At 33.4% G+C, this 72089-nt stretch overlaps 5 protein-coding genes and 1 pseudogene across 5 annotated transcripts; all 6 read left to right on the top strand.

The window, feature by feature from the left end:
• The first annotated feature begins 15387 nt into the window (after positions 1-15387).
• On the top strand, positions 15388-15991 carry LOC120086758 (arabinogalactan protein 23-like). Its single transcript, XM_039043545.2, has one exon. The coding sequence runs from the start codon at positions 15644-15646 to the stop codon at positions 15833-15835; it is 192 nt and encodes a 63-aa protein (XP_038899473.1). The 5' UTR covers positions 15388-15643; the 3' UTR covers positions 15836-15991.
• A 14917-nt stretch (positions 15992-30908) lies between these two features.
• LOC150033644 (uncharacterized) lies at positions 30909-31592 on the top strand. The gene has a single exon (XM_090317000.1). It carries the CDS (start codon positions 30909-30911, stop codon positions 31590-31592), a length of 684 nt encoding a protein of 227 aa, XP_090173126.1.
• A 6061-nt stretch (positions 31593-37653) lies between these two features.
• LOC150033643 (secreted RxLR effector protein 161 pseudogene) lies at positions 37654-38280 on the top strand (annotated as a pseudogene).
• A 714-nt stretch (positions 38281-38994) lies between these two features.
• LOC150033642 (uncharacterized) lies at positions 38995-40242 on the top strand. The gene has a single exon (XM_090318376.1). The coding sequence runs from the start codon at positions 39286-39288 to the stop codon at positions 40129-40131; it is 846 nt and encodes a 281-aa protein (XP_090174502.1). The 5' UTR covers positions 38995-39285; the 3' UTR covers positions 40132-40242.
• Positions 40243-41494: 1252 nt separating this feature from the next.
• Positions 41495-44682, top strand: LOC120085639 (zinc finger A20 and AN1 domain-containing stress-associated protein 8-like). Its single transcript, XM_039041737.2, has 3 exons — positions 41495-41629; positions 41773-41887; positions 43808-44682. Exon 3 carries the CDS (start codon positions 43820-43822, stop codon positions 44336-44338), a length of 519 nt encoding a protein of 172 aa, XP_038897665.1. The 5' UTR covers positions 41495-41629; positions 41773-41887; positions 43808-43819; the 3' UTR covers positions 44339-44682.
• Positions 44683-49281: 4599 nt separating this feature from the next.
• On the top strand, positions 49282-50436 carry LOC120087199 (zinc finger A20 and AN1 domain-containing stress-associated protein 5-like). Its single transcript, XM_039044106.2, has one exon. The coding sequence runs from the start codon at positions 49610-49612 to the stop codon at positions 50087-50089; it is 480 nt and encodes a 159-aa protein (XP_038900034.1). The 5' UTR covers positions 49282-49609; the 3' UTR covers positions 50090-50436.
• The last annotated feature ends 21653 nt before the right edge of the window (positions 50437-72089 follow it).

Genomic DNA, 72089 nt, shown 5'->3' with positions numbered 1-72089 from the left:
TCTCTAACCACCTTAGTGGGAGGTTAGTGGTTTTTTTTTTTTAATGTAAAATTGAATAAAAAGAAAACAATTTTCTTTTTCTACCTAAGTCTTCTATACGATTTACAGAGCCTATGCGATAGCCTCACTAAGACTAAACGATCAATGTGATAGAGACTATCTTCCTCCTCCAACTCCAAAACACCCTCCTAACCAAAATAGCCACTCTTAGGTTCTCACATCAAGAATATCAAGGTAACCAAGTGGCAGTGTCCTCTTTTGGTTTTAGAGTTGCGTTGCTGTATGGAGTGTTCGTGTTTGATCGAGGCGTTCGTGAAGGTTTGGGGGATTAATATGAAGAAGAGTTCTTCAAAGGTATAATCTCTTAAACATTGTTTCTTATTTAGAAAACATGTTGTAATTTATGTTTTGATGCATAATCTGTCTTGTTGACTGTAAATGTTTGTTTCAATCGAAATAGGGATTTGGACAATTCGCTTTCGCTTATAGGTTCTCTGTACAACAAGTTCCTTCACTTTGAACTCTTATCTTGTGGAGTTTTTCCTTTGTGATTATTATTTTACATGCCTCTTTTGAAATTTAAATGATTAGAGCGACCACCACGAAAATAATAATGATTTCTTCCTCTACCACCCTCATAACCTCGACCACAACCTCAACTACGATTATTAACATTCACAACATTCATTTCAGGGAATAGTGTCATTTCGGTTGGTCGAGATTCATGATTTTTCATCAATAACTCGTTATTTTCTTCGGCCATGAAAAGACATGAAATTAATTCATAATACTATTTAAAACTTTTCTCTCGATATTGCTGCTGCAGGAGCATATTCGAGACATGAAATGTAGAAAATGTTTTCTCTAACATATTAGCATCAGTACTTTTCTCTCCGCATAATAACAATATCGAACTGATTTTAAACAATGCGGAGTTGTAATTACTTATTGATTTGAAATCTTGTAGCCTCAAGTGCATCCATTCATAACGAACTTTAGGAAGAATAACTGTTTTTTGATGATCATACCTCTCTTTTAAATTTTTTTCACAAGATACAAGGGTCTTTTATTCTAAGATACTTCATTTTCAATTTGTAGAGATAATGACAAAGGAAAATCATAACTTTTGCTTTATTTTGACTGGATGTCGTATTTTCTTCTTTAATAGTCTCCCCAAGATTCATACCATCTAGGTGGATGTCAGCATCAAGTACTCATAACAAATAAGTATTGTTATCAAGAGCGGCAAATTCTAATTTTGTGAGATTTTTCATGGCAATACTATCATAAACTATTGTACTTATTTTAGAAATTTATAGATATTGAATATACAAAATAACATTAAATTTATTAATTATAACGAAGAGGAAAAAATCGACATATCTTTAGGACCTACCTTTAGTAGAGAAACAGCAAGAACTCGTGTTGATATCGTGCTATAAAAATGAAGAGCACGACGGAATCACATATATGGAGAAAATATAATATAACAATATATTTATATAATAACAATAAATATATATAATACAATATAAAATTAAATAACTAAAATTATAAAATTGGATAATATGAAAATTAATGAAATTTTGAAGTAGATTTTTTCACCAATGTGCACTCTTGAGATCTATTAAATGCCACTAGTAACAAATAATAATATAAAAATGACACATGACTTTTAGGACACTAAACCTGAAATATCCACTTATATCATATTTATAATATAAACAAAATTGTCGTGTAAATGGTTTAAGAAGATATCCGCTTTTACCAATATCTTTTCTCACTTGAATTCAAGCTTTTACGTGTCAGTTTAACGTCGACATTCGTATTGTAATAATTTGACACATCAACCTTAATTAAATAAATAAATCCCGACGTAAGTGAAATCTGGCATATAAGGAACAAAATTCCCATTTTCTCACTTTACATTATTAATCATATTTTATATTGTCCAATCACTGACTTTAAAGTCTAAAATTGAAACAGAAAGAACGAAAGTTCACTATTATTAATATTAGAAAAATACTTGCTGCATGGACGGTCTATTTTTGTCCATCAATTTTCGACCAAATATTAGAAGTACCGTTTTTTTTTACAATATCGACATTCAACGTTAAATTTCTATGTATTTTTCAATTTTAAGATGAGAATAAAAGATATAAAGAGTATAAGAATAATATAAAAATTTGGAAGAGGTGATCTTCTAATTAGAATTGAGAAAAAAATTTATTCTATATGATTGTAATAATCTAATTTATGATGATAATTTTTATGTTTCCAATTTCATTATTTTCTTTTAATCTTCTCAACAATTATAATATATCACATACTAAATCAATTAATACTCTTTTAAAAATACTTTACTTGAATGTTCGTGAGTTTTGTTATTATTTTTAGTAGAGAACTTAAAAATCAGACAAATCAAAAGGCAAAATAGAATTTATCAATAGAAGATGATCACGAGGATTTTTGAAAATTTGATGACAAGCAAGGGAAAGCTAACGCACAAGAATCCATAAATGGAACGATCTTTATGCAAATTGCGGAGAGAATCAACAAAATCTTAAATCTGATTAGCATATTTAAATTTTTCGGTAGGTTTGAGATAATCAGCAATCGGATACATATTATTATTATAACCTTTTTTCTTATATATAATAAATCACACTAAAAATACATCACTAACAATAATGAACAAATAAATAAACCTAAAGAGATTCCAGAGATCTCCTTTTTATTTTCCAATAAAATAAACCTCTAAAATATAAAATGATAATAATTAAATAATGTATATGAATCAACGATCGGCGATCGATTTAATTAGTGCTTCAAAAGTGCAGGAAGAGAGAGGAAGAAGGAAGCACATAGCAGAGCCATGGAGGCTGAAGCAGGAAAAGACGACGCCGCTCCTCTGTCGAGCTCCGGCGCCGGCGCTGGAGCTTCCTGAGCGGAAGCGACGGCCGAGAAGATCGCCACGACAGCAAGGACTACGACCGCGAAGATCTTGGACGTGCCGGAGATCGCCATTGAAACTGGAAGTTTGGTGGAGAAAGAAATTAAGAGGAGAAAAGGAATCTGTGTGAATTCTGATTTATGAGTCGGTGAAATGAGAGCTCAATGTGCGGAGGTTATTTATAGTGTGGGCCGGAAGCCGTGTGGACCCCACTGGGACTAGGCGTCCAATGGGGTGGCGAAAAGTCGCGTGACAAATGTGGCCACGTGGAGGGCACGTAGTATAGAAAAAAAAAACAAATAATATAATTAAATTATTTATGTTTCGTCTCAAATTATGCGTGTTTAATAGGCCGTTGAAATTTGGTCTCTGGTTCTTCAAATTATGCGTGTTTTTTTTAGGATAGTGATTTATGGGAATAAAAAATAATTTTTATTACCATATAAATTTTTAATTTTATAAATGAGAATATCTTATTTCAAACATTACATACTCTCATATATGAAAGTTTTTTTTTGTAACCACCTAAATAGATACGTTTTTTCCATTCTCAATTTGTTTTTTTCTATTACTTTTTATCTTTTTATTTTATTTATTTTTCTTATTTGTTGATATTGGTTAATTTATTTAATTTTTATTAATATATTTAAATTAAATTTATAATTGACATATATAATTATTAATAACAATGTTAACATAATATTTATTTTATTATTATGAATTAATATGAAAAATCACAATTTTTTTTTAAAAGAATATGTATAACCATTATTTACTTAAATTTATTTTTAGTGGTAATATATATTAACATCATAAACTATATATTAAAATTATTAATTAGTTTTTAAGAAATATTAACTAATTAACTAATAATAAAATAAGTTAATTTTTTCAATTAAACCATCTTGTACATTTGTATTTTTAGTTTTAATCTATGATCATAGTTATCTTTTTTAAAATTAAAAATATTATTTGATGATTTAAAATCAATTAGTTCATATCAACTTCTTTTGTATATATATAAGGCTTATAATTGACATTAAACAATTAGTTAATTAACTCTTCAATTAACAAAACTATGTGAAAAAAATAAAATAGATATTTAAATTAATTACCAATAATTTTTAATAAAAATTGATAATATAAATGTACAATAAAAAAATTTAATTGATGATAAATATATTAAATTGGAGGATGAGTGGTAAATTTAATTAGATTTTAATGGCTTAAAATTGATTAATAACTTACTGTAATATAAATAAATTAACAAACAAAAATTAATTATTGAAATTAGTATTAATTTTGTACTTTATAATTGCATAAAAAGTCACACATTCCCAAACATTCTATTCTCTTTCCCATACATAATCGAACAAAATCATGTTTGATTTCAGATATCTTATTCTCAAACATCCTATTTTTAGGCATCCTTTGTTCTCAAGCATCTACAAAATCTTAATCCAAACTACCCTTATAGTATAATATTTTTATCAAGGTTAAAAATAATATTTTAGGCCATGTTCGATAATTATTTCGTTTTTTTGTCTTTTATTTTAGAAAATTATATCTATTTTTTTAATATTTTACCATAATTTATATCTTTTTTAGTTTCAAGAGTTAAATTCTTAGTCAAATTTTAAAAATGAAAAGAAGTTTTCAAAAGCCTTTTTTTTAATCATCAAAATTTGACAGATTAGAAAGCAATGAAGGTTAGAGTTGAAATGAGTGTTGATAATCAAATTATTACCAATCAACAAACTAAAAATCAAATTGTTATCAAATAGAATCTTAATAATTTATTTTCTTTGAGTTGTTCTCAAGATGACATTTTGCATTTACAATTTAGAGATCTTGGTTATAGCGTCGGATAGATGTCTAAAATTAAATTAACGTCAGTTTCAAAGTCTTATTGAATGTAAAAAAAAATATTAAAAATCTATTAGACATAAACAAAATATTGAACACTCATTTAGTAACATTTCGTTTTTTTTATCCTAAATTAAGTATATTTTTTTCTCATTTTTTTATAATGATTTGTAGTACAATAGTTTATTTTTAGCCCAATTCCAATGCAAAAACAAAAATTTTTAAAATTATTATCATTTATCGTTTTTAGATTTTAATTTGGTTTTTGAAAATACTATTAAAAAGTAAACAACAAAGCAATAAATATAGCAACACCGCTTATATTTTATACTCTCTACTAAGCTTGTCAACAACAAACAAGACTCTTATAGACGAGATTTATTCTCCCGTGAAAATGAATCAAACTTCAAGGAAGATTGATCACAGCTGAGTTTGAGCCCAACACTTCTTCAATTTACTAAGATATCCTTGAAAATGGTATTTATAGACTTAAGTTTCAAAAACTAAAATTTGAAAACCAAATAATTATCAAATGTTACCTAAGAAATTTTTTCAAAATTTAGGACCACATTAAACATCAAAAGGTATTCCTAAAAAATATTAAATTTGAATTTTGATTTATATGGTTAAGGCATGGTTTAAATTACATTATGTTTTTCTTTAGAGTTTTGTATGTAATGTGGTTTTTTTTTTAATTGTAAAACAGGAGATTAAATCTCAAACCTCGAAGTCAATAATACAAGTTCATTTTATTTTTTTTCTTTTTTATTTTTGAAACATACGAGTTCATCTTAGTTAGGATATAATAACATGACATATTTATTTTTTTAACACAACTACAGGATGCAAAATCAAACCTCCGACTTCTTTAGATGAAAGTCATGTCAAGTTCACTTTAACAAGTGACACCTTGGAAATATATGTATAGTTGTTTTAATTTAACTAAATCATATTCATCACATATAAACTTTTAAAATTAGTATGAAAAAAAAATTAAGAATTGACTCAGCTAAATTAAGAGCTTGCAAAAGTATCCATTTTTATCTCTAAACTTTGAAGTTGTTCTAGTTAAAATTGAATGAATATTTATCAAAACTTACCCCTCTATTACATTATGTTTGAATAAACATTCTGGGAGATTTATAATTTTATCTATTAAATTCTAAAATTTTTGCAAGAGAATCAATTTAGATTTGTAGTCAAGATTTACTTTGAAAATTGCTTGTATATCAATTTTAATCGTCCATTTTGTTAATTTGACATTTGAAGAGTAAGAATTAATGTATAAACAATTTTCAAAGGTAAAAACTAATGTATAAACAATTTTCAAAAGTGATTTCAATAAATGGTCTAAATTAATTTATTTCTAGTAATTTAGGATTTTAATTGATATAATTTTAATTCTTACACTATGTTTTTCTAATGAAATTTGATTGATAGATGTAAATTGACATAGTAGAAAAGTTTGAGTCGAAATTGATGCAATTACTTAGTTCAATTTTTTTAAGAAAAAAATATCAATTTACAATCCTAAAGTTTGAAAATTGTATCAATTTAAATTTTGAACTAAAAACTGTATCAATTAAAATTTTGAACTTATATATATATATATATATACACACACATCAATTTACACCCTCCATTACATCATGTTTGAATAAAACATCACGTGAGACTTATAATTTTTATCAATTAATAAAATTCAAAGTTTTCATAAGCAAATCAATTTAGACTCTCAATTAAGATTTCCTCTTAAAACTGTCCATATAACAATTCTAGTTCTACATTTTATTAGTTCGATATTTATGAAAGTTACTCTAAGTGTAAGAATTGAATGCAAGAACGATTTTAAAATGTAATCTCAATAAAGATCTAACTTGATTCACTTGTAACAATTTAAAAATTTATAATTGATAATATTTATAAAAATTCAGAATTAGAATGGATAGAATTATTAGTTTAAAACTTGAATTGATATAATTCTCAAAGTGGATGAATATATATGTAAAAAAAAAAAAAGAGTTTGAGTTGAAGAAGGAAAGAAGAAAAGACGGCGTTAATTCAAAGGCGGTGGCCGAGCCGTTGTATCGCGAAGGGTAAAATTGACATTTGACAGGCTGGGAGCTTGAAGTTGTTCAACCAAAACAGACGAAACGGCCAAGTGTTCTTTCCCCATTTCTTGACTTCAAATTCATATGGTTTGTTGTAATTTGCTCCAAAAGCGAATCCTCTTTCACATCTACCCTAGGCTTAATGTGGGGCCATATTTGACATTTTTTTTAAAAAAAAATAGATAAATTAAAGATAATATCTTTTTCGTTGGTAAACCTGAGTTTGACGATATGGTGAGCATCGGTCGATTGTAATCAGTTTTCTAATCAATAAATCCATTGCGATCGGTTGAGTAAATATTCACACCGACCTCGATTGTCAAGGAGTAAAAATTGGTCGGTCGGTTTGATTCGTTTTATTTTTTTTATTTTTTTAAATTTGTCAATTTGAAAATTTTCCAAAACTGACACCTATCAATTTCGGTTCGATTGGTCGACTTAGTTTTTTGATCTATCATGTTCACCACTACTTTATAGCAATGATTTTTTTTTTTTAAAAAAAAATATTGTCTCTAATATGTAAAGATGAGAAACTTTTACTTGAATCATGTTCTACATGTGGGAGAATCCTGATTTAATTTAAGTTCCCTCTTGCTCTCTCTGATCCCAAACTAATTTTAATTAGAATTTTAAAGATATTATTTCATAATGTAATAAAAATGTAAAATATTTTATTAATTGGTTATTTGAATTATTAATGTTAATTATAGTAACTAAACATGAAAATATATACAATTTTAATATATTCATCCATTTTAATGATCACAATTAAGAATAGATTTTTACATGGATGATTTCCAAACGGATACGATTGGAAAAAATCCCACAAGGATGAAGATGGGGGAGTGCATCATGGCCTCACTCGACCCGTTACCATCCCTATCAATATGTCCTTGATTTAGTAGTTTCATTTTTTTAAATGGAAGAATCCATTTGACAAAAAAAAAAAAAAAAAAAAAAAAAAAAAAAAAAAAAAAAAAAAAAAAAAAAAAAAAAACTAAATTTTAAGAGATGTCAATTCATATCCATGAACTTTAGGAGTTGTATTGATTTACACCATGAACTAAGAAATTGTATTAACTTTTGTAAGTGTATCAATTATTATAAAAATGAGAAAAAAATGTGACTTTACTAAGTAGTACATCTCTCTACAAATAAATAATAATAATAATAAATGTCATGATACTAAGATTTACAATTAGTTCTTTAATTTGAAAATATAAGTTTATATGAGATTTAAAGATGACCCCTAACCCTTATCCCACATGGGATTGTCTTCGTGTGCCTCTAAATTAGCTTCGCCCTGTTGTCGTTGCCGTCTATGAAGAGTACGTCTTCGATCAGTGTCAAAAAAAATTAAGTCGTCTTATTTGTTGAATAATAGTTTCAATGTTGACCAATGTTTGGTCACACATTGAACCCAACTCTGGTAAATCGTGCGTACTGAATATCGTGGTACTTCTTTGATAAAATTATTATGTACGATGAAAAAATTAATATTAAACAATATTCATATCATATATTTGGGAAATGTCTGATTTTAAATCTCTTATGGTAAGTGTCGTCAGATGTGATAAATCGCCTAGTGATTGAATCGTACAAGGAAAAGTAGTCGTCTAATACAACTGGTCTATTTGTTATTTCTCCCTGTGCACAACGATCATGTCGTGCATGCAGTAGGATATATATTCCGTGTGAATTCGACGCCAGTCTTGATCGTGCTTACCTTTCAAATCAATCTGGTGTAGTGCTGGGAGTGTATAGTACAACGAAGGTACAATTTGTTGTAGACCGAACTATCTCAACACACGATCTGAATGATGTCACTCTACTATATAGAAGCATATAAGAGGGCTAACGATCAACCAGATGTCTTGACCATCACGACAGTAATCAGGTAGTGATGACCAAATATTTTGCATGTATGGCGTCTAATTAATCTGACCAAATGTTTTAAATATTCATTTATATATACATTTGTTATCTGATTGTGCATCAATATGTTAAATATTTTTCAGTATACTAGCAACATATTTGCTGACTGTTCAGAGACAGCTAATACACAACTCCATCTAAAATTATAAAAAAAATACAATTATTTTATATTCTTACATAAAATGATAACGAAATAAATATATAAATAAAATAATACCTGGTAGTAGATGATGACCTGATGCCTGTAACTAGACTTGTGGAGCTATGATTTGAAATCCTTCATAAGCCCACACCTGTAGTAGTATCAGCGGCCCCGCAATTTCCAATGCTTATGCATTAGTAGCCAGACAAAGTTCTTTATAAAGCCATGCAAGATAGGCACCAGCCCACGAGTACGTACCAACATGTTCGAAATCAGAAGTAAAGGGAGAAACATAAGATGTACTTGAGTGTTCGACTTGTCAGCGAACAAAAATCCTCCAATAAGTTGCATAATGTATACTCGTGCATACCTACGTATGTTGATGTCGTCGACATCGGTGGTAATTCTGAAAATTGGGACGCCAACCACATGATACTCAATCTCGAGCCTTTTAGATCATTTGGTAGAACAGCCAAGAGCTCGTCACAAACAGTTTTCCAAGTATATTGTAATGAACCTGTCAAAGGTTCTCTGCCCACTCGTAATCCAAACAGAATAGTAACATCCTGCAACGTAATTGTACATTCCCTACAAGGTAGGTGAAATGTGTGGGTTTCTGGTCTCTAATGCTAAACTAAAACAATAATGAGGTGTCAATCAAGTTGGATAAATCTGATCTGTGCAACCCAAGAAACTAGCCTATTCAATGTAGGGAATAATACATGGATCAAATGGGATAGTATGTTGTGTAGATGTCTCCCTTTTCTGACAACCCAAAACTACAGTAGAAGAACTATCCCATATAATTGTGAACAATGGATATTTTATTGATATAGTTGTACAGGATTAGAAGGAATATACTCAATTACCTAAGAAGTTCAAATTACATTACATAACAAAATTACATTATATAACAAAATCCATTACATAACAATAATTCATTATATAAAAAATACAATTATATTAAAAAACACAAGTACATAAAAAATACAATTACATTAAAAACACAAGTACATAAAAAATACAATTACATTAAAAAATACAATTATATAAAAAATTCAATGGCCCGAAGAGGAAGCACCTAATGTACGATGTGGACAAGTATGCTATGTCCTTCTCCCTTGCAAATTGTACATCGAACTTTTTAGCTTGTCTCTCTCCAATCCATTTCATTATGAATGTGCATACTTTTTGGTCGACCCTGTTCTCTTAGGAAGCAACCTTCATAACACCGCTTGAAATGGGACAACTTGTAGCATTAATCAATAAGAGGTATGTATGTCAAACGCATGTAATTACAAACTGTAATTACATGAGAGCATGGAATCTTGAATGACTGCCATTTATTACAAGAACAAGTTCCTTCTTTCAAGCTCAAAACTTGTGTGTTGTTCTTTATAGGGAGAAATCATACTTATGCCAGTTTGTACTTCAAAAGTTTGAGATTCCCTGTCAATAAATGTCACTATGTATGCAGATACTCGTTTTTCCCACCTCTTAAACTTTCTCATGACATATTCTGTGTACATGTCCCCACGGTCGACTGCTTCATTAATCTTTTGTCTTCGACGATCAAAATACAGTATTGTACGATAGAATATTAGCCTATCCAAAGAAGTAATTGATAACATTCTAGCACATTTGAAAACACTGTTCATACATTCAGCTGCATTGCTTATCATCCATCTATAACGGTATCCACCGTCATGTGATTGGGTCCATTTTCTAAGTCAATATCAAAAAAATATTCAAGGCATTCAAGGTTCAATTGTTTCAACTCTTTCATGCACTGAATGAATTTATGCCTTTAGTGTTGATTTTCTACCTTAAACACCAAATCATTTAGTTGATTTGATTTATAATTACTAGTAACATGACGAAGACAATATCGATGGTATGCTCTAGGTTCACTCCAACTAATTTCCTCATTATTACTTGCAGCAAGAATGCCCTTATATCTATCAGAAATCAAGCAAATACCATCTTGTTGGGTAACATATTCATGAAATGCCTACAAAAATCATGACCAATCGAACGAATTTTCACCTTCAACAATAGAAAAAGCAAGGAAAAATATATGCCCGTTTGGATCAATAGATAAGGCTGTCAATAATTTCCCCCTATACTTTCCGTAGAGATGAGTTCCATCGATCTAGATTAATGGTCTACAATATTTGAACTCTTCTTTTGCAGGACCGAAAGACCAGAAAACTCGATAAAAAATAGTCGTACCTGGCACATTAGACGGAAATAAATACCAATCCGATCGTGTTCCTAGATTGTAATTGTTGGGGTTGATGCCTTAAAGTCTCGTGTCCTATAGTTTGTAAACAGTATGTGTGAACGCTTGTGTTGTTAATATATGATATTTACTTCACATCTTATGTTTGGCTCGGTTATTTGTTTTATTTGCTTTACCACAAACCAATAAATATAAAATCCTTGGTTATTTGTATGTGACTCAAACATGTATGTGGTGACATACAAGTGGATCATGTCTTGAGTGATAACCAAAATGGTCTGTAGTATATGGATATAGGAGGGAAACCTTATCCTGGTAATGCTACGGACGCGGCCCGCTTTGTGGAATGGTCACAAGTGTTGTGACTTGCCACAAATGATCTAATCCTGATCATTCGTATTGGGGACATGCGAGTGGGGGCGTCCTATACAAAGAGTTTATATAAGACCTGACCACGAAGTGTTAATGTCTCGTTATATAACACCGTTCATGATAGAGACCTCACTTCACTAGGATGACCATAGGTAACATGACCTCAATCCTGAGGGAGTTGGGAACTTCTGTCATTGAGAGCGGTCCTTTGATTTGTATGGGTGCGAGTGGCCAAGTCGCCGATTCAAACCTACCATTTTGGGGATTCGTCTAATTTGGGAGCTGGGAACACAACTACACAAGATGAAATTCACTCCTTCCCCGAGGCAGGGGTAAGCAGATAGATGGCTCCCTTAAGGGCTGATTCCGGGGCTTGAACAATGCATCATACACCTTCTCCTGGCCCGAGAGGTGTTCACACATAGTTGGACTATGCTGTATTGTTCATTAGAGAAATCAGTGGTACTTAAGGAGTAAGATGTAACTACAGGGGCAAAACGGTAAATTGGCCCAGCTGTACTTACGAGCATCTATGAAAGGTTATCGTACTCATGATTGGTTATATCCAATGGACACATAAATATATCTGTGGTAAGAAGAGTTCAGCTGTTGGTCTTTAGTGGAATCACTGACAGTTAACAGATGGTGAATCTCGTGGCTAAAGAGTTTAGTCAGTTATTCACGTACCGTTGAAGCTTCGAACCACAGGTCCATTAGGTCACCTGGGTAGCTTGGATAAAGTCGAGAACCAGTGTTTGAGTTAATTTGAAATGTTCAAATTGACAAGAGGAAGTTCAATTATATATGATATAATTGGACTGGTTAATTATATATGATATAATTGGACTGGTTAATTATATATGATATAATTGGCTAAATGTATGAGATACATTATTTTGGAGGAAATTAGATATAAATATGATTTATATCAAGTAGAGGAAAAATACTATAGTAGATATATGATATCAAACTATAAGATATAAATATAATATGATTATATTTATTAATTAAATTAATTGATTAATTATTTAATAATTAACCAATTAATCCACGTTCGAATGTGGGAAGATGGGGCCGCAAAGGTTATGGTAACCAGAGGGTTAAAGTTTTGAAAATCGTTTTCATTTGATGAAATACTTCAGTCGTGCATTCTAATCGCCCGTGTCCAAAAAAGAATCCGTGAAAGAGCGATCGCGAGAGCCTGTACGATAGAAGCTCATTTGTCTAAACGATCGTCTAGTTCACGCATTTTCCAAACGATCGTATACCTTTTTCCTAAACGATCGACGATTGTGTAGCTCTACTATACGATAGTAGAGTTCTTCTCGCGCGCGCTTATCGTCTACACGACGTCTTCTCCTCTGTCCTCTACCAAACTCACCAGAGCCCACTCTTTGGATTTTTGACGCCGAGGATAACTGGGTTTCCGTTGTGGTGGTGTTGTCCCCACGGCCTTGTTCATGTAAGTTCAGATCATGCAGTAACAATCGACATACTCGCCAGGTGCTGGTAGATCGGTGGGAGGTTTTCCGCTGCTTTGGGTTCAGAAGTGCGAAGAGAGTCTTCAACTGGTATGAACCCTTTTTTCCTTGTGTTTTATTATATTTTGAGCATGCCGATAATGAATTTTAATATGCATAACTGTTAGTATGGAATGTATATCGTTTATGTTTCGGTCACTGTGAAATCGGAGCGATTTAAGCCCGCTCATGGAACTCTCGGTATGAGATCCTTCAGTAATGAACAAGAGCACTCAACCAATACGAAAGCTCTGAATATGATTTCTCCCAATCACCAAACACAACAATCAATGTTTTTCTCTTAGCTTGCCACACTCGTATATAATTAACATCATAGTCATATTGTTTTTTAATTGCTTCTTGAAGTAAGGCCACATATACCCTAGGATCAGCTCTAACCAAATTTTGGATTTCGACACTATTAAAATTTGAATCAAGCAGTGAATGATCTTGTGTTAATTTTGAATACAAACATGAGTGTTCCCCTTCAAGTTTGGTAATTTCGAACATCCTATAAGTTTTACGCCGACATGCCCGTAACCTCCAATCACAACCTTCCTTCCACGGTTTGCATCTAACATACCAAATATCTTGATTTGATTGCATTACAATAATCTCATAATGTTCTATCACGCAATATTTTTTTTACAATAAGTTGTAAATCTTCTTTAGTATTAAATAACATTCCTTTCTATATTAAACTAGAATTATCTACACATATACTCCTTTCCTCCAAAGTTGATCCTCATTCACATGTTGAATTAGTAATTTCACAATTTATTTGGGTGAAAATATCTGACGGTACCAATTCAAGATCAAGTTCCTTACTTCTATCATTTCCAAACAATTCATCAATTTCAACATCAATATCACTATCTCCATCATTTCCAGGTTCAAGAATAATTAAATCTTCAGGACGCATCGACATGTTTATTTAAATTTTTTGTTGGTTATAATTGACAAAAAAAAAATATGTTAATACAATAAAAAAAAATTGTTTCTTCTTTTTTAAGAAATTCAAATATTTTCTTAAATCAATCCAACAAATAGCCTAACAAAATTTATAAAGTATACCTTATAAAAGTTCAACCGTCCAATTACAAAAAAAAAAAAAAAAAATAATCAACCAAAATCTAATACATTTAAATCAGCCAAAATCTATAAAATATATATAAATCAGCCCAAATATACAAATCTATAAAAAATTATGTAAAATCACATAAACAAATCTATAAATCAGTCCAAATGAAACAATTTTAGAAAAAAAACAAATCTATAAAGTATACATAAATCAACCCAAGTATACAAATTCATATATTAGAAAAAAATAAAGAAAAAGTTCTACCTAAAGCAGATAACGACAAAGATTGGAGACGGCGGATGGTAGATCGACTCATAGTGGCAGCAACAACAAGATCGAAGACGGCAGATGGCGGCGGAATTGGCGACCGACAGTAGTGAGGAGGAAGAAAATGAGAAATGTTTTGGATGGGAGGAAGAAGAGGAAGGACCACGAGTGATTTAAGGGACCACTAAGTCGTGTACCCCGGTTCATGACTTAGGGTAGTCGTAGACCCTGTCCATGTGGCAATCTGCGCGTAAATGATTCAAACACCAATTTTTGTGGTAATCGTGGATCCTGTGCACCTGTCCATGTTGCAGGTCACAGGTAGTCGTGTACCGAGTATACGATTTAGTGATAATCGGGTATCCGATACACGATTTAGTGGTATTATGAATACACAATTCAAACACCAATTTTGTAAATAATTTCTACCTAACCTTATTTTCGTTAATAATTATTAAAATAACATTATACGGAAAAAAAAATTCTAGCATGGACATAATACAACAATTTTGACATTTATACCATTAAACAAATCAACATATAGTCATTTCTTTCGAACATGAAGGTTCAAATCTCCATATCTCATTTGTTGTATTAAAAAACTCTTTAATCTCTCTTTTCAAAATTGCAATCTAATATTAGATTTCTGTACAAATTTAGTATATAATTCTCAATCGCGTTGAAAGTTTCAAACCACTAAACTTTAACCTTTTAATTCACGTCTAATAAATACGTTTAACTTTATTATATACTTTTTAAAGTTTAACCACATATTATATACAAAATTGATTTGTTTTTTCATTCAAAGTTGCATTAAAGTCGAAAAGTGAAAAAGTGAAGGAAAAAAAAAAAAGTTGTTATTAGTAATATTTTGAGTCAGCCGACCAGCCACAAGTTATAAACGGCGAAAAAGGGCCGACATAAGACTCGCTCAAACCAGTTAATTAATTTTTAACGAATTAAATTGTTAATAAAGAAAAATCCCAAAATTAGCATACTGATTTCAGCTATAAATAATCTGAATTAGCTTCATTATTCCTCAGGCAGCAATCCAACAATCTAAGGCTTCTTCGGTTCGATCGCTCTCATCTCAATCGGAAGTGAGTTTTCTGCCGAAGAAAGCCAATTCAATATAATCAATCTCATCATCCGCCATGGAAATGAAGAAGATCGCTTGCGCCGCCCTCTTTGCCGCCGCCGCCGTCAGCTCCGCTGTGGCTGCCGATGAGTCTCTTTCTCCCGCCGCTGCCCCGGGGCCGAGCAGCGCCGCCTCCGCCGCTCTCCCCGCCCTCGGATCCCTTGTCGGTGCCTCACTTGTTACCTTCGTTGCCTACTTCTTGAACTGAAGCCCCGCCTGAGAAGGAAATTTTAAGTTTATTATTATTTTTCGCTTTTTTTATGTGTTTGGTTTTTACGATTTCCATGGAGGATGTGATTTGACGTCATATATGAATGAAAAATAAGAAGAAAAAAAAAAGAATCCGGATTCATTATATTATAAATTTTTACAAATTCTGTCCTTTTAGTCTGCATTCTAATTTAATATTCACATATTTTAATTACTTAAAAAATAAAAAGAATATCCATTATAACAAAATTTAAGGTTTAAATTGATATATTTATGAAAATATAATCGTGAACGTTTAGGGTTTAAATTTATAATTATTTGTTTGAGGATACAATTTCAAAAGTTTGGTCTAAATTGATAAAACCCAAAATTCAAAAGAAAGTTTTTTATACCTTATAATTTAAAACAATTTAGCCCTAAAATAAAAGTTCGTACCGAAGTATGATCTGATCAGTTTATTCATCTAAAAAAATGATATCATATAATAATTTTTATAATAGGAATTAAATTATTACATAGCTAAAAATAAACATAATAATGTGTGTAAACAATTTGTACAGTATGATATGATCAGTTTATTCATCTAAAAAAATATCATATAATAATTTTTATAATAGGAATTAAATTATTACATAGCTCAAAATGAACATCATAATGTGTGTAAAAAGTTTGTACCGAAGTAATGATATGATCAGTTTATTCATCTAAAAAAATATCATATAATAATTTTTATAATAGGAATTAAATTATTACATAGCTCAAAATGAACATCATAATATGTGTATTCTTTTTTCTTCTAATCTATGAGACAAGTACATTTGTTTAATAGAAGTAGAATTTTTTTTCCTCATATATGATTTTTTAAGCATTTTAATATAATAATTATATTTTTATAAAAGAAAATTGTTTTAAATGATAAAACTATTGAAAATATTTATAAATAATAGTAAAAAATCACATATGGTTTAAAATCTATTTAAATTTATTTATTTTTTTTTATTTGAAAACAACTATTTTATAAAATTATTACGAATAAAATAGTAGTCATCCTTGAAAAAAAAAAAAAAAAAGTTATTTTAGAACCAGTTTATAAAATTAAAATATAACATACGTAAACAGTTAACAATACATAAAAATTCCTCTGGAAAAAAGGAAAAATTTTCCATTTAAAAAAGGAAAGCAAAAAGAAGAAAAGAAAATATTATAAATGTAATATATATTATAATATACTATTTAATGTAGATATCTATAACCATTTCGTGGTATAACTTGCACTCTATTAAATTCTATATCTTACAATAATAGAGTAAGAAAATATAGTATATATACATTGCTATAAAAACATTTCATAGTCTTGGTGATTAAGACTATTGTTAATGAATAATAACTTGTCCATAATGCTATCTTTATCATATAATTTCTTCTTTTTTAGTGTTATCTTTACCATATAACAATTTTTTATTAATGCTATATTTAATATATAATGACATTTTCTTAATACCATTATTATATCCTAGATTTAATTTTATGCTACAACAAACTTATATATCAAAATTTCATAATCAAATTACATTAGAATTATTTATTTTTAGCTAAATACACACATGAAATACTTGGTAATACATCAAATATCATGACTTCCTTTACTAATAAAAATTTGTAATCCATTTGTACATTATAGAATATTGAAATTATCCAACAATAAAAGTATACAAAATATAATTTGCAACTATATAAGTTCACAAAATACAAAATTTACAAGTTCAAAATTATAGATTATGGAGAAAGAGTTTTGAGTTGTGGAGTTGTAGAGTTGGATGAAGTGAAAGTTAGATCCCATCGAGAAAGCAACGTCAAAAGAAGTCGGGGGTTGGCCAACCAACTGCATTCTTAGTTGTTTCAGTGAGAACTCCTGTTCCTAGAACAGAGAAGAGAATACCTGTAGTGATCCATATTGGAAGTTCAGCAACAAATTAAGCTTAAATGAAAACAAAAATTCATTCAGTTTTTGAAGCATAATCACCTAAAATAGCATCATGAAGATCATAGGCATCTCTTCTACGCATATACACCAAGCAGAAAGATTGCAATTGGCAACACAACTGCATACAACTAACACCATGCAATACACAAAAAAATTATCAGCCCTCTCTTTTTTTCCTCAAAAGGATGCAATGCCGATTTTGTTTTTAGTTTGTTTTATCTAAATCCAAATATCTTTGTAATTAGAAGCACGAACACACAAATACGACCCATAGATACGTCAAGTTAATTAAACTATGTATCATTTTATTCAAGAAAAAATTCAAAAGTTGATGAATTTATACATTTGTTGATGGATTTTGCTGTAAAAATTTATTAATTCTTTGGAAAATTACCTCTTTGGTCTCTAGGTTCTCGATATAACCTAGAGACCAAAGAATTAATAGATTTTTACAGCTTAAATGGCTTATTCTCAATCGTGATCATCCAGGCACATGGAAAGAATCAATAGCTAAAAGGTACATATTTCTTGTAGTAAAGAATCAATAGGTAATGAAGCAACAATGTCATTTGTTGAATGGATAGATATACTAGATGTTATAAGTCATATTAATGTTAAACAAGATTTCATAAACATCAAATCTTTGCTGACTAGAAACATAATAACAAGATACAATATAGGCACTAAACAATGATAGGTAACAAGATTTCACTATGATGTTTTTAGTAACCTTTCAAGATTTCACTGTGATGTTTTTAGGAAAGCTGTTTTTAAGGGCAGGTGATAATAAGAAAACTATTTGAATGTTATAAGGATATTGAGGGTATGTTAGTAAATTGGCTAAGGAGTTCTTCTCTTTAGAAGATCTTCAAATTTTGCTAAAACGAGATTGCAACATTCAAATTATTAGTCCATAATACTTCTAATTGATTGGTTTTCCAAAAAGTTACATAGCAACAAAGGGTTAAAATTCAAAGCTTCAGTTCAAAGTGAAGAGATTACTAAAATTAAAAAGATCAAATTGGAGGGCAATAAACAAATCAAATACAAACCTTTGAATAGAGATCAAACAAGATCCATAGCAGAAAGTATAGAAAAAGAAAAATAAATTGGGTTGGATTGTAGGTTCCCTCAAATACTTCACCTACAACAATGAAGAAAAACGAGAATCAAAGCTTAATCGTTGACTAAAAAACTCCAAGAACATTGTTCGGAAAGGGAAATCAATGAGTAGGAAGACGAACCATGGTGACAACGACAACTTCAAGCTCTGAAGAAAATTTTGGGTTTTAGTGAACAGAAGAAGGGAAATGCATTATTTTTTTTTTCCCAATAGGTGGTCTACAGAGATTTTTTTTGAAATTGTGTCGTCGTTGGTTCTTCGTACCGCCTATAGATGAACCAACAAGGAAATTACGAGATGGAATGGAAAAAAGTAAAGGGAAACAGAAGAAAGAGAAGTATCAGATGTCCTAAATGTGGGAAATTTGTACGGATGACCCAATTTTTGGTCAAATGACCAATTTTTAAAAAATAATGTCAATTGACCCTTTGCTTACGTCATCACGGTACGAGATTATATGAATTACCCCTGATAACCGTCTCGCTCTCGCTACTTGGACCTCGCTCTCGCTGTCTGTTTATCTTCCATCGTGATGTGATTGTTTGTCACTGTACGATTGATTTGCAATTTTCACGAAATCTGTCTACAACTTAATCGTTAACACACAACAAAATATGTAATGGTGAATTCTTTAAAATCTAAACTTCATTTGAACAGTCATTTTGTTGAACGGAGATTTATTGAACGAGGTTTTCCAGAGCGGAGTTTTTCGGAACCAAATGGAGTTTTCAGAACAGGTTTTTCATAAGGGAACAGACTTTTCTTGAACTTGGTTTCATTGGTGTTTGTAGAAACGTGGTCTCAAGAAAGGTATGTAAATAGACATTGTAAATAGCATAACGAAAGGGGTGTGAGAAAGAGCGACAATGAGAAAGGTGGAGAGAGAGAGCGACAGCGAGAAAGGTGGAAAGAGCGACATTGAGCAATAGGGAGAGAGTGAGATTGAGCGGCAGCGTAAGAGCGAGAGCACTTGGGAGTGACAGTGAGAGAGATTCATGTGTATTACTATCTGCTTAATAAAAAATGTTCTCTTGCTTTGTAGGATGACAAAAAAGTGTGTACTAATTCAATACAGAGGTCATTGGGATGAAAACCAAAATTTGTATGTTGGAGGCGAGCTAACATGAATCGTTGTACCTATTACCTTGAACCTTGAAGTATGAAGAACTTAAAGCTTACATTTACAGGGTTGCAAATGTAAGTTGCTTAGAGTTTGATGTTGTTATAAGAGTTAAATATAAGCTTGACTTTGAAGCCCTTCTATAGTACATACGGAATGACGGTGATGTTTGCTTCCTTCTTCCGGGGCGATTTTTCTGTTAGATTTTATGTCCTAAAAACTCGCAGTTTGTAAATAATAAACATTTTCTATTATATACTTGTTATTGATCTCATAAATTGTATGAAAGTCTAAATCCAATAAAATAAGACTCATGACTATTGTATGAGTATGTGAACTTTATGTGGAGACATAAGAGTGGACCGGGTTCGAGTAAATAGTCAAAATGATCTATGGTATATGAATGAGGTTGGGTACCTTATTTTGGTAACACCATTGAATACGCCCTACTATATAGTAAGTGTTACATACGATGTGATCCTAATTCGTACATGTTGTGATATGAGGAGTGAGGGCTTCCTATGCAATGACTTTGCACAAGATCATGACCAAGAAATAAGTCACTCTTACTTTATAATGTTGTTTACTGTTTAAGATGGACTATTTCACCTAGATGACCTAGGTAACTCGATCTTAATCCTGAGCTAACTATGAACTCCTGTTTATTCAGGATTGCCCTTAGATTTGCATAGTTGAGGGTTGGCTCAACAACACGGGCTCAATAAGACTCCCATTTCAGGGGTAAGATCGGATAGATAGCTGGGGACATAGGGTGCAAAACGGAGTTCACGCCTACCAGATTTAGGGATAGGAGAAAGGTTGTTCTTTCAAGTACTAAATCCAGGTCTTGAACAAGGGGCCCCAACTTCTCACTAGACTGAGAGAGTTTGGTTTAGTGATTGGATCACAAACCAGTTGTTCATTAGAGGATCAATAGGGACTTGAGGAATAAGACGTAATCTCGGGGGTAAAACAGATATTTGACCCAACCGTTATTACGAACAAACTGTGAAGGGTCAACTTGCTGATTATGGTTAAATCATGTGGACATAATTTTTTTGAGGAAGAGTGATTTAAAAATGAGATTGTCTATTCTGTGCATAAACAATAATTTTGAATATAAGGTAAGGAAGTCAACGAAATCTTTGTCTACTATTAAATGTATAGAGGATAATTGTAAGTGGAGCCTTCGTTTAGTGAAAATTCCAGGATGTGACATATTTAAGATCACGAAGTATATGCGGTCGCACACACGTTCTATTGAAATTTTAAATAGACAAGCAACAGCTGCGGTAGTTGGTGAACTAATCAAAGACAAGTTTACAGGCATAAGACGTGTTTATAAACCTCGTCATATCGTTGAGGACATGAAGAAAGAGTACGACGTAAACATAAGTTACGATAAGGCGTGGCATGCAAGGGAAACCACTTATATCTAATTTCCTCCAAAATAATGCATCACATACATTTAGTCAATTATATCATATATAATTGAACTCCCTCTTGTCAATTTGAACATTTCAAACTGACCCAAACACCGACTCTCGACTTTATCCAATCTACCTTGGGGACCTAATGGACCTGTGGCTCGAAGCTCCAACGATACGTGAATAGCTGACTAAACTCTTTAGCCACGAGATCCGCCATCTATTAACTGCCAAACATTCCACTAAAGACCAACAACTGAACTCTTTTTACCACAGATATATTTCTGTGTCCATCGAATATAACCAATCATGAGTACGATGACCCTTTACAGATGCTCGTAAGTACCGCTGGGCCAATTTACCATTTTGCTCCTGTAGTTACATGTCACTCCTTAAGTACCACTGATTCCTTTAATGAAAAATACAACATAGTCCAACTATGTCTGAACACCTCTCGAGCCAATAGAAGGTGTGTGGCGCCACATCGTTCAAGCCCTGAAATCAGTCCTTAAGGGAGCTGTCTATCTATTTACCCCTGCTTCGGGGAAGGACTGAATTCCATCTTGTGTAGTTGAGTTCTCAACTCCCAAATCAGGCAAATCTCCAAAATGGTAGGTTTGAATCGGCGATCTGGCCACTCGCACCCATACAAATCAAAGGACCGCCCTCAATGGCAGGAGTTTCTAACTCACTCAGGATTGAAGTCATATTACCTATGGTCATCCTAGTGAAGTGAAGTCTTTGTCATGAACGGTGTTATATAACGAGACGTCAACACTTTGTGTTCAGGTCTTATACAAACTCTTTGTATAGGACGCCCCCGCTCGCATGTCCCCTACACAAATGATCAGAATCAGACCATCTGTGACAAGTCACAATACTTGTGACCATTCTACAAAGTGGGCTGCATCCGTAGCATTACCAGGATAAGGTTTCCCTCCTATATTCATATACTACAGACCATTTTGGTTATCACTCAAGACATGATCCACTTGTATGCACCACATACATGCTTAAGTTACATACAGATAACTAGGAATTTTATATTTATTAGTTTGTGGTAAAGCAAATAAAATATACAACTGAGCAAAAAACAAGATATGAAGTAAATATCATATATTATACAACATAAGCGTTCGTACAAACTGTTTACAAACTACAGGACACGAGACTTTAGGACATCAACCCTAACAATCTCCCACTTGTCCTAAAGCAAAATGGGGTGTACATAAAACTAGTAGACCCATGGTCCGTAGGTAACCCTCAAACACGATAGCCGTGAGAGCCTTCGTAAACAGGTCAGCAACATTATGCTCCAAAGCTATCTTTGTGACGATCATGTCTCCTCGATGCACTATCTCGCAGATTAAATGATACTTCCGCTCTATGTATTTGTCATGCCTGTGACTCCTCGACTCCTTGGAATTCGCCACTACCCTACTATTGTCGTAATAAAGCGTAATGGACCTAGACATATCTGGAACAACTTCTAGTTCTGTCAAGAACTTCCTGAGCTAGACGACCAACTTAGTAGCTTCCCAAGCCGCTAGGTACTCCGCCTCCATAGTGGAGTCGGCGATGCACCCCTACTTAGTGATTCACCACACTAAAACTCCTCCGTTAATAGTAAAGACTAACCCTGATGTGGACTTGTGAGAGTTTTTATCAGTCTGAAAGTCAGAATCCATGTATTCAGTAAGGATCAAATCCCTAGAACCATACACGAGCATGTAGTCCCTCGTTCTCTGAAGATACTTGAGGATGTTCTTCACTGCGGTCCAGTGACCCTGGCCTGGGTTAGACTGATACCTACTGACTATGCCCACGATGTAGCAGATGTCTAGACGAGTACAGAGTATCAAGTACATCAAACTGCCAACGGCAGACACATATGGGACCCGTCTCATCTCTTCAACCTCTTGAGGCGTCTTAGGACACGTCCTTAAACAAAGTGACTCCATGTCTGAACGGAAGTAGGCCCCTCTTGGAGTCCTGCATCGAGTACTTGAGCTACATCTTGTCAATGTACGATGCTTGAGACAGTGCTAGCACTTTGTTCTTATGATCCCGAAAGATCTGTATACCTAGAACAAACTGAGCCTCTCCTAATTTTTTTCATTTGGAATTGGGTCACTAACCAGTTCTTAATTGCAGTCCATAGACCTACATCATTCCCAATTAGTAGTATATCGTCTACATGAAACACTAAGAGGACTACTGAAGCGATGATGATCTTCTTGTAGACACAAGGTTTATCAACGTTTTGGTCAAAGCCATACGACTTGATCACAGTATCAAACCGTATGTTCCAAGATCTAGATGCCTATTTCAGCCCGTAAATGGACCAATTCAGCTTGCAAACTTTTGCTACCTTGAGCTATGAATCACTCGGGTTGCACCATATAAATGGTCTACTCAAGATTACCATTCATAAAGGTCACCTTGATGTCCATTTGCTAGATCTCATAATTATAATAAGCTGCAATGGACAGGAGGATGCAGATCGACTTTAACATGGCAACAGGCGAGAAAGTCTCCTCATAGTCGACTCCCTCTACCTGGGTATAACCGTTTGCCACAAGTCGAGCCTTGAAGGTTTGTACCTTCCCATTAGCACTCGTTTTGCGCTTGTAGATCCATTTACAACCTATAAGTCTTACCCCATCAGGCTGATCTACAAGATCTCATACTCAGTTGAAGTACATCGACACCATCTCGAGATCCATGGCTTTAACCCATTCATCCTAGTCTACATCCTCCATTGCTATCTGATAAGATAACGGATCTTCAACATCGCCATTTGTTATCATAGCAAGAATTTCCGTGAAATCCAGATAGCGAATGGGTGAGGTCGCAACCCCCCCCACTATGTCAAGGTTCCCTCAACTCTTGAGGTGGAACCGACCTACTAGATGAACTCCCATCAACAACTCTTACTGATGTAGCAGGCTCTTCAACAACTCTTGTTGAAGTTTCAGTAGTTTCATTGAAAAGCTCACACAATGCGACTTTACTTCGTGGACTGTGCTCCCTTATATGATTCTCCTCCAAGAAAGTAGCGTTCGGTGAAACGAACACCCTATTTTCCGTTGGATCATAAAAATAAACCTCTCGTGTACCTTTGGGGTAGTCTACAAAGAGGCATGTCCTCGACCGTGGTTCCAACTTCTTGGGATTAGCCTCAAGCACATGTGCAGGGCAACCCCAAATGCGAAGTGACGTAAACTAGCTTTACGCCTATTCCACAACTCCAGAGGTGTTCTCGTAATACTTTTAGAGGGAACACAGTTGAGTATGTATCTCGCAGTATCCACTGCGAAACCCCAAACGAGTCCGGTAAGGAAGCGTAACTCATCATCAAGCGAACCATGCCCAACAAGGTTCTATTTCTCCTCTTTGCTACACCATTTTGCTAAGGTGTATATGGTATTGAGAGTTGGAAAACGATTCCATGTTCTATCAAATAGTCCTAGAATGCCGAGTCCAAAAACTCTCCACCTCGATCCGATCGAAGTGTTTTAGCCCGTCTATCCAATGCGTTTTCAACTTAGCCTTGAACTCTTTGAACTTTTCAAAGGATTCAGACTTCCGTTGCATAAGATAAATATACCCGTACCTAGAGTAATCATCAGTAAAACTGATAAAATACTCATAGCCACCTCGTGTTTGCCCATTCATAGGACCACAAAAGTCAGAATGTACTAACTCAAAAGGCTCCTTAGCTCTATAACCTTTTCCAGTAAAAGGTTGTTTAGTCATCTTACCTTCAAGGAAAGACTCACACACTAGTAAAGAATTTTCTTCTAACTCACTTAGAAGTCCATTCTTCACCAATCTCTCAATCCTATTGAGATTGATGTGCTCTAAACGTAGATGCCAAAGATGGGCATTTTTTTTGGAGAAATATGTCGATGTTTTGTTTGAGTTACAATAGTTTTAAACAATTCTGTGTTATGGGGGGAATTAACGGCTAAGGGCCTTAGCACATATAAATTAGATTCCATATTTTCAGTACAAATAATAACACCATTTTTATAAATAAACGCTTTATCCACATTAAAAGAGATAGTATATTTATATTGCAATAAACACTTTACAGAAATGAGGTTTCTCTTAAGTTCAGGAACAATATATACATCATTCAAAACTCGAAACCTATTCTGTAAAACTAACTGGAGCCCTCCCAATGTCACAGCTGATACGACGTGCCTGATGCCTACTCGCATCATCATCTCACCAGCCTCTAGCTGTCGCCAAGATCTAATCCCCTGAAAAGAAGAATAAACGTGGTTAGTGACGCTTGGATCAATTATCCAGGCAGAATCATCATTCTCCACTAAACAAGTTTCAAGTACAAGTAAATCATATTTACCTTTATCTGCCTTGGTCTTAGCCTTGACGACCTTCCTCTCTTTCAGATAGCGAGGACAGTTCCTCTTCCAGTGTCCATTTTGATTGCAGTGGAAACAATTTCCCTTTTCAACCGGTAGATGCCTCCTTGGGGTGACAGACGGTGGGTTAGCAGACGCCTTCCCTTTTTCCTTACCACTCTTCTTCTTCTTTCCCTTTGTAGAGTTAGAAGTAGAAGATGCAGACTTCTTCCTAAGGTCGAACCTCTATAGAACATCTTGGAGGATGAAGCAACATTTGCCTCACCCTTCTTCCTCTCTTTACTTTTCAGTAAAGATTGGTAGGTCTACAACTTGTTGAGGAGAGTTGTAAGGTTATATTTCACTTTGTTAAGAATCACATTACTAACAAAGTATAGGAAGTTTTCTAGCAAAGAATGCAAGATTATGCTAACCTGGTTGTCCTCATTGATGGTAGACCGATTCAACTCTGCCACATTGAAGTGGACCATTATGTTAAGCACACGTTCACGAACAGAGGTGCTTTCTTCCATTTTGAAGTTGAATATATATTTAAGAGCCTCATGCATAAGTTGTTCAGACGATTGTTCAAACATCCCTCGCAGGGACACCATGATCTCACGTGCTGAGACCATAGGCTCATGTTTCTTGGCCAAGACTCCAGAAAGACTTGCCAAAATATAGGCTCGGGACTTTTCATTCACCTGGGTCCATCGCTCGTATGCCTCCTGAACATTTCGAGCGACATTTGAAGCTGGAATAGGATGACATACATCCGTAAGAGCGAACATGAGATCCTCGATGATTAGGATCGTCGCGATCATGTGTTTCCATGTCGAGAAATTATTGCCAGTTAATTTTTCGGCGCTTAGCAAAGCTAACCTAGCTGTTGCCATTTTGAAAAAGTTGTTGCTGGAAATACGAACAAAACTTTATTAGATTTTTCTAAACCACATTTAACCAATTAGTTTTGCAAAACAGTTTCAAGTACCCCAGTGAGGCAGGACAAACATCACCGATGAGGTAATCAGATGCTTCTTCGCTAGGATGAGACATTCTCAACCATTAGGTAGAACCAACTCTTGGAATTGAACCTAACAACCACCATTTTTCGGTCCATAACTGTTAACCTTTAACAATTCTGCGTAAGTGTGACTCCTCGCTTTCGGTACCAGAGTCCCACCCTAATGAGCCCACTCTAGGAAAGAAGCAGATTGAGACAAGAGACCAAGTTACCTTATCCTCTTACAGGAGATCAAATAAAGAAACGCGCAATACTGCCATTCTTTAGAAGGACACTCCCAGGGTGCCTCGAGGCGATGCGCAGTAACTTTATTCAACCCAATGAGGGAGACCAAGGGATATATTATTGCACTTCCCGCTTCTACTTACTATGAGCACTCTCTTCATCCACCTTGATATTGACCTACCCAAACACTATCCGTTAGGGGGACACGTCAAAGGTGCCTCGAGGCTAAAGGTAGATCTCACGGTGTGGACTATTTAGGAGATACGTGAAAGTATAAGTGAATCATTTTATGTGCTAAGTACTTCCCACTGAATTTTCTACATAGGGGTTCATTAACCTAGACAATCCGACTGCTGATTTTAATCTAAGTCATCTTTTTAAATTCCCGCTCAAACGTTTGTCTATGAAATATGAACAAGTTCAAGTAGTCACATTTAAACACTTTAATGGACTGTCCTTAACTTGCATGCATGCATAAAATCTATCTAATTCACCTTTCCAGGTAAGTTTCCAGGTAGGGGTGTTACATTTCCCTCAACTTAAATATCCCAGCCTAGATAGAACCTGCCTTAGACAAAAGGTCCCTTATAGATAGATTTGTTACATTTAACCTTTTATTAGTCAATTTAATCCTATTAAACTGATGAAAAAGATTAAAGCCTTAGGGTTGCTAATCATATTAGAATCGTGATCTTAGGTCTATGTGATCCAAGTTTTAAGCATTTTAAAACCATGAATTTAAACCTAAGTGAGCATGCATGTCTTTCTTATTTCTTTTAGTTCTAATTTCTCTATAACTTTTAAAAAGAAACAACCAAAAAACTTTTGCACACAACAATGTGTTTATAACATTTATAAAGTAACCTATGTGTCATGTTTCATGCAATGTCCCGTCATTACTATACATAACTTTTATATAACGCGTAAAATAACCAAACAAACATGCTATCATTCACTCTTATACTATAACAATTATAATATAAAGATGATGTATGTTAATATTTTTTATGCATGCATAAATATAACTCTTATATTATATGATGCATGAGCATGCTCCATAATTAAATCATGCTTCTCTAAATTATAACATTTACAATAAAGAGATGATGCATGACCAATGCATAACCTAAGGTGGCATTTGCTATATACATACCAAATGACATATAATAAACATACATCGCATGTAATAAATTAAGGATTAATGGACCGGAATGAGCCTTTACAAAAAATTGAAATGAAATTACCCTATCTATTACATTTTTCATCGAGCGAATCGATTCACAGGCGAACCGGGTCTTGAACCGCTAGGAGAACTCCATCGTGTAGCAAATGCTGAAGGTAGATGACCGTCCAGTGCGCACTAGACGATAGACACAAAAAACTAAACGATCACGTAGACGACAACGAGGCTACGAAGCCTGATTGTCTAGGCGACCGTTTAACGCGGCGAAAGGTAAATGATTTACCGTGCGTTACTAAGCGATCGTTTAGTCAGTTACTAAGCGATCGTTTAGTCAGTTACTAAGCGATGAAGCTTGCTGAGCTAAACGATAGTCTAGTGCGTGCACACATTAAACGATACATGAGCATCCCATCATCTAGACGACCCGATACTCAAAGATCGCTTACCCATCGTCTACACGAAACGATTAACCCTTGATTGTCTCATTCCTTGAAGAACTGCAACCCTTGCTCCGATCTTCTTCACGAATGACTCAATACTCAAACAGACTTTGAATTACAAACTCGATAACGATTATTAATATCTAAAAATGTAGGGGCCTTTACAAACAATCGAAAATATAAAAGAATTAAATCAAATTGAGGCTAACATCCACGAAAACATCCATTAATCCGCACATCCAACAATTTAATGATTAAACGGAGTAGATATGCATCCACCAAGAATGTATATGTAATTCCTTGCAACAATGAAATTGGAATATCAGAACCTGAATCTGATACCAATTTAAGGAACTCTTAACGAAAAGTATCCATGAGCGCGTTCGGATCTTTCCGATTTCATTACGACCAAAATTACCACACACACATTCTATCAAACAGTTATGCAATTTACACTAATTAAGGGCATGCTTTGAACAATAAAAATACAAAGGAAAGAGTTCTCATACCAGTTGAACCCTTTTCAAACTTTGAACTCAGACGCAGTGGAAGAACCTCCACTCGCAGTCTATTGCCTTGCAAACCAGTCGACTATAGTAGCATGATCGTCTACACGAACGACAGCAACACGAACAGTCACGAACAAGTGAACAACAGTGGGAACGACACCACCAAATGGAGCCCTGGTATTCTCCGATTGAGAATCCAAAGTGTGGTCTTTGGTGAATTTGGAAGAGGTCGGAGGGAAGATAAATCGTGTAGACGATAAGCAAGTGGGAGAGAAAGAGCTATCATATAGTTGTGTGCTTATCGTTTAGAAGAACCTACACGATCGTGTAGGTTTTATTAAGTGATCGTTTAATAAATGGTAGATGATCATTTAAAAAACGCGACACACTATACGACGTTTAAGGACGAGCATGCGATCGTTTAAGCACTGGTGTGCGATCGTTTAGGTGATGAGCAACTATCGTATATACTCTCAAGCTAGGCGATCATTACGTTTCCACACCGATTGCAAATTTTCAAACTTTTTACAAAATGAAACAAATTTTCATTTTATTCTTCGGTTACAATAATCGACTTCGTATTCTCCCACTAACGCACGTTCGAGGAGAGGTTTTTGGCCAATTATCATATGTGAATACGAGTCATGATGATATAGGTGTAGACAGACAATACGAGGCATCATATGAGCTTAATCGAGAAGAGGGTGATATTCCATTTTCTATGAACACTCAACCATCAACATTATCAATAGGCAATGATAACATTCATGCAGTGGACTTGGAAAGAAAAACTCAATGTAACGGACCTGTGCTTGGTAATGAGAGATCAACAGACTTGAATTTTATGGATTGTGGTTCTTCAGAAGAGCGTGATCTTATCGTGGTTGATAATGAAAGATCAGTAGGATTGAATTCTATGGACTGTGGTCCTTCAGAGGTGAATAGACCTACAGTGGCTGTTACTGAGAGATCAACAGGATTGAATTCCATGTCTTCATATTGTAAAGGGGAATTGACTATGCCTGACACTTCTTCATCTGAGACAGATATTGAAGTTGGTCAATTTTTTTGAGTAAGAGTGATTTAAAAATGAGATTGTCTATTCTGTGCATAAACAATAATTTTGAATATAAGGTAAAGAAGTCAACTAAGTCTTTGTTTACTGTTAAATGTATAGAGGATAATTGTAAGTGGAGCCTTCATGCAGTGAAAATTCCAGGATGTGACATATTTAAGATCACGAAGTATATGCAGTCGCACACACATTCTATTGGAATTTTAAATAGACAAGCAACGGCTGCGGTAGTTGGTGAACTAATCAAAGACAAGTTTACAGGCATAGGACGTGTTTATAAACCTCATCACATCGTTGAGGACATGAAGAAAGAGTTGTCGTAAACATAAGTTATGATAAGGCGTGTCGTGCAAGGGAAACCACTTATGCTCTCGCTAGGGGTACTCTAGAAGAGTCGTACGCTGTTTTACATGCATATGGTGAAGCGTTAAAAATGGAGAATCCAGGTACAAGGTTTGTAATCGAACTTGAAAATGATGTCCATTTCAAGTACATGTTTATGGCATTAGAACTTGTATTAGAGGTTTTTCAAGTTGTCGGTCTGTGATAATTGTTGATGGATCGCATCTAAGAGGAAAATACAAAGAGACCATGTTGGTCGGCATCTCTATGAATGGCAACAACCAGATTTACCCACTAGCATATGTCATAGTGGACAATGAAACTGATCGAGCTTGGAAGTGGTTTATGTCGAACTTGAAGTGTGCCATTGAAGAACTCCTTAACTTGGTGTTCGTGTCCGATCGAGCGGTATCTATTGGCAATGCCATTCATGTAGTTTTTCTCACAATATTTCATGGATTGTGCACCTACCACCTAGAAAATAATATTCTTTCCAACTTTAAGGATAGCACGATTGTTGGGATGTTCAAGGATGCAGTCAGGGCATTTCGCATGTCAAAGTTCCAAGCACACTGGGACCAACTACGTACTTTTCGAAATGGTGCAGTATCAAAATATTTGGAGGATATTGGTCTTGAAAGGTGGGCGCGTGTTTACCAAAGAGAACGAAGATGCGATAACATGACGTCCAATTGTGCCGAGTGTTTCAATTCATTGACCAAAGAATATCGACAGTTGCCCAAAATGTGCTTGTTGGAACATGTTCGAGGCCTCATCCAGTCATGGTTTTATGAACAAAGAAATTATTGGGCATATCAAACGACGTCACACTCGGACTACTGTGAAAATCGATTAGCAACTGAGTATGACAAGGGCAGACTATATCAAGTTGAGCCGATTGATTGTTATAGGATCTATAGGCAGGAAAATTGATTGAGCGGTATTGTGAATCTCCATACGAAGGAATGCAAATGCAAGGAGTTTGACTCACTCGGTATCCCAAGTTCGCATGCAATTGTGGCTGCGCGAGAACGAAACATCCCCATCCATGGTTTGTGCAGTCCATTTTATAGCGTTGACTCCCTCATGGCTGCTTATGCAGAGCCTGTAAATCCACTCGGTCACATATCTGAATGGAAGAGACTTCTTGGATATGTGGAAAAGCATATTGCACCTCCTAGAAGGGTGGTACAGAAGGAACTCTTAACGAAGAGCATCCATGAGCGTGTTCTGATCTTTCCGATTTCATTGTGACTGAAATTACCACACACATATTCTATCAAACAGTTATGCAATTTACACTAACTAAGGGCATGCTTCGAATAATAAAAATATAAAGGAAAGAGTTCTCATACCAGTTGAAGATCCTCTTCAAACTTTGAACTCAGACGCAGTGGAAGAACCTCCACTCGCACTCTATCGCCCAGCAAACCAGTCAGTTGCAGCAGCACGATCGTCTAGATGAACGGCAGCAACATGAACAGTCATGAACAAGTGAGCAACAACGGGGACGACACCACCAAATGGAGCCCTTGGTATTCTCGGAGTGAGAATCCAAAGTGTGGTCTTTGGTGAATTTGGTAGAGGTTGGAGAGAAGATAAATCGTGTAGACGATAAGCAAGTGGGAAAAAAAGAGCTATCATATAGCTATGTGCTTATGTTTAGAAGAAGCTACACGATCGTGTAGGTTTTACTAAGCGATTGTTTAATAAATTGTAGACGGTCATTTTGAAAACGTGGCACACTATGTGATCGTTTAGGAAAGCTAAGCAATCGTTTAGGGACGAGCGTACGATCATTTCGACGCTGGTGTACGATTATTTAGGTGATGAGCAACTATCGTATAGGCTCTCAAGCTAGGCGATCGTTACGTTTTCACACCGATTGCGAATTTTCGAACTATTTACAAAATGAAACAAATTTTCATTTTATTCTTCAGTTACAATAACCGACTTCAGATTCTCCCACTAACGCACGTCCGAGGAGAGGTTTTCGGCCAAATATCATATAATTAACCAATTTAATATTAATGAATATAATCATATTATATTCTTATCTTATAGTTTGATATCACATATCCACTATAGTAATTTCTCCTCCACTTGGTATAAATCATATTTATATCTAATTTCCTCCAAAATAATGTATCTCATACATTTAGTCAATTATATCATATATAATCGAACTCCCTCTTGTCAATTTGAACATTTCAAACTGACCCAAATACTGATTCTCGACTTTATCCAAGCTATCTAGGGGACTTAATGGACCTATGGCTTGAAGCTCCAATGGTACATAAATAGCTGACTAAATTCTTTAGCCACGAGATCCATCATCCGTTAACTGCTAGGCATTCCACTAAAGACCAACAGCTGAACTCTTCTTACCACAGATATATTTCTGTGTCCATCAGATATAACCAATCATGAGTACGATGACCCTTCACAGATGCTCGTAAGTACCACTGGGCCAATTTACCGTTTTGCCCTTGTAGTTACATCTCACTCCTTGAGTACCATTAATTCCTCTAATGAATAATACAACATAGTCCAACTATGTGTGAACACCTATCGGGCCAAGAGAAGGTGTGTGGCGCCACATTGTTCAAGCCCTAGAATCAGCCCTTAAGGGTGTTATCTATCTACTTACCCCTGCTTCGGGGAATGAGTGAATTCCATCTTCTGTAATTGAGTTCCCAGCTCTCAAATCAGACGAATCCCTAAAATGGTAGGTTTGAATCGGCGACCTAGCCACTCACACCATACAAATCAAAGGACCGCCCTCAATGGCAGGATTTCCCAACTCACTCAGGATTGATGTCATGTTACCTATGGTCATTCTAGTGAAGTGAAGTCTCTTTCATGAACGGTAATATAGAACGAGACGTTAATACTTCATGGTCAGGTCTTATACAAACTCTTTGTATAGGACGCCTCCGCTCACATGTCGCCTACACGAATGATCAAGATCAGACCATGTGTGACAAGTCACAACACTTGTGACCATTCCACAAAGCGGGCCGCAACAGTAGCGTTACCAGGATAAGGTTTCTCTCCTATATCCATATACTACAGACCATTTTGGTTATCACTCATGACATGATCCACTAGTATGTCATTGAAGGAAATCGGATCTGAGATTTCCATGAGCAGCAGAACAAGATTATTCCAAATCACAATCATGAATGAACAATATATTTATAGTCGACTTCAAACAAACGGTTATACAATTCATACAGAGAAATTACAACATGAATAAACTCAAATGAACAGAGAACAAACTCTACACACATTGTTCTAAGTTTGTAAACCTCGAATGCTTGATCTACATGACCACAACAGAGCATGAACACTTCGCGCTCGTCCTCAATGATCGCTAAGGCCATGAACTCTTCAACAACACGAACGACCTCCACAGCACCACGAACGTCCTCCAGAAAATCTCGATGGTGTCGAGTTGAGTCTCAACCACCAACAAGGCTACCTTGGTATTCTCGGTGTGAGTATCCAGAAGGTGGGCTCTGTTTGGACTTGGTGTGAGGCAGACGGAGGAGGAAACACCGATCGCGTACACAACTGGGCAAGTGAGAGATGCCTAATCATTTAGATAAAGCTAAGCGATTTTCTAACAAAAGCTATGCGATCGTTTAGCTCAATCTGTCGCCTACAAACTCTACACGATCGTTTACTTAGGGAAATCGATCGTCTAGCAAAATTATGCGATTATTTAGTAAATACTGCGCGATCGTTTAGCTCGCCACTACACAATCGTTTAGCTCATCCAACCGTCGTCTAGTAAATCTGTATTTATTTGACGACCACCGTGAGATCCTTTGCGCCGAGAGAAAAATTTCAAAAACTTTTTCGATCGTTTTTTCAATCTCTTTCAAAATAGGAAAACCATTTTCCTTTTAAACTCACAGTTACCATGAATCCAATAACCACCCACTACTTTGGTTATTAAAAGAAAATGAGTTAATTATCTAATAATTAATATAATTATAAATATAATTGATAACCAACTTATCATATTATATTTATAACCTATAGTTTTAATATTTCATCTCATAAAACATATAAACCATAGTTATTTTTTTATTCCATGGTACTTAATGTAAATCTCATTTACATCAATCCTCCACTAGATGTATCTCATACATCATACCGATTATATCATATATAATCAAAATACATCTTGTCAATTTGAACGTTTCAAATCAACACCAAGAACTGATCCTCAACTGAATCCATTGAGCTACCAAGGGGACCTCATAGACTTGTAGCTCGAAGCTCCAATGGTACATGAATAACTAACTAAAATCTTTAGTCATGGGACCCATCATCCATTAACTGACAGACACTCCACTAAAGATCGACAGCCGAACTCTCCTTATCACAGATATATTATGTGTCCATCTCAACCAATCGACAGTGCAACAACCCTTCATAGATTGCTTGTAAGTACAGTTGGCTAATAACCGTTATGCCCCTATAGTTACATATGTCTTCTTAAGTACCATTGATCCCTCTAATGAACATAAGTCATAGTTCTATTATGATTGAGTCTTCTCTTCCAAAGAGAACCTGTGGCCACTATGTTCAAGCCCCAGAATCAGCCCTTAAGGGAGCAATCTCTCTACTTATCCCTGCATCGGGAAAGAAGTGAATTCCATCTTGTGGATTGAGTTCCCAGCTCCCAGATCAGACAAGTCCCCAAAAAGGTAGGCATGTTGAGTTCGCAATCTGGCCACTTTCACTCATACTAATCAAAGGACCGCCCTCAAAGGCAGGAGTTCTCAAAACACTCAGGATTGAGGTCATGTCACCTATGGTCGTTTAGGTGAGATGTAAGTCTCTAGTATCAACGACGTTATATACAGAGTCTAGTCATCTCATGGTCCAGGTCTTATACAAACTCTTTGTATAGGACACCCCTGCTCGCATGTCTCCACATGAATGGTCAGGATCTATCATCTGTAGTAGTTTACAAGACTTGTAAACCTCTATAAAGTGGGTTGTATCTGTAGTGTCACCAAGATTAGGTATCCCACCTTAATCCTTATACTACAGACCTATTTAGGTTATCACTTAAGGCATGATCCACTTGTATATCACATATACATGCTTAAGTTCACATAAGATAACCAAGAAGTTTTGTTTATTAGATATGAGTAAATGCCAGAATTAAATAACACTTATTTTATTCATTGAATAATGTGTATCTTTACAAAACAATGAGACTCCGGGAAAATTAGAATACCAATCCCAACAGTCACCACATACAAGCTTAAGTTACATACAGATAACCAGGGATTTCATATTTATTGGTTTGTGGTAAAGTAAATAAAATATACAATTGAGCAAAAAAATAAGATGTGAAGTAAATATCATATATTATACAACACAAGCATTCGTACAAACTGTTTACAAACTACAGAACACAAGACTTTAGGGCATCAACCCTAACAATCTTCCACTTGTCCTAAAGCAAAGTGGGTTGTACATAAAACTAGTACAAAACAATAAACTAGGGCATAAAAGCCCAATATAAGAAAATCTCCTACTTGCCTTAGTCCAGCCACGGGCGATCCATTAGACCCATACAAATCAAAGAACTGCTTTCATAGGCAGAAGTTTACAACTCACTCAGGATTAAGGCCATCTTACCTATGGTCATCCTAGTGAAATGAAAGGCTTTATTATAAACGGTGTTATATAACAAGACTAAACATTTTGTGGTCCAGTCTTATACAAACTCCTTTTTATAGAATATCCCCGCTCGTATGTCTAATACATGAATGATTAGGATCAAATCATTTGTAGCACTTTACAGCATTTGTAACACCTACAAAGCGGGTCATACTCGCAGTGTCACCATAATAAGATATCCAGCCTTATCCATATACTACAAGCCATATAGATTATCATTTAAACATGATCCATCTATATGTCTCCACATACATGTTTAAGTTACAACGATAACCATGGATGTTAGTTTATTGGTTTGTGGTTAATGTAACTAAAATATCATATATTTCATAGATAAAGTGAATAAAATATCAAATATTATTAATCACAAAAATGTTTGTTCATACAAGGTTTACAAACTACAAGACCCTACGAGATTTAGGGCATCAACCCCAACAAAACCGTCATTGGTTTCTTTTCACCCATGATACCATTCATGAAAATGAGGATTATGAACCTAGATCTGTTGAAAAATGTTGTCATAGAAAAGATTGGCTCAAGTGGAAAGAAGTCATCCAAACAGAATTAAAAGCACTTTCAAACACATGAGCTTTTTAAACTTGTAGTCCATACACCTGAAGGTGTAAAACCCATGGGATACAAATGGCTATTTGTACGTAAAAGAAATGAAAATAATGAGGTCACAAGATATAAAGCACAACTTGTTGTACAAGCATTTTCTCAAATACAAGGCATTGACTATGAGGAAACATATTCTTCTGTGGTGAATGTTATTACATTAAGATATTTAATTACCCTTATCGTATATGAAAAGCTTAACGTGCATCTTATGAATGTTGTCACAGCATATTTATATGGATCTTTAGAAAATGAAATTTACATGAAAACCCTTAAGGATTTAAGATACTTGAATCATGTAATTCAAAATCTAGAGAATTATATTCGATCAAATTACAAAGATCATTATATGGATTGAAACAATCAGGATGAATGTGGTACAATTGTCTAAGTGAATATTTATTAAAAGAAGGTTATCAAAAAGATCAAATTTGTCCATGTGTTTTTATTAAGAAATCACAGCTAGTGTTTGCTTTTATAGCTGTATATATTGATGATTTAAACATAATTGGTATTCCTGAAGAGCTTTCAGAAGCAATAGAATATCTCAAAAAAGAATTTGAGATGAAAGATCTTGGCAAAACAAAATTTTGCCTTGACTTGCAAATTGAGCATTTAGTCGATGAAATTTTTATTCATCAATCAACATATACATAAAAGATTTTACATGGACAAAGCACACTCAATTAACATTCCAATGGTAGTTCAATCACTAAATGTGAAAAATGATATCTTTCAACTTCGAGAAGATAATGAAGAACTACTTGGTCTTGAAATACCATATCTTTGTGTCGTAGGTGCATTAATGTATCTTGCTAACAACATAAGACTAGATATAGCATTATCAGTAAATTTATTAGCAAGATATAGTTCTTCTCAAACAAAAAGATATTCGAACGGAGTTAAGCATGTACTCCATTATCTTCAAGGAACGATTAATATGGATTTGTTTTATTTAGAGAAATCAAACTTTAATCTAGTTGGATATGCAGATGCTGGATATTTATTTGATCCGCACAAAGCAAGATCCCAAATAGGTTATCTGTTTACATGTGGAGGAACTGCTATATCTTGGCAACCTATAAAGCAAACCATCACAGTCACTTCCTCAAATCATGCAGAAATTCTTTCAATTCATGAAGCTAGTAGGGAATGTGTGTGGTTGAAGTCAATGACTCATCATATTCTTGGAACACGTGGCTTGTCATCCGGTAAAAATTTTCCAATGATATTACTTGAAGACAATACTGCATGTATAGCTAAAATCAAATGTGGGTATATAAAAGGAGATTGAACAAAGCATATCTCATCAAAACTCTTTTACACATGACCTTGAAGAAAATGACAACATCAATGTTCAACAAATTTCTTCAAAAGACTACTTGGTGAACTTCTTCGAAAGACAACTTGGCAAACTTACTTACAAAGGCATTATCCACACAAACATTCGAAAAGTTGATGCACAACATTGGAATGCGACGATTCAGAGAAGTCCAGTGACGTATTCATGAGGGGGAGTAGAAATATTGCACTCTTTTTCCCTTGACTATGGTTTTTCCCACTAGGTTTTCTTAGTAAGGTTTTTAATGAGGCAGTCACTGAAGTATATAAAATACTGCACTCTTTTTCCATTGATTACGGTTTTTTCCACTGATTTTTTTAGCAAGGTTTTTAAAGAGGCAGTCACTAAAGTATATAAAATAATATACTTTTTTCCTTAACTATGATTTTTTTCTAGCGGGTTTTTTCCTAATAAGGTTTTAACAAGACATCTATTTTATATAATATTGATATCTAAGAGGGAATATTATAAATGTAATATATATTATAGTATACTAATTAGTGTCGATATCCATAACCTACATAGGTTATCAAATATCATAAACCTCGCATTGAATTTCTTGTTGTAACATGCACTCTTCATTGAATTCTATGTTGTAATATATACAATTCCATGTCTTATAAATAGTGATGTATGGTGTTTTTGTAAAATAGAACACAATTGAGTTCAATATTTATTTTCCAATCTCTCTTCTACTTTGCTTCTTTTGTTTATTTATTGTTCTTATTTTCACAACATAAAAGGGAAAAAAAAACATATGTGTGAAAATGAAAAATAAAAAATAAAAATCGAAACAACGGTATTAAAGCAATACATTATGAAATATAAATTAACAAAGGGGATTGATTAAATACATAATTAACGCGATTAGTATTTCAATAATATCTCGATTCTTTCTTTATCTGTCTCTCTCGCTGAACAGCGAACACCTCCAAATTGATAGTCGAGAACCCAAAAATGGCCGCCATTGTTACGCGAAGGTTAAGCTCCAACTTTCTCAGGCCATGCCTTCCTTCCACCTTTCTCATCTCCCAAAACCCTCACGAACCCTTTGCTCGAATCCCTTCTCCACATTCTGATCCCTCATTTCAGCGATCTCCTCGACGAAAATTTCCAAACCCTACAGTTGACCTCTTCACTTCCCTCATCGCTTCTCCAAATCCCTCCCTCAGTTCCATTTCGAAACTTATCTTTTCCGATTTACAGATTCAGAGTAATAGCCCTAATTTCAACGGACCAATCGGATCCGGTCCTTGTTCGATTATGAAATTAAGAAACCCTAGCTTCGTCTCCATCTCGGGTTTCGATCAGAAATCTAGATTTTCTTCAACCTCCGAGAAAGAGAACGAGCAGAAACCGGCTGATTTCAAGCACCAAGACATCGAAGGGCCGACCGTGGAGAGAGACTTGTCGGCGCTGGCTAATGAAAACAGAGAGGTGGTGGAAGAGATGATGAAGAATGTGTACAGGTTAAGCAAAGCTATGGCGGTTTTGGGTCTGGTTCAACTCGGCATTGGGGCTTGGATTTCGTATGCAACTCGGGCTTCACCGATGACTGAAGTTTCGATTCAAAGCTTTGTGGCGTTTGGGTTTCCTTTCTCGTTGGCGTTCATTCTACGGCAGTCTCTGAAGCCGATGATGTTCTTCAAGAAAATGGAGGAACAAGGTAGGTTACAGATTCTAACGCTGAGTCTTCAGATCGGTAAGAATTTGAATGCCCTGTTTGTTAGAGTGCGAACTGTTTCTTTCTTGTGTGTAACTGGATTGTCTGTTGGTGTTCTGTTTGCTTTGCTTTCGAGATGAATCCATTTGAGTTGGAAATTCTTGGATTATCTAGTCTTGATGAGTGTGTTGTGTTAGCGTCGAATGACTTGAATTTTGGGAACTTTCAATGCCAATCCCACCTTTTGCTTAGATCACACTCGCAACTTTCTCTGTCTCTCTCGTTTGCACTCCCATTCATGTTTACACTTTAGTCTACCGATCGACCTCTCATCACTTGCTTTGACAAACTCTGCTTCTACCCACCTTTCAACTGTTTATCACGGACGTGAGGATTTGAAAGAAGAGTTCAAGGATTTGCTCTTCTTCCAGTATCTCAAGGAGATAACTGGAGCGATAAGAAGTGAAAGTAGTCAATATGTAAAAGAAAAAGAAAAAGAAATAAATAAAATGTCAAACTATTTACAGAAATAGTAAAAAAATATCCATAGATTTACATCGTTTTCAATCTCTATCAACAATTATCATTATTATTCTTATTATTTATCATACAACTTTAAGAGGACCCCAATCCTATTATATCAAGAAGGTTGAAGTCAGAAATATCCAGAGCATGTAAAAACAAATTGAAATCTCTCATTAAAAAAAATATTAGGAAGAACTATCAATTTATACCTTTATTTTTAAGAGTTATATCAATTAAAATTCTATATTAATAATTATATCAATTCAAACTCAAAAAATTTTCTTCATCAGTCGATAATTCAAGTTAGACTACTATTTATTATAATTACTCTTCTCCAAAAAAAAAAAATTGGAAAGAAAATTTATCATATATATTTTTTTTTTTGACACAAGTAAAGAAAAATGGAGCAAGACAACCATATGAAACGACTCAAATTCAATAAAAACAAATTACTACTATCTATTTGGTTATTGTATTTTTCTTTAATTTATATTAAATGGTAAGACATAAATAAAATAAATAATAGACATACTCTTAGCATTTCAAATCAATATCAACCAGAAGGTTCAAGAATAACAATATTGGATCGAATAAAAAATTAGAAGAAAAATAAAAAATGAAAAATGAAAGTGGTTTTTTTAAGGGGGAAAATCTATATAAAAAGCATCACCACGATGATGATGATCATCCTTCCCTTCCTTTCAATTCAAAATTTTGCTATTAAATAAAAATATTCCAAAAACATCACTTTCGACGTGTCGTTCAACCAAGGACTAATACACATAACAAAGAGTAGAATCGAAACACGTAACCCAAACCCCGTAAACGGGACTCATAGGAACACAAGCTTTTCTAGCTCGATCGCCTACAGCCAGTTCCATGTAAACTCGCCACTCTCTTCATTCTCATTGGTCACTCTCTTTCCTCCAATCACAACACTCCATGTATTTCCACAACCAGCCCTTAAGAACTCGTAACGTTTTTGTTTTTATTTATTTATTATTTTTGGCCCACATCGGACTTCCGATTGCTCTATAAATGGGAAATCCCATTGTAAAGAAGTGGCTTTTCTCTCCACCTTCGAAACCCCATTTCCTTTCTGATCGTTGTAGGGTTAGTTTTCCCAATTTCATCTTCATTTCTTTTTTCTTTTTTCTTAATTTTGTTCTTCGCATGTGGGTTTTTTTATTTTTTATTTTTGATTTACATATGTTTTTCTGTTTTTTCTTTCCACTTTTCTTCTGGTTGATTTTCAGTGGAAGGAGGGGAGCGAAGAATCGTCATCTCGCTGGGAATTTTATGGTGTTTTTCTATAATCATCGATAAGGCAGCGGTCGAATAGAGCAACCTCCTACACCTAACAACGAACAGGTTAGAATTAAGAATTGAAGGGCTTCTTCCATTTCTCGAAATTGATTTGTGGGGTTTCGATTTTTATTTTTTATTTTTTTCGCTCTCTGTTTGTTTCTATGCGAATTGGTTCGTCTTGATTGTTTCTGGGGGAAGCGATTATGTTTTTGAAAGCGTTGACGATGCTGTCTTGTGGGTAATTTAATTCTTAGTGGTGCTTTTTTAAAGTTTCGCTCCAATTCTCCTGCTACTTTAGGGGGATTTTTAATCAAACTTGTGGGTGGAAGTAATCTTATGTTTGTTTTTTTTTTTTTTTTGGTGGTAGATGCTGGAGTTTTTTAGACAATACTAGCAGATTTTTGCATGTCTGTTTATGTCTTGTTGAGGAATTTCACTTGTTGGCATCCGATTATTTTTCATGTTTTTAATTCTGTTGCTAATCAATATCTCTTTCTTCTCCTTGCTCGTGAGATGTGATGAACATGTTCCTTTTCTTAACTGGCCCAGCTTTTGTGTAGCCTGGAAGTTTCGTTTTAACCTCTTTTGGAATGGAGTTTTGTTTTAGAGAGGTATTTGAGTTGGACTTGGCCCTAGCATCAAGCATGTATATGCATATTTCCATTCTTTGAAGAAGAATTTGAGTGAGTTTGTTTTTCTCTGTTTACCTTAGGGTTCCATTTTTGTTGAATGGTTTTGGACCTCCTTGTTATGGAATTTTCCATTTCGTGAGAGCTTAATGGGAGGGAAGAAAAAATCCTCATTGATATAATGGAATAATGGAAAAGAATAAATGTTCGGGGATGCAAACTCCGAAAGGGAGTGAAATAGAAAACGAAACAAAACAACAAATATAACCATATAGAGGGTAGCCATGAAAATAAATAAACGTTTAAAGAGCAAAGAACTTTTGCAAAATCTTTTCCTGAAAAACTTAGAGAGCTTGCAAAGCAATGATGAAACTATCGGTAAAGCCTTGACTAAGCATTGGAAACTGAGAGCCACTTCAAACCTTCCAAAGAAAACTATGAATTTGACCCCCATTCAACAAAAGAAACATTTTGAATGCAACCTGTTGCAACATTATTAGGAAGCTTCTCAAGACTAAATAAATTAATAGATAGATTCCATTGAACTCCCAATCTTCAAGCCATTTCTGTACATGACTCCTTGAAGAACCCTTTAGCTTTACCTGAACCTCTAACCCATAGAGAAACTTTAGACGAACTATCACCAGCAGAGAAACAAAAATTCTCCTCATGCAAGACAATCCAGTTACCTGTTTTGACCAGAAAATAATATTTCCCATGCATAACCACCGAAATTAAGTCATTTGATGCACCAACCAAAGTTATAAATTGATCTCCATGCAAAACAAATGGAGTAACTTCCTCATGCAGAACCTTAGCTGGACCTCGAGATCCCCTTGGCCCTACTAACACATATTGTCAGAATTAGAAGTCATAGATATATAGTAACTCAATATATTTGGAGTTATTTGAATGGATTATGTAGAGCACTTGATTTTCATCATTTGGATCGGAATATGAGTAGTCTGGAAGATGTTCGGTTTCATATGGGCAATTGCAAGGACTCTGCTTCATCAGCACAATGAGAAAAGAACATTAGGAGAGTGGATGGGAGGGAATTAGAGATGTAAACTAGAACTTGTGTGAATTGAAGTCCAGTTGCTTCAATGGTTATTCCTTCTTTTTTCTCTGTAAATGACGTTCAACGATCAACTTGTAATACTCTGTGCTTAACATCTTCTGTTTGTCAGGAATTGTACTCAGTCATTCTCCTTTTTCTGGATGTTGGGTAGTTTCATTTCAGATAATCAATCAATTAACATAATTTGCTTGAATATTTCATCCCGAACATCCTATTTTTTAACATACAGAACATTAATTTACTTGAAAATAGCTGATGGACTAATATTTACAGGAAAGTTGAATAATGGAGCATAAAGAGACAGGATGCCAAGCTCCTCCAGAAGCTCCCAAACTTTGTGCAAACAACTGTGGGTTTTTCGGAAGTGCTGCAACTATGAACATGTGTTCAAAATGCCACAAAGACTTCATCATGAAGCAAGAACAGGCCAAGCTTGCAGCATCTTCATTCGGAAGCATTGTGAATTGTGGACCAAATGACCATGGCAAGAAGGCTGTTGTCACTTGTCCAACTAAGCTAGAAACTGAACCAGCTGAATCATCCATCATTCCAACTCAGGCATCTCATACGTCTTCAAATGCAAGCAGCACAGTGGAGAAGGTGAAAGAAAGTCCAAACAGGTGCAGCAGCTGCAGGAAACGCGTGGGTCTAACAGGGTTCAACTGCCGATGTGGAAGCCTCTTCTGTGCAGTCCATCGCTACTCTGACAAACACGAGTGCCCTTTTGATTACCAGGCTGTTGGTAGGGAGGCAATTGCAAAAGCCAACCCTGTGGTGAAGGCTGAAAAGCTGAAAAAGATATGACCAGAACTGTGGACCCGAGAAAGTCGAGTTGAGGTGCAGCACCACCTATATTTTTCTTCTGTGTTGAATGAAATGTATGATGTTTTGTTGGTTGATGTTTTTGGTGAAATGGGTTGTGTGCAAAGGTTGGTGAGACATGTTTGTTACTTGGAAGAGCATAATGTTGTGGGATAATCCGCAGGAGAAATGGCGTGAGTGTGATTGTAGGTTTTGTTTGTAACCAGTCAGTGTATGGATGAATTTTGCTACAGTTAAATTTCTGCTGGTTAATTTTGCCTCTGGAGTAAAAAATTATTAAAAAAATGGAGTAAAAAATTATTAAAAAAAAAAAAAAAAAAACAAAATTTTATGATTGTTGAGATATTGATCATGATAATCTTCATAATATTTGTTGGTTTGGCTCCAAGAAGTATAAAGAGAAACAGGCTGCATTTAGAAGTTGTATTGGGATCAAATTTATGTCCAACAAAGGGTTTATGGGATGATATTTTATGAAATTTTATTTCTCCAAAGTATGTGTGAAATATGAATGTTTATTATAGGGTGTCGATATATTATTTTGATAGAGAACTGTTAGGAGTATCAATAGGGTTAGGACCGGTAACACAGTCAGGTAATCATTTTGTTTTTAAAATTAAGTTGGACTTTTTTTTTTTCTACTTTTCATTGATTGTTTAAAAAATTAAGTTAAATTTTAAGAACTTAAAAAGATAGTTTTTAAAAAGTTTTTTTTTTTTTTTTAGGATTTAGTTATCTAATAAGTGTAGATGAAACATGTTTAATTTTGAAAAACAAGTCCATCATAGAAAAATTGTCACCTAAACGGCCCTTGCACCTTAGATAATAGATATTTTTTAATTAAATATTTAAATTTAGATTATTTAATTTTCTTTTTCAATCCAAATTTACTTTTCATTGAAATTTTAACTATTTAGTCAAAACTTTCAGAATTTTTTAAGGGGTTTTTTTTTTTTTTTTTTTTTTTTTTTTTTTTTGAGGAACTCAATTCTACAAATTCTTTGTAATAATTTCCACTTCGATGCTTGCAAAATTAAATCGAGAGCCGATATGGGTATGAGGCTAATCATTTTTTTATTAATCTATCTTCAAAATTACATTTGAAGTTCAGAAACAAAAAATTCCCAAAAACATTTATTCTTTCGTTCTTTTTTTAAACAAATTTAAAAAGTAGATAAATTAAGAAAAATTATAGACATAACTCTACTGGTCAACTCAGTTCAAATCTTACCCTCCATTTATTGAACTTGAAAAAAAAACAAAAGGTAAGAAAATAGTTTCAAAAAAGAAAATTGGTAAAATAAAAAATATAATAATTATTATAAGAAAGAAGTTGATAAAATGAAAAGTTCCCCTAAATTGGGATCGATTTGTTAGCCACAACCATAAGTGAACTAAAACAAAATAATTGAGTGGGAAAATGAAGGGCATGAGCTGTGTAAACAGTATTTGATATTTAGTGCAGAAACGACATGTCGTAATGGCATGTCGGAAGCTGGGTAACGACACGCGTGGGACATAACATAACTAAGCGGGCAATTGGGTCAGTTTATAAAGCGAAAGGGACGGGGGGAATGTGTTCCGGGCAGCGCCGGTCAGATTTGGCGGCTTAATAAAAATAATAATAAAAAAAAAGGTAATATTTGCTGCCTTTTGCGTTTAAGTTCTCTGCTCCGTTTCTCTTACGCCAAAGCTCACCGTTTCAATGTGAATGCCCCATTTTGCCCTCCCCTCCTTCACGTTCTCCAATTATTGTTTCTTATGCCATTATCATTTTACCTTTTTTATCCTCTCTCTTTTCTGAATTATCTATTTGTTTCTATGATTACACTCTACATTATATTTGGAATTGAGCGAGGCGTTAAAAGTAATTATGATAGGTTTTTTTTTTTTTTTTTTAATACCATTTTTTAGTGTATTACTTCTTAGGTCTTGCCATATATTTGAAGGTCTATTTGAATTGACTTTTTAAATGTTCATAAACACTTTTTTTATATTTATAAATACTTCATTAAACACTTAGAAAGTCAATTTAAACATGTCCTAATTTGAGTTGAGATCCAATCTCACAGTTTGGTCATATCATACAAATGTGATTAGGTGTAAGAATTTTCTGTTTGACTAAGAGTTAATTGACAATAAGTTTGTAACTAAGTAAATATGGATAGATTGGGAGTAATTGGTAAAATTGACTTAAAAGCCACATTTATTAATTCATAATGAAAATTGTTACAATCATAATTGAGTTCCATTGATAGATCCATTATAATGGTCCATAATCATAAATGTTTTTTCTTTTTTTATCATGTTTACTTAGAATTATGAATATGTCACATGTACTCTTATCGTTACCTTTTGACCTTAAACGTAACGGTTGCGATAATAGTAACAATAAATGTGACAAATTCACACTTTTCATATTGATAACATCATTTCCAAAGGAAAATAGATAAATCACTCTCCGCTTGTTAATCAATTTATATTATTTATTACATATTGGGCTATAGGTCCCATGTGTTAGTACAAGTACGGAAAACTTACTAAAAAACAACAAACGTGATTTGTTGGGGTCACTTTTTAAATTACTATTAATTTATTACTTTTCTACCGAGAGTGACATGAGTTAAGTTCAGTTAATTTAAAATAACTAAATTGAAACTTAGAAAATACATCGATTAAATTAAAACCGACCTCAAACCACTACCACAAAATTAATAATTTGGCATTATTATTTGCATCCCTAACATCATTGAAAATGATCAAATGTAAGCCCATAGATTTTGTTTCCTTTACTATCTAGTTTAGTATTATGAGGTAAATTAGAAGAAGAAAAAAAGTGCATACCATATTAAAATCAAATACGTTTCTTAATCTTGTTATTTTCTTGAGGTTTTTTTTTTTTTTTTTTTAAATTATTTCTTTGCTTGTTTTTATGTGTTTGTCGTTCAAAATACAATTATATAAATAAAATCGTATATCCTATTTTGATGTTAAGCACACGCAATATAATCTAATTCCACAAAATTTAATTGCAAAATTAACTTTTATTAGGTTATACTTTATTGTAAGAGAAAAAAAAAACATTTAGGAACTGTCTATTACCTGACTTAGGAGCTACCTATACAACTAGGAAACCATTCATAATTCAATAAAGCATATAATGGCTTGAGTAGACTAATTCCATGGTACTTTAAAATGCTTTTCTATGACTTTTTTTTTTTTTTTTTTTTTTGTCTTTGTTAGGCAACTAAAAAAAAGAATAAAAAAAGGATTAATTCACTAGTAATTTCTCAAGAAAAAAAATTAAAAAGAAAAAAAAGAAAAGAAAAAGAAAAATTTCAAAGTGATTCAGTCCTTTTATTCAAGATATTTGTCCCCAATTTCTACTTTTGGTATTACATATTTTACTTTTCAACTTCTCGACTTTTTTATTTGAAATGTTTTGATAAATAGGACATCGAATAATAGTTGGATTTTTATTTATTTACTTTTATAGGGATGACCAAATTCCAATAATTCATTCCTAGCTATTGTTGTCACAACAGTGTTGAATAGTGATTTTTAATTTTATCAATGTTCGAATTTTATTTATTTATTTATTTTAACCATGAGCTCTTGCAAATTTTATGGCTTCCTTTTACTTGGTCGTGTCAGTAAAACATGAGTAAGTGGTGAAATTAATATCTTATCAAAATTAAATTGTGATTAAAATATCAACCAAAATCTAACTAATGTAACATTCGAACACAAATTGAAAATTTTGAATATTTAGATCCACCTACAAAACCTTTTTTTTTTTTTTTTAAAGAAAACTTCAAAATTCATTGAGAATGTCAAAGTCTATTTATTTTTATTAATAAAAAAATCGAACCAAACCCCAACAACTAACCCAACAAGACTTTAATTAAGTGCGATAATTAATTTATAAAAGTTAAAATATTATTATAGTTCATCTGTTTTACCTTCCGTTTGGATTCAAGAAAGTTTAAAACATGATTTTAAATCTTGTGGTTTGAAATCCAAGAAATGATTTAAAATCAATTACTTTATTTGAAACGAGAGAGATTTGAAATGATTATATTTAAAATTTTGTGTTCGCATGGTACCTAGAAAAGAAAGTCAATACTTACTACTATAGGCTTTTAGGTATGATATGTTAATTGAAAATTAGAACTTGGGTTAATTAAATAATTTAATTTCAAATCCTATGAAATCTTGCAAAATCCAAACATTTTAGTTAGGAAAGTTTTTCAAGTAAAACAAGATTTAAAATCACTTCGAATTTTAAAATCATTTTTATTTCTTGTAGTGTCAAATAATGGAATTCATTTAAAATCCATCATGAATTAAAATTCTTCAAAACCATGAGGATCCAAACTGGCCATTACAAAGGAAATTATAAAAAATAACACGTTTAGATTTTTACATTACAAAATTAGCATATATTTTGAAAACTCGTAAATATAGTTTTTCTCAGTTCATCTCGAACGAGATCGATCATGAGATTTTAGTTGAAAAACTGACTTTTTTGAAGTTGATTGTTTGGGACTTTCTAAATACATCTTACCTGATTATACACAAAAAGACTCCAAACTATCGATAAGTTAGAAAAAGTAATGTAATTTTTTTTTAGAAATAGTACGTTTTTGATAATTTTAGATTTATTCAAAATATTAGAGTAGAATTAAATATTTTATAATATAGAAACTGAAATTGAATAAACATATTATGAGACCAGATAGTATTTTAACCTCAACTTTTATCCCTTATTTAAGTTTAATTAACTCATTAAGCTAAATATCACAAAATAGGAAATGATTATAGCATCGTAAGTAACTTATAAAATTAAAAAAAATGGAAATGGAGGGATAAATTCAAACAAAAAAAACAGAAGTAATAATAATCTTCCAAAAGAAGAAATTGGCAAACGTAATTTGGCTAGTTACCATAATGACGAAGAACACGTCACAACCGATTAAGAACAGAGGAAAGAGGGAAGGGTAAAAAGGTAAATAAAGGGAAAAAAGAAGGGTATTTTAGTAAAGTAGGTAAAAAAATGTTCGATACGCGTCTCTATGAGGCCCATATTCCATCGCCATTACCGACCTTTCAATCCCTTCATATTCCCTCATTTCCCCGTTTCTCTCTCATCCTCTCAAATAAACCCAACCCCCGAACCAAATCTTCTCGTTCTTATCATCTTTTCTTTGAATCTCTCTCGGGATTTCTTGTTTGAGGATCCGATCGGAAGATATGGCACAGAGAACCGAGAAGGAGGAGACGGAGTTCAAAGTTCCGGAGACGATCACGCTTTGCGTCAACAACTGCGGCCTCACGGGGAATCCGGCGACAAATAATATGTGTCAGAAGTGCTTTAATGCTACCACGGCGACCGCGTCCATGGCGATGAAGTTTTCCGGTGAGAAAAGTCCGAGATCTACTACCTCTCGCTCGCCTGAGAAATTTCGGTTCGTTTCAGAGTCCAGGAGGATTATAACAGCGGCTGATCGTCCGAAATCTGACGAATCGACGAAGCGAGAGGTGAATCGGTGTTCTGGATGTAGAAAACGCGTCGGATTGACTGGATTTAGGTGCCGATGCGGAGATTTGTTCTGTGCGGAGCACCGGTATTCAGATCGTCACGATTGTAGCTTCGATTACAAGGCGGCTGGTCGTGAGGCGATCGCGAGAGAGAATCCGGTGGTGAAAGCGGCGAAGATTGTTAGAGTTTAATCCGTAGATCGATTTGATTACCAAAAAAAGAACGAATCTGAAGATGATGAAATCTGTGAAAAAAATCTTTGGGCTGATTGTTGAAATTTTTCTTCGGAATATTGAGGATTAATTCCTCGAAATATCCTCTCGATCTTTAGGAGAGAAAAAACATGAGAGAACGAGAAAAAAAAAAATCCTTGATGAAGATGATGATGATGATCGTTGTGTTTTCTCAGATAATTATGTTCTTATTTTATTTAAATTTTTTATTTTACTCTTTTTTTCCTTTTTTTTTTTGGTTTGTTCGAAAACAAAAAGAAAAGATTATCGTGGGCTATGAAGATGATGGCGGTGTTCTTTGTTAATTCTTTTTTATTTTTCTTTTTAATTTGCGCTTGAAAATGCCAATGGCATGTGATGTAAATTCGATGAATTCTCGGGGTTTAATTGGCAGTTCAGAATCATAGCACCGGAAGAAAAAAAAAATTGTCGCATTCTATTCCATTTGAATATTTTCTTTATTTTTTATGATTTTATTTCTTTATTTTTTTCCTTTTAATATCTTAGAAAAATTAATGAGATCGGCGATTAATCGCGATGGGGACACTTGCGTAAGCCACTTTCCTTTCAAATTGATTCATCTATGCGAGAATCCCAAGTCATTGCTTACTTGCCGCTTTTAAGCTGAAGAAAAAAAAAAAAAAAAAAAAAAAAAAAAAAACAATTCAGGAAAAAAAAATAAAATATTTATTGATATTTGATGTATGATATTTTTCTGTTTATATGGATCCAATTGATGAATTGATGTTTTATCATGTACATTGAATAATATATTTAGCTGTCAAAAAAATATTTGGATTATTTGATATTGGTTAACTCAAAAGTTCATTGCCTCAATTTTACAGCTAATTTTCAAGAATAAATGTATCTGGTCTCCAAGTTTTTTAAACATACATTTCTAGTCGTAAGTTTTTAGAATAGTTGTATCTAAAATATACATTGTATTTCATGTTTTCAGATTGTTTAATAATCAATTTAAAAATTAAATTTTAATTTAAATAAATTTTCAAAATATATCTGAAAAATTATGATCTTGTTTTATGTTGTACTTTTTGTATAATTATTATTTTATAATATGATGTAATATACCATATATACATTGCATATTTTAATTTATATAAAAATAATTGGGTATATAATATAAAATACTATATTTGTTTTTGTTTTTATCATATTAAATATAATTTTGTGTTTTAAAATTTTGAGTTCAAAGTCTAGATACACTAACAACATTAGAAGAAAAAAAACAAAGTTCTTTTCAAATTTTGCAATGTTTGGATCAATAATCTAGAAATAATTTTTTAAACATAATCCATATTGTCACACAAATGCATATTCACTGAACTTAGTGAATAAACATTATATGAGTTACCTACTAAATAAGCCTTTTTTTCTCTCTCTCAAGTTTTTGTCAAACATTTTGAATTAGAAAAAAAAATCGAGAGAAGAGATAAAATTTGAACATTGTTTTCTACTTAAAAATAAAAATTAATGCATGGACATAATTCAAGATACATTTTGAAAATTTGGAGACTACATGCACATATTCTAAAAAGTTCGAGGATTAAGAAGGTACATTTTTAAAGGTTTAAATCCTATTTTAATCCTCGAACTTTGAGTTTTTGTTCATTTTAGTGTTCAAACTTTTAAAATGTTTAGTTTGGTCCCTAAACTCTTAAAAAGTGATTGTTTAGTAAATTTCAAGCTTTTGTTTATCTTAGTTCTAGCAATCAACACTCTGTTAGTAAACTAATCGATAAGTGAAATAACGGTTATTCTTTTACGTGGTTTTTTAAGGAAAAATTTTATGCGGCTGCTTGTTGATGAATGATGAGCAAAGAATGTGAATGAGAAAAGTGTTGTATTTTTAGTGGGAAAAAATAATTTCGGAATGATTTTTGAAATTAAATTAAATAATTTAACTTGAAACTTTTAGAATTAAGAACTGTCACAAAAATGAACATAACTCAACTGACATTAAAATATTTTGATAACTAAGAAGATTTTGGTTTTGAATCCACAAACTCTTATTATACTTAAAAGGATTATGAATTTCAACTTGGTAAAAGAAAAGGTTGAAGCTTGGACACAATTTATGGGGCAAAATTGATAATTTATCCATTTATGGCCACGGGAAACTTGTAAATTAATAACAATAAATATTCTATAACTAAGGTATGAATTCTTTTTTATTAAATGAAAAAAAATTTTAAAAATGCATTATATTATAAATATTATAAAAATAAATAGATGTCCATTGTTTAGTGTCCTAAAAACCATGTGTCAATCTTCATATTCTCCATGGTGTCTATGTAAGACCTCATTCTACTTGCCACTTTGCATATAAATAGTAGCATTTGATAGATCTTAAAATCACACATATAGGTGAGAAATCAATTTTAAATTTCACAATACATTATCAACACTAGCTCCTGTTGCTTCCATCGTTGAAGTTAAGTCCTAAAGGTAGGTTGATTTTTTCCTCTTTATTATAATTAATAAATTAAATGTTATTTTACATATTTAGTACATATTAAATTTCTAATATAAATGCAATATTTTGTGATAGTGTTGCCTTGATAAACGTTACAAAATTAGAATTCGCAATCTTTGACATTAGTGACAATAATTATTTTTCATGAGTGCTCGATGCCGAAATTCACCTGGATGCTATGAACTTAGGAGAAATAGTTAAAGAAGAAAATACAACATCCAGGAAAAAATAAAAACTATGATTTTCCTTCATCATTATCTTCATGAGGGATTAAAAATGAAGTATCTTACAGTAAAAGATCTCGTATCTTGTAGAAAATTTTGAAAAAAAATGTATGATCATCAAAAAACGGTTATTCTTCCTAAAACTTATTATGAGCAGATGTATTTAAGGCTAAGATTTTAAATCTATTAGTGATTACAATTCTGCATTATTTTAAATCGATTTAAAATTATTGTTATGCAGAGAGAATTATTGATGTTGATACATGTCTCGAATATGCTCCTGCAGCAACAATATCGAGAAAAGGGTTTTAAACAATATTCTCAACTAATTTCATGTCTTCTTGTGGTCGAACAAAATAACGAGTTATTGATGAAGTACCACGAATCTCGACCAACTGAAACAACACCATTCCCTGAAGTGAATGATGTGAATATTAATAATCGTGGCCGAGGTTGTGGTCTTGGTCGAGGTCTTGACCATGGCAGAGGAAGAAATAATTATTATTTTCGTGGTGGTCGTTTTAATCATTCAAATTTAAAAAAAAACACACAAAATGATGATCACAACAGAAAAGCTTAACAAGATAAGAGTTCAATAAGTGATTACAATTCCTCATTATTTTAAATCAGTTCAAAATTGTTGTTATGCATAGAGAAAATCATTGATGTTGATATGTTAAAGAAGACATTTTCTACATTTCATGTCCCAAAATATGCTCATGCAGCAGCAATATCGAGAGAAAGGTTTTAAACAATATTTTCAACTAATTTCATGTCTTCTCGTGGCCGAACAAAATAATGAGTTATTGATGAAGAACCACGAATCTCGACCAACTGGAACAACACCAAACCCTGAAGTGAATGTTGTGAATGTTAATAAGAATGGTCGAGTTTGTGGTCGTGACCATGGCAGAGGAATAAATGATTATTATTTTCGTGGTAGTCGTTCTAATCATTCAAATTTCAAAAGGACCACATAAAATGATGATCACAAAAGAAAAGCTCCACAGGATAAGAGCTCAGTAAGTTTTTACAATTTCGCATTATTTTAAATCAGTTCAAAATTGTTGTTATACAGAGAGAAAATTACCAATGTCGATATGTTAGATAAGACATTTTCTACATTTAATGTCTCGAATATGCTCCTACAGCAGAAATATCGGGAAAAAGATTTTAAACAGTATTCTCAACTAATTTCATGTCTTTTCGTAGCCGAACAAAATAATGAGTTATTGATAAAAAACCACAAATCTCAACCAACTCGAACAACACCATAAATGTTAATAATCGTGGTCGAGGTTGTGGTCGTGGTCAAGGTCATGATCGTAGCAAATGAAAAAATAATTTTTATTTTCGTGGTGGTCGTTTTAATCATTCAAATTTCAAAATAACCACACAAAATGATGATCACACAAGCAAGATAAGAGTTCAAAGAGTGTTGAAAATAAATGCTTTCGATACGGAATGACTAGGCATTGGTCACGTACTTTTCGTACGTCAAAACACTTAGTTGACCTCTATCAAGCCTCCCTAAAGAACAAAGAGAAAAATGTAGAAACAATTTTTGCATACCAGGATAATGACATATTTGACCCATCCTATATGACAAATTTGGATGTGGCGGATTTCTTTGAATCTCTCGAAGAGAAGATTGGCACAATTGATAGAACTTTAAGTGTTTCTTTTAACTTTGAGAATATCTAAACTTAATGTTGTTGTTTTCTTTTATCTATCTTCATATTTTTTGTAGTAACTTTTGTATATTTTAGGTGTTGTTTTTCTTATTGTAATTATTTTCTTTTAATGAAGAAACATAGATCATTTTCATATATTGGGTGATTCAAAAATGAGCAAAGAAGATTTATATCTAGCAGACAATATAACTACACACACAATACTTACAAATAAAAAATGCTTTTCTAAATTGACAATGTTGAAAGTAAAAGTAAATATAATATCAGGTTCTGCAAACATGATCGAAGGTTTCGGAAAAGTAAATATTATTTTGCCTAGAAGAACAAAATTTACAATTGATAATGCATTGTTCTCTAGTCAATCAAAGAGAAATCTTCTATGTTTTAAAGATATACGTTATAATGGTTATCATATTGAGACTGATAGTAAGAATAACGTGGAATATCTATATATTATCTCTACTGTCTCAAATGAAAAACGTATATTGGAAAACTTGTCTGCTTTATCTTTTAGATTGTATTATACTCATAAACGAGTAATTGAAACATATGCAACAATAAACTTGAAGTTCATGAATCCAGATATATTTGCTATTTGGCATGATGGATTGGGTCATCCAGGGTCTATAACGATGAGAAAAATTATTGAGAATTCAAATGGACACCCATTGAAGAGTTAGAAGATTCTTCAATATAATGAATTATCATGTGATGCTTGCTCACATGGAAAATTAATAATTAGACCATCACCAACTAAAGTGGGAGCTAAATCACCTGCATTTTTAGAATGAATTCATGGTGATATATATGGACCTATTAACCAACCAAGTGGACCATTTAGATATTTTATAGTATTAATAGATGCATCCAGTAGATGGTCACACATGTGCTTATTATCAAGTTGAGATTTTGCATTTGCAAGATTACTTGCTCAAATAATTAAGTTAAAAACACAATTTTCTGATTATACAATTAAGACCATTCGTCTTGATAATGCTGGTGAATTTATATCCTAAGCTTTGATAATTATTGTATGTCAATTTATATAAGTGTTGAACATCTTATAGCTCATGTTCATACACAAAATGGTTTAGCACAATCATTTATAAAACGTTTGCAATTAATTGCAAGATCATTACTTATGAGAGCTAAGCTTCCTTCATCTGTATGGGGATATTCTATTTTGCATGCAACGTCACTTGTACGTATTAGGCCAATAGCTCATCATAAGTACTCACCATTACAATTAGTTTATGTCATGAGTCAAATATTTTCCATCTGAAAATTTTTGGATGTGCAGTATATGTTCCAATTGCTCCACCATAACGCACTAAAATAGGTCCTCAAAGGAGGTTAGAAATATATGTTGAATATGATTCTCTATCAATTATTAAATATCTTGATGAAGGGAGAAATTGACTACCCTTCGATGGCTTATGTCTTAAATCACTAAAGCATCATTATAAAATTAGATGTTAAATGGGGTTCATTTAGATTTTGCTAGAACTGATTGGATTTTTTTAAAAGAGTTATGCTAAAATCTAATGTAGATCAATATGTTTATTTTTTCAGCAAAATGTCAAATAGTGATTTTCCGTTAGTTGCATTTTCAAGTTTCACCAAATAATGAATTGAGACATTCTCAACTAATCATTATACCAAAATAACTCTTATTTCTATAATGACCAGTTATCAGTTATTTGCTCAAGAAATCATTAACTTACTTAATAATTTTCCGTAAGTGTGACCATTCATTTTAGATCATAGAGTTCTGCCCAATTGAGCCAACCGAAGGGAAAAATCGACTGGGGTAAAAACTAAAGCAACCCTATCCATTTCTGGAGTTCGCCTTGATATTGACCGATTACACAAACCATCCGAAGGGGGACGCTCCTAGGGCGCCTCAAGACCGTGCAAAAAGGTCTCACGATGCAAACCAATGAAAGAGACAATAGGTTATGTTGACCACACATCCCTTTCCAACTTACTATAAATACTCTCTCCATTCACCTTGATATTGACTCATGCAAACACCATCCGAAGAGGGACTCTCCTAGGACGCCTCAAGGCGAAGCTTGAGTCTCACGGTGTGAATATTAAGGGAGAAACGTGACTGAAAATGACATATCATATACATTTTTTCCTCCCAATGAGTATTTTAAGAACCTAGGGTTTAATTTATTTAGGAAAAATACAGCTAATTATTTTTACTAAGTGATTGCTTAAGTTTGTCTAAAAGTAACACTTGGATAGTTAAACAATTTTGATTGACATTCATTAAACACTTTAACAAATATTAATCAACAACTGCATGTTTATAGCAAATCTATCTAATTCACCGTTCTAGGTAGGTTCCCAGATAGGGGTGTTCAATTTGCGTTAACTTAAATACCCTAGCCTAGCCAGAACCTGCCTTAGACAAAAGGTTCCTTATAGATATATTTGCTACAAATTTAATCTTTTATTGAAATCAATTTAATCCTATTAAACCGATTTAAAAGATTAATCTAATTTCTAATCTCATTAGAAATTTGTGAACTTAGGTCTATCTCAATCATATTTTAAAACTATTTTAAAAAATGATTTTACCTAAGTTTGTATGCAACTCTTGGTTATTGATTTTAATTTCTAATTTCATTTATTTATACATCTTATTAAGTAAATTAAACAAATTAAAACCAACATTACAAGCATTGACATACTTTATAAAATTATAACATTTATAAGATTATCTAAAGTAATGTCATGCATCAATGTTCATTCATTACTAATATATAACATTTATATAACTAAGTAATGAACCATGCTATAGCATACATTCCATACAACCATTCAACCTTATATTATAACACTTATACTATAAATGATGTATGGATATGCTATAATACATGCATACATATATTATAACTCTTATATTATATGATGCATGAGCATACTTTATGTAATTTAAATCATGCATATTGGTATATTATAACACTTATAATATAAAATGATATATGAAAATAAATGCATAACCTATGGTGGGTTTTAAAACTATATGACATACATTATGACATATAGTAAAAACTGAAGGAACTTTTATACAAGAGTACCTCTGAGCGGAAGCAGATCGTTCCAAATACATTGTGACAGAATTACCACATTTACATTCAAACAGAACAGATATGCATTTAACAACTAATTACAGACATGCTTTGAATAATAAATAACAAGAGAACGGAATACGTACCAATTGAAGAACCTTTCTTCACAACAAAACTCATTCTCACCAAAGGGATTGCTCCTTCTCGCTCTCCCTGGAACGTCCACACAATCATTCACCAAAACCACCGGTCGTCTACTCACAAACGACCTCCACACGAACAGAAGAATGGGGATGATACCACCACTTAGAACCATCGGTATTCTCGGTGTGAGAATCCAAAGAGTGGGCTCTGTTGGAATTTGGTAGAGAGAAGGAGGAAAGAAGATCGTATACAACGACCAAGCAAGTGGGAGAAAGGCAGGGTCTATCGCATAGACAATGCTTGATCGTTTAGAAGAAGGTACACGATCGTGTAGTAAATAGGCTGCGATCGTTTAGTAAATGCTCGGCGCTAGACGATCGTTTAGAAAGAGGCTTGCGTGTATACGATCGTGTAGCAACGATGAGCTATCATATACTCTCAGTTTGCTAAGCGATAGGCAGTATATACTTTTCTTAAACGAATGACTGATCTCTTTTGCAAAATGAAAACGATTTTTCTTCAGTTATAATAACTGAATGAAACCTCTCACTAACACACGGTTACGGAGAAAACGTGGCACAATTATCCCATAATTGTCCAATTAAATATAACAAATATAATCATATTATATTCATTAATCTATAATTTAATATCATATATAAACCATAGTGTTTTCTCCTCCACTAGATATAAATCATATTTATATCCATTTTCCTCCAATTAATGTATCTCATACATAAAGTCAATCATATCAAATATAATTAATCAGTTCAATTATATCATATATAATTGAACTCCCTTTTGTCAGTTTGAACATTTCAAAGGCAATAGAATATCTTAAGAATGAATTTGAGATGAAAGATCTCGGAAAAACAAATTTTTGCCTTGGTTTGCAAATTGAGCATTTAGTAGATGGAATATTATTTATTCATCAGTCAACTTATACATAAATTTTTTTTAAAAGATTTTATATAAACAAAACACATCCACTAAACATTCCAGTGGAAGCCCGTTCATTGGATATAAAGAAAGATATATTTCGACCTTAAGAAGATAATGAAGAACTTCTTGGTCTTGAAGTACCATATCTTAGTGCAATTGGTGCAATAATGTATCTTGCTAATAATACAAAACCAGATATTGCATTTTCAGTAAATTTATTAGCTTGATATAGTTCTTCTCCTACAAAATGATATTGGAACGAAATTAAGCATATACTTCGTTATCTCCAAGGAACAACCGATGGGTTTGTTTTATTCAAATAAATCAAATTTTGACGTAGTTGGTTATGCAGATTTTGGATATTTATCTGATCCGCACAAAGCTAGATCTCAAACAGTTTATCTGTTCACATGTGGAAGAACTGCTATATCATAGCGATCGGTAGAACAGACCATAACGACCACTTCCTCAAATCATGTTGAAATTCTTGCAATTCACAAGGCTATTCGAGAATGTTTATGGCTAAGATCAATGACTCAGCACTTTCGTGAAACATGTGGCTTATCTTCTAATAAAAATCTTCCAACAATATTATATGAAGACAACACAACTTGCAAAGCCCAAATCAAAGGAGAATATGTTAAAGAAGATAGAACAAAACATATTTCACCAAAACTTTTCTACACTCATGATCTTGAGAAAATATTGACATCAATGTACAACAAATTTGTTCGAAGGATAACCTGACAAACTTATTTATAAAGGCATTACCAATACAACTTTTAAAAAAATTGGCACACAACATTGGAATGTGGCGACTCAGAAATCTTAAGTGATGTTTTCATTAGGGGGAGTATATATATTGTATTTTTTTAGGTCTATATATTACATGAAATATGTACCATTTTTCCTTCACTAGGGTTTTTTTTTTCCATTGATTTTTCCTATCAAGGTTTTTAACGAGACATATTTCATATATATATGGGCATCTGAAGGGGGAGTATTATAAATATTATAAAAATAAATAGAGGCCTATAGCTTAGTGTCCTAAAAGCCATGTGTCAATCTTCGTATTGTCCATGTCTGTTGTAGTTATTCATACTTGGTGTTCATGTAAGACTACATCCTACTTGCCACTTTGCCTATAAATAGTGGCATTTGGTAGATCTTAAAATCACACATATTGGTAAGAAATCCACTTCAAATTTCACATTATAATATGATCGTTTATGAGGCTATTCGACAATAGAAATAAAATGTTTGATGATGCTTTTTTAAAAACAAAATTTCCCTAAAAATTTCATGAATTAAAATAATGAGACAATTGCCTAAAAGACCTATTTTAAAGATTCAAAATATCAAATGACACAAAATCTAAAAAAAAAAAATGTCAAATGACCCTTTAATGATGTAATAATCACGTGAAATTACAACATTGCCCTTGCTTTCTTATTTTCTTCTCCATGTTCCTCCCCCCCCCCCCCCCCCCTTTTTCCTTTTTCTTTTTCCTCTTCCTTTCTCCCGACTTCTTCCGCTGCATCTTCTTCTTTTCCGACACGGTGAGTTCACACGAGCAGCTCTGAGGAGAGTGACTATTGATGTCGAACGCCTACCAAAACTGTGTGAGGACAGGAAGAGCAAAACCGGTGAAGAATGGAAGAGCGAGATCGGCAATAAGTGATAGAAAAATGAGTCTTTTCTGTGTGCGAAAGCGAGAGCGAAAGCAAGATTGCTTTTCCGCATTTGTGTGAGTCTATTTTGGTAATTTCACCCTAATTTGACATCAACAAATGGTCATTCAGTGTTTTTTAAAAAACCGGGACATTTCGCATTTCTTGTCTAACTTTTGGGTCATCCATCCACCGAACCCTAAAATAATCTTGTTTAAGTGAATATAGACTACATGGTATGATTTTTTTTTTTTTTTTAAAAAAAACATTATTAGTCAATCATATCATATAGTCTTTTTTTTTTTTTTAATTGAGAAAAATCATACATATAGCCTTTATTTGCTTAAGCATATTTTAATTTATACTTTGAAAACTAGACACGCTTATTCTTTAAAATTCGGTGACGAAAAAGTAGTTTCCTCTTATTTATTTATTTTTTTGGTACCAAACACATCTTCAATGTTGTATTCTTATAAATGAAAAACTATTCTAATGTAATTCAAGTTTCTTTTCCATAAAAGTTTGGTAGGAGTTATAATGATGTGATTGGATATGGATTTATTCCAACTAGGTTTATTTTCCGTTTCGAATATTTTGAAACAAGAGAAAAATATAAGGCTCAAGTCTAAGGAGACCATCAAAGTCTACACAATCGAAAAAATATAGACCTTAAACATTGGATTGAGTGAACTGAGCTATACCATATTACATGAAAAAAGGATAATCAACCAATCGAGCTACTTGTCAAACCAAATGGTTACCTCACCATCTCTCCTACTATGTTGTGTGAATAGGCAAACATCATTATACCACATAGGTATGCAATCTAATAATGGTCTGCTTCACCAAACATTTCATTTTGTTTATTTGAGCATCAGAGTGCGGTATCGATTTCTTGTGCAGGTTAACTTGACAAAGCCACTTCAAACTCTCTCCATATAAGTCATTGATGACATTGGTACATCAATAATACACATGCATTTTGTTAGCATGATCATTAGGTCTATGTAATATTATCGAGAATCAATGTCAAATGTCAAATTTCAAATTCAATTAGTTTAATTACTTTTCATTTTTGTAATTAACTAACCATATAATGATTTAATTTGTAGTTCATTTATTTAATTTAGTTTGAAATGTTTTTAATCTAACAGATTTCAACTTCTAACATTAGTTTTAATATCTTAATCACTTGAGTTAATAAAATCGTGAAAATAATAATTTATTGAACACATTTTTTTAGTCAATATTGGATGCATTTCTTTATCAACAAGTAATAGTACAAATCAATGCATAATTGAAAATTATAATAATACATCTCTACCACGGTACTTTTTTTAATCTTCTTGATAAATACACTATGCATGTCAATATGTCATAATTTATTATTACCAAATCTTAAATACAAAACAAGTATAAAAATTTGTCAATTATGTCACATCACTTTATGATTATATCAATTTAATTCAATCAATTCACAACACATATTGATGTAGTTGAATTTTAATAATCAAAACTAAAATCACTCTACATTTACATTTTTTTATATACATATTTACTAGTTTGATTTCATTTTTATTTCATTCCAATTTGGACTTTGGTTATTTTTCCATTATTTTAATTTATAGGTTAGGTTGACTTTAGATTTTTTTTCTTAAAGTAAATTTAACATCACCTAAAGAATTGAGGAATCAATTCATAAGTCATGATGTCACACATAATTAACAATAGTGATAATTATAATTTAAAAACAAATTAAAACTTTGAAAAAATTACGAAATTATAAAAGCGAACATAGCTCTATTGACATTTAAGTATTCACATAATTATCAGGTCCGTGATCCAAATTTCCTACCTCCAATAATTGAAAACGACAGCCAAATCTATAATTTAGCTCGAAATGATATATTAAAAATAAAATAATATTAAGATTAATAATATTAGGGCGGGCCCCACATGTCAGTGCTGGGCTTTTGGATGTAATGAAAAGCTGTGCCAGGAAGGAACGTTGGCTGGACCTACTTGAAGTAACCAATGAAAAACTGCCACGTCATCTTCATTTTCGGTAGATTATATAATTTTTATTTTTATATACTTTTTCATTTTCAGAGACAAAATTATATTATTTTCATTGATAAAAAAGAAAAACCAGAGATTAATTATTGGAGTGGGACCGGAAAAACAATGTATTAAGTTTCAGCGGCAAGGTATGGGCCGTCGATAAAATAATGGATTGCAGTATCTACCAACTCCACAAAATAAATAAATATACACAAAAAAGCATTATAATTAAATTTAATTAATTAATGCTGGACTGTCTAATAATTTCCATTACTTTTAGTGTGGATATTATTTTTATTTCTGGTTAGCTAGCAATCATTATCATATTTTTCTAACTTTTTTTCCCCTTTCCAATACCAAATTTAAAAAATAAAAAATAAAAAAACTGATCGTTCATGTATTATAATTTCTACTTGTTATATGTTAATCATCTGTATTATATTTATATCAATGTATACCTATTCTTATATATTTTAATGTATCTATGATTTCATCATCAACATAAGATGTGAATCAATATATTTATTATGTTATAAGAAAATGATGAAATATAAAACGAAGCAACAAAATGTCACTGGTGAAAATAATATCGCTTATTTGTTTTCACCAATAAATGTAAAATGTTAATTTGTTAATTTATTATTTTTTATCCTTTTTATAACTTTTTTTAAAAAAAACATCCATCACGTTGGTTTATTCGTAAAATTGAGATATCATCATTTTCGTTGACAATGAAATCTTTTTGATAAGCTAACTACTAGTTGTATTGTATTTTGAGTCGTATGTGTTTTAAACAATCTAACTTAGCTTATTTTTATATTTACTATAAATAATCCCAACACAAGACTAATAGCTTTTTTTTTTTTTTTCTTTTTGCTAACATTTGATATTTTTTTTCCAAATTAATCCCTCATGGTTGTAAATGACAAAAAAAAAAAAAAAAAAAAAAGAGTAGAATGGCAAAAAATATCATATCTTATGGGATTGTTTGAGGTGTTAAGTTGAGATATCATATTTGAAGTTTATATTTGTGGAGTTCATATGTATGTAGTTTGGGTACACAATTATTTTGTTGTTTATATGTCTGTGTTTGGGGTGCAGAGTATAGTTAAGTTCATATGTTTACGATATCTAGTACAGTTTTATAATTTTAAATAATATGATTTTTATTATTACTGTTTTTGCTTTGAATTTTTAATTCGCCCTATTTGTTTGAATAAAATGATTGCAATTCTTTTTCTTTTCCTTTTTTAGATTTTTTTTTTTGGTAATGAACAACAATTGACGACTATATTTTCTTGCATGAATATGATTAAATAAAATGGGAAACCAAATAGAAATCAAAACTTTTGATTTCTATTTTTTCTCAATGAATTTCATAATCATCATATTCTTCTTCTTCACGTTGTCACTCTTTATTTTTCCTTGTCATGATCTTTTTTAATTGAATCTCTCTCATCATCTTAGTAGCTAATAAAATGCCGCCATCAGAGAATAAATCTCCAATTTTCACTCATTCTTGTTTGAAAATGTTATAGAAAAAAAAATCTCCATTTTATGGGTTTTTCATTTGTTACATACTTTTCGATTACATACAATTTTTTTCAAATATTCTTAACACTCATTTGATATATGAATTCAATTAAATAAAAATATAGTTTACAATTATATATATATATAAATATTGCACATAACACATATAAAATACTATTAGTCAGAGGTGGCAAGATTGGTTAAGAAGAATTGATCTTATAATCGTCGAGAGTGGTTATCAAAGTTGATTGTCGAAAATGATTTTCACTGGAGATTGTAGTGGGTTGTGGTTGTTGGAGCATGAAGTTGACCACATAAAGGTGGTATTAGAGTTGGTTATCGAAGTTTTATCGTCAAAGGTGGTTGTCGGAGTCCTGAGTTGGTCGCGCGAAGTTAGTCGTCATCGAAAATGATTTTCACACGAGTTTGTAGTTGGAGATGGTTGTCAGAGTTGGTTATTGGAGTTTGTTGTCGAAGATGGGTTGGTACAGCCTGAAATTAATCCGTTGCTTGCATGAAGGTGGTTGTTGGAGTTATTTTTATATTATTTTTTTCTCTTCTATTTTGTTATACATGTCTTGTAAGTTACCATCAACTAAATTTAAATGAAATTAATGGTTGGATTAAATTGGAAAATATATGTATATATATGTGGGATGATTTTAAATATAGAAAAACAATACAACTTATTTATAAATATAATAAAATATCATTAGATAGGCAGTGAAAATGTGGCAAGGGCATATTGGGGTTTTCAGTGAAAGGACCACGGATATAAGTCTTTTTATGTTTGTAATTGAATTGAAATTCAAAATGAGTTATGACTTTAAGATGATGAAGATTGAGACACCCTTTGTCTTCTTCTTATTTACGTTGCTTTTGCATTTGGTTAAAAAATAAATAAAATAAAAGATAAAATATTTTTTTTCAAAAATGGTAGAATATGTCTAAAATAGAGAGGTGACTTCGAACAATATCTATATTTTTAAATTTTTTAAAAATGTCTAATAGTGTGCACTTGTATGTACCTAATAGGTGCGTGTTTTCCTTTTTTGCCCTTTAACTACATTGTACGTCCTTCACTTTTATTTCTTCGCGGGTTTTTAGAAAAATATTTAATTACTTTATTTGTTTCTTTTGATATAGAGTTTTAGGATTTTTAGGTGGATATTTATTTATTTATTACCTATTTTGAATTCGATTTGTAGGTTTTGTTTGAAGTTTGACAAATCTTGTCATTGAAGAAGACGATGCCAATTCCCCTTCCCCAATCCCACATTTGTCGTCGACCACCCTATTTCCTCTTTTCCCTTCCCCCTTCTCCATTCGCCACTTTGGCTAGGCTCAAGGGTAATTTTCCATTTCGTTGGGCATTTTATCGGGTTATTATGAGCGCTCTTCCTTTCGGTTGACATTCGATCAAAGTACAACGTTTGATCTATACCATTTCGAAAGTTGAGTAGTCACAATGATTGTCAATATATGGTGATAGCGACTTTAGGAAGAAGACAACTCACAAAATATAAGTTGTTACATTTGACAATATCTCAAAGACATTGTCCACTCATGATAACAAATACACTTGATACACCTACTAATTATATATTTAAAATTGAATTATCTTGTCTCATGCCATTAAACGCTTTCAAAACTTCTCAAACTATATACATTTTTAATTCCTTAAAATAAATTTATATATATTTTAACCATGTTTTAGTTTTATAAAATTCAAATTTAGAATTATCTCAAGAAATATATTGTTCACTTTTCATTATTATTTTTCCATACCCTCACTACAAGAAAATATCCCTTTTCCAACATTTCTAATCGCCGGAAAATGATAAAAAATGCGTCGAAAAATCAACTCCCAATGACTAAATGAGCATTGGGAGTTTAGTCGGTAGAAACCCGTTGGGAGACCATCTCCCGACACACATATACACACCATCGCGAGTTATAATTCCCAATGTCTCCTGTATAGCATCAAAAGTTGGTTTACTCTCAACGGATGTATTTATCTGTCGGGAGTTCTCCGATCTCCCGACGATGTTACTATCATCGGGAGTTTTAGGAGTTTGATTAAGAGTTTTTTAATTAAACTCCCGACGATTGACTAGTCGTCGAGAGATAATAGAACTCTCGATGCCACCATCGGGAATTAGTGTAATATCCAAGCCTATCTCTCTCTTTTTTTTTTTTAATCTGAATAACCTAAAATTCAAAACATTATTAAGCAAATTAAAAACATAAAGAACATAATATATTTACATACAAATAAACAAAAACAAAAACAAAAAAGTCAACAGTATTCTTTATTACACAAAAGACTGAAAAGTTGGCAAAGATAGTTTACAAAACAAATATGTCTTGGCCAATACATAGAATAAAGTGTGATGATATCTCCAACAACATCTCCAAACGACATCTCCAATGTTAGGGGTGTTCATGGGTTGGGTTGGGTTGGGTTGAAAGACTTTTAGACCCAACCTAATTGTTCGGTTTGTAAATTTCTTCAACTCAAATAACCCTTATTAAAAAATGAACCCAACCCAACCCAAACATGAAATATTTGAGTTGAGTTAGTTCAGGTTAATCAGATCATTTATTTAAAATTTTATTCTAAAAAAACAAAACGTAAATATGTAAAAATATAATTTAATTATTTTCATATATTAAATTAAGATTAACAACTCAATTTCAATTTATATAGTGAAAATTTTCTTTCTAAAGTGCAAAGAAACTACTTTTAAGAGTTCTTGAAGAATAAATTATACAAAATATATTAGAATTAAATAAAATTAAAATCAATATATGTATAAATAATTGTGTTATAAGTAACAAAAAAATATATTTTAAATTTAATAATAAATTCGGGTTGGTTCGGGTTGGTTTGGGTTATATTAGGTGAACCCATGAACCAACCCATCCCATAAAATTTTCATTTATTTGAACCTAACCCAACCCAAATGAGCTGATAACCCAACTCAAATCGAGATCGATTTTTCGGGTCATCGGGTTTTCTTGAACACCCCTATTCAACATCATCTCCAAAACAGTAGTTTACCTAAAAATATTACATTAGTTAGAGGACATTATTATATATATGAAGATTAAATGTAAGAAGAACTCTCAATTCCTCATTTGAAAATTAATCTCAACTCATCCCACACTATTTGGGTTGATGCCCTAAAGTCTCGTGTCCTGTAGTTTGTTAACAGTATATACGAATACCTGTGATTGTTAATATATGATATTTACTACACATCTTGAAGTTTTGCTCGGTTATTTGTTTTATTTGCTTTACCACAAACCAATAAACATAAAATCTCTGGTTATTTGTATGTGACTCAAGCATGTATGTGGCGACATACAAGTGGATCATGTCTTGAGTGATAACCAAAATGGTCTGTAGTAAATGGATAAAGGAGGGCAACCTTATCCTGGTAATGCTACGGACGCGGCCCGCTTTGTGGAATGGTCACAAGTGTTTTGACTTGTCACAGATGGTCTGATCCTGATCATTCGTGTTGGAGACATGCGAGTGGGGGCGTCCTATACAAAAAGTTTGTATAAGACCTGACCACGAAGTGTTAATGTCTCGTTATATAACACCGTTTATGACAGAGACTTCACTTCACTAGGATGACCATAGGTAACATGACCTCAATCCGGAGTGAGTTGGGAACTCCTGCCATTGAGGGCGGTCCTTTTATTTGTATGGGTGCGAGTGGCCAGGTCGTCGATTCAAACCTACCATTTTGGGGATTCGTCTGATTTGGGAGTTGGGAACTCAACTACATAATATGGAATTCACTCCTTCCCTAAGGCAGGGGTAAGTAGATAGATGGCTCCCTTAAGGACTGATTCCGGGGCTTGAACGATGTAGCACCACACACCTTCTCTTGGCCCGAGTGGCGTTCATACATAGTTGGACTATGTTGTATTGTTCATTAGAGGAATCAGTAGTACTTAAGGAGTGAGATGTAATTACAAGGGCAAAACGGTAAATTGGCCCAACTGTACTTACGAGCATCTGTGAAGGGTCATCGTACTTATGATTGGTTATATCCGATGGACACAGAAATATATCTGTGGTAAGAAGAGTTCAGCTGTTGGTCTTTAGTGGAATCACTGCAGTTAACGGATGGTGAATCTCGTGGCTAAAGAGTTTAGTCAGCTATTCATGTACCGTTGGAGCTTCGAGCCACAGGTCCATTAGGTCACCTGGGTAGCTTGGATAAAGTCGAGAACCAGTGTTAAGGTTAATTTGAAATGTTCAAATTAACAAGAGCAAGTTCAATTATTTATGATATAATTGGACTGGTTAATTATATATAATATAATTGGCTAAATGTATGAGATACATTATTTTGGAGAAAATTAGACATAAATATGATTTATATCAAGTAGGGGAGAAAATACTATAGTAGATATATGATATCAAACTATAGGATATAAGTATAATATGATTATATTTATTAATTAAACTAATTGATTAATTATTTGATAATTAACCGATTGATCCACGTTCGGACGTGGGAAGTGGGGCTGCGAAGGTTGTGGTAACTGGCAGATTAAAACAATGAAAATCGTTTTTCATTTTAATTCAATCGTGCATTCGTATTCGCCCGCGCCCAAAAGAATCAGTGAGAGCGATCGCGAGAGCCTATACGATAGAAGCTCGTCCGTCTAAACAATCGTCTGCCTCACACTTTTTCTAAACGATCGCAAACATTTATCCTAAACGATCGTTCAGATTTTCCTATACAATCGTGTAGCTCTACTATACGATAAGCATTTCCGCTATATGATAGTAGAGTTTCATCTCCCACTTGTTTATCGTCTACACGACATGTTCTCCTCTGTCATCTACCAAACTCACCAGAGCCCACTCTTTAGGTTTTTTATGCCAAGGATACCCGGGTTTCTCTTGTGGTGGTGTCGTCCCCACTGCACTGTTTGTGTACACTTTGATCGTGCTTTTTCAGTCAACATACTTGTCGGGTGCTGGTAGATTGGTAGGAGGTTTTCCGCTGCTGTGGGTTCACACAAATGGAGTTTTCATCTGGTATGAACCTTTTTCCTTGTGTTTTATTGTATTCTGAGCATGCCAATAATGAGTTTTATATGCATAACTGTATGTATGGAATGTATGTCGTTTGTTTTTGGTAACTGTGAAATTGGAGCGATCTAAGCCCACTCATGAAACTCTCGGTATGAGATCCTTCAATTGGTATCAGAGCCAGGTTTCTGATACTCCGATTTCATTCGTTGCAACGAAATAACGTATACATTCATGGTAGGTGCATTTCTATGCTATTTTAAATGTTAAATCTGCTATGGATGTGCCTGATTAATGGATGTTTTCGGGATGAATTGCCTCGGTTTGTTTAATTCCTTTTACATTTGCGGTTGTTTGTAAAGGCCCCTGCGTTTTTGGGCATAAATAATCGTAATTGAGTCTGTATTCAAAGTGTTTGAAGTATTGAGTCATTTGTCGAAGTTCTGGGCAAAGGTTGTAGCTTTTCAAGGAAAGAGACGATCTAGGGTTGATCGCATCGTGCAGAAGATGCTCTATGCGATCGCTGTCCATCGCATCGTGAAGATGAAAAACTATGCGATTTCGGTTGAATACATCAGTTGAACGATGGAGTATGCGATCAAGAGTTGGTCATATCAGGTTGACGATTGGGCACGCGATCGCTGAGTATCGTTTAATGCGCGCGCGCGCTAAACAATCGTTTAGGTCAGCAAGCTTCATCACTTAGTAACTGACTAAACGATCACTTAGCATCGCAGAGTAAATCGTTTACCAAGTTGCACGCATCGTGTAGAAGATAAGACGCTCGCGTATCATTTAAAACGTGATAGATGATCGTTTAGGTCAACAAGCTTCATTGCTTAGTAATTGACTAAACGATCGCTTAGTAACTCAAGGTAAATCATTTACCTATCATCGCGCTAAATGATCGTTTGGACGATCAGGCTTCACATCCTCGTCGTCGTCTACGTAATCATTTGCTAATGTTCCTATCGTCTAGTGTGTGCTGAACTATCGTCTACCTACTGGAGTTTGCTACACGATGAAGACCTCCTGGCGGTTCAAGACCCGATTCGCCTGTGAACCGGTTTGCTCGATGAAAAATGTAATAGATAGGGTTTTCATTTCGGTTTTGTGGTTTAAAGACTTATCTCGGTCCATTAATCTCTTGGTTTATACATGTGATGTATGTTTTATATGTCATATGGTATGAACATATAGTAAATCCCACCTTAGGTTATGCATTGTGATGACATGCAGAAATGCATGTCATCTTAGGCCTTTTATTTAGAATTATGAGGGCTGTTAAGCAGAATATGCGAAAATTATGTTAGAAATTCATGAGAAAATGAGCTTGCGTCGTTCAGCATGATGAATCTCGGCTAACCCATTATTATGTGTTATTATGCATTCAATGTTCTATTTTTGTAGCTAACATAAGAAGTGGACGAAAACACAAAAATCGGACTACCACATAGACTACCGCATGTAGAGAAACTCTCCATCGCAAAGGCGAACGTGTTCGATCAACGCATGGGTGTTGCGGTAATCAGCCTTATGCGTCCATCGCATAGGAGTTGCGATCATCAAGCGATTGCGGTCATCGTGTAGAAGTTGTGATATTAAGCGAATGCGGTCACTACATGATTGTGGCTACACGATAACGCATAATAGAGGGATCAATGCAAGGTTGGTGGAATGAATGCATCAATGCATCTACCTCGAAAAAATCAAAAGATGATGTTGACATCTCACCTATCACGCCATTAGCAGCAGAGATTCAGAAAAGACTAACGCACCGCGAACGTCAGAATCAGAGCAGTCCATTAATGCTGTCGGCGATTCAGGCTTTATATAAAGAAGCCGATGAGCAGAATTTCAAGATATCCGGGGTTTTTGCCTGAGGTTCGCCTAGGGCAGATCCTCGTGATCCAGAAAAATGCGTGAGAAGAAGCTAGATCTCGAGAAAGTCAGCTTCACCACCCATCCATGGCACCACCGGCAACCTTGATGCACATCCGCTGGAAGCAAGTTTTTGGTGAATGACAGCATGTTTGATAGGTTGTTACGCGCTATATAAAAATTATATAGTAATGACTGGACATTGCATGAAGCATGACACATAGGTTACTTTATAATTGTTATAAATGCCTCGTTATGCGCAATATTTTTTAGTTGCTTTTTAAGAGTTAAAGAGAAATTAGAACTAAAAGAAATAAGAAAGACATGCATGCTCACTTAGATTTAATTCATGGTCTTAAAATATTTAAAACTTGGATCACATAGACCTAAGATCGCGGTTCTAATACGATTAACATCCCTAAAGTTTTAATCTTTTAATAAGTTTAATAGGATTAAATTGGCTGATAAAAGGTTAAAGTGTAGCAAATCTATCTATAAGGACCTTTTGTCTAAGGCGGGTTATGTCTAGGCTGGAGTATTTAAGTTGACAGAAACGTAACACCTCTACCTGGGAACTTACCTAGAAAGGTGAATTAGATAGATTTGATGTATGTATGCAAGTTAAGGACAGTCCATTAAAGTGTTTAAATGAGACTACTTTAACTTGTTTATATTTCATCAACAAACGTTGTTTATGAGTAGGCTTTAAAAGACTACTTAGACTAAAATCAGTAGTTGGATTGTATAGGTTAATGAATCCCTAGGTAGAATATTCAGTGGGAGGTACTTGGGGCATGAGATGCTTCACTTAAACCATTCACTTTTCTCTTAAAGTCCACACCGTGAGATCTATCCTCGGCCTCACGGCACCTTTGGCGTGTCCTCCCAACAGATGGTGTTTCGGTAGGTCAATATCAAGATGGATGGAGAGAATTTTCATAGTAAGTGGGAGCGGGAAGTGTGACAGCATATCCCTCGGTCTTCTTTGTTAGGTTGAATAAAGTTATTGCACATCGCCTCGAGGCACTCTGGGAGTGTTCCTCTAAAGGATGGCAGTTTTGCGCGTTTCTTTATTTGGTCTCCTATAAGAGGATAAGGTAACTTAGTCTCTTGTCCTAATATGTCTTTTCCCTACGAAAGCGCATTAGAGTGACTCTGGCACCGAAAACG

This window comes from Benincasa hispida, chromosome 9 (assembly GCF_027475165.1).
Source record: "Benincasa hispida cultivar pf3 chromosome 9, pf3_genome.v1.1, whole genome shotgun sequence".
Lineage (NCBI taxonomy): Eukaryota > Viridiplantae > Streptophyta > Magnoliopsida > Cucurbitales > Cucurbitaceae > Benincasa > Benincasa hispida.
Note: the sequence above shows the minus strand (reverse complement) of the source record. Positions and strands in the feature narration are given on the sequence as shown.

Excerpts from the sequence above, each read along its gene's own strand:
- LOC120086758 (XM_039043545.2), top strand. The coding sequence starts at position 15,644 with ATGGAAATGAAGAAGATCGCTTGCGCCGCCCTCTTTGCCGCCGCCGCC.
- LOC150033644 (XM_090317000.1), top strand. The coding sequence starts at position 30,909 with ATGTTGGTCGGCATCTCTATGAATGGCAACAACCAGATTTACCCACTA.
- LOC150033642 (XM_090318376.1), top strand. The coding sequence starts at position 39,286 with ATGGCCGCCATTGTTACGCGAAGGTTAAGCTCCAACTTTCTCAGGCCA.
- LOC120085639 (XM_039041737.2), top strand. The coding sequence starts at position 43,820 with ATGGAGCATAAAGAGACAGGATGCCAAGCTCCTCCAGAAGCTCCCAAA.
- LOC120087199 (XM_039044106.2), top strand. The coding sequence starts at position 49,610 with ATGGCACAGAGAACCGAGAAGGAGGAGACGGAGTTCAAAGTTCCGGAG.